Source organism: Vanessa tameamea, chromosome 17, assembly GCF_037043105.1.
Source record: "Vanessa tameamea isolate UH-Manoa-2023 chromosome 17, ilVanTame1 primary haplotype, whole genome shotgun sequence".
NCBI classification, from domain to species: domain Eukaryota; kingdom Metazoa; phylum Arthropoda; class Insecta; order Lepidoptera; family Nymphalidae; genus Vanessa; species Vanessa tameamea.
Genome location: NC_087325.1, coordinates 12128442 through 12192500, shown reverse-complemented (window position 1 = coordinate 12192500; position 64059 = coordinate 12128442). Strand labels below are relative to the sequence as shown.

General features: G+C 43.1%; 5 protein-coding genes across 8 annotated transcripts; 1 reads left to right on the top strand and 4 right to left on the bottom strand.

Moving 5' to 3' along the window:
• Nucleotides 1–4472: 4472 nt before the first annotated feature.
• Mtp (Microsomal triacylglycerol transfer protein) lies at nucleotides 4473–13335 on the bottom strand. The gene is made up of 11 exons (XM_064217494.1): nucleotides 12939–13335; nucleotides 12435–12632; nucleotides 12259–12357; nucleotides 11902–12189; nucleotides 6737–6918; nucleotides 6517–6664; nucleotides 6275–6439; nucleotides 5735–6164; nucleotides 5501–5655; nucleotides 5267–5422; nucleotides 4473–5195 (listed from the first exon to the last, which is right to left on the bottom strand). Exons 1-11 carry the CDS (start codon nucleotides 13185–13187, stop codon nucleotides 4650–4652), a joined length of 2616 nt encoding a protein of 871 aa, XP_064073564.1. The 5' UTR covers nucleotides 13188–13335; the 3' UTR covers nucleotides 4473–4649.
• A 2193-nt stretch (nucleotides 13336–15528) lies between these two features.
• LOC113404332 (calpain-A-like) lies at nucleotides 15529–33418 on the bottom strand. The gene is made up of 16 exons (XM_064217468.1): nucleotides 33187–33418; nucleotides 31777–31949; nucleotides 25736–25787; nucleotides 23999–24167; nucleotides 19396–19496; nucleotides 19145–19279; nucleotides 18825–18965; nucleotides 18502–18691; nucleotides 17931–18190; nucleotides 17472–17853; nucleotides 17244–17401; nucleotides 17093–17165; nucleotides 16955–17008; nucleotides 16518–16881; nucleotides 16380–16435; nucleotides 15529–15693 (listed from the first exon to the last, which is right to left on the bottom strand). The coding sequence occupies exons 2-16, from the start codon at nucleotides 31883–31885 to the stop codon at nucleotides 15667–15669; spliced, it is 2271 nt and encodes a 756-aa protein (XP_064073538.1). The 5' UTR covers nucleotides 31886–31949; nucleotides 33187–33418; the 3' UTR covers nucleotides 15529–15666.
• A 2066-nt stretch (nucleotides 33419–35484) lies between these two features.
• Nucleotides 35485–36888, bottom strand: LOC135193760 (uncharacterized). Its single transcript, XM_064217582.1, has 2 exons — nucleotides 36388–36888; nucleotides 35485–36313 (listed from the first exon to the last, which is right to left on the bottom strand). Exons 1-2 carry the CDS (start codon nucleotides 36886–36888, stop codon nucleotides 36179–36181), a joined length of 636 nt encoding a protein of 211 aa, XP_064073652.1. The 3' UTR covers nucleotides 35485–36178.
• LOC113404355 (kelch-like protein 3) lies at nucleotides 36808–41649 on the bottom strand. 3 transcript variants are annotated; one of them, XM_064217470.1, is made up of 12 exons: nucleotides 41359–41649; nucleotides 40804–40857; nucleotides 40227–40383; nucleotides 39892–40128; nucleotides 39178–39516; nucleotides 39033–39107; nucleotides 38899–38958; nucleotides 38706–38825; nucleotides 38228–38637; nucleotides 37549–38163; nucleotides 37408–37468; nucleotides 36808–36873 (listed from the first exon to the last, which is right to left on the bottom strand). In XM_064217470.1, the coding sequence occupies exons 1-10, from the start codon at nucleotides 41397–41399 to the stop codon at nucleotides 37605–37607; spliced, it is 2052 nt and encodes a 683-aa protein (XP_064073540.1). In that variant the 5' UTR covers nucleotides 41400–41649; the 3' UTR covers nucleotides 36808–36873; nucleotides 37408–37468; nucleotides 37549–37604. The 3 variants fall into 3 exon arrangements, with proteins under 3 accessions (XP_064073540.1, XP_064073541.1, XP_064073539.1); XM_064217471.1 differs by lacking the exon at nucleotides 36808–36873 and having other exon boundaries at nucleotides 36880–37468; nucleotides 39178–39357; nucleotides 39433–39516; XM_064217469.1 differs by lacking the exon at nucleotides 36808–36873 and having other exon boundaries at nucleotides 36880–37468.
• A 10130-nt stretch (nucleotides 41650–51779) lies between these two features.
• LOC113404363 (uncharacterized) lies at nucleotides 51780–55046 on the top strand. 2 transcript variants are annotated; one of them, XM_026645234.2, is made up of 2 exons: nucleotides 51780–52248; nucleotides 53565–55046. In XM_026645234.2, the coding sequence occupies exons 1-2, from the start codon at nucleotides 52113–52115 to the stop codon at nucleotides 54227–54229; spliced, it is 801 nt and encodes a 266-aa protein (XP_026501019.2). In that variant the 5' UTR covers nucleotides 51780–52112; the 3' UTR covers nucleotides 54230–55046. The 2 variants fall into 2 exon arrangements, with proteins under 2 accessions (XP_026501019.2, XP_026501020.2); XM_026645235.2 differs by lacking the exon at nucleotides 51780–52248 and adding an exon at nucleotides 52385–52496.
• Nucleotides 55047–64059: the final 9013 nt, after the last annotated feature.

The window sequence follows — 64059 nt, the reverse complement described above, 5'->3', positions numbered from 1 at the left end:
CTACCTACCTACCTACCTACCTACCTACCTACCTACCTACCTACCTACCTACCTACCTACCTACCAACCTACCTACCTACCTACCAACCTACCTACCTACCTACCTACAACCTACCTACCTACCTACCTACCTACCTACCTACCTACCTACCTACCTACCTACCTACCTACCTACCTACCTACCTACCTACCTACCAACCTACCTACCTACCTACCTACCTACCTACCTACCTACCTACCTACCTACCTACCTACCTACCTACCTACCTACCTACCTACCTACCTACCTACCTACCTACCTACCTACCTACCTACCTACCTACCTACCTACCTACCTACCTACCTACCTACCTACCTACCTACCTACCTACCTACCTACCTACCTACCTACCTACCTACCTACCTACCTACCTACCTACCTACCTACCTACCTACCTACCCTACCTACCTACCTACCTACCTACCTACCTACCTAACCTACCTACCTACCTACCTACCTACCTACCTACCTACCTACCTACCTACCTACCAACCTACCCTACCTACCTACCTACCTACCTACCTACCTACCTACCTACCTACCTACCTACCTACCTACCTACCTACCTACCTACCTACCACCTACCTACCTACCTACCTACCTACCTACCTACCTACCTACCTACCTACCTACCTACCTACCTACCTACCTACCTACCTACCTACCTACCTACCTACCTACCTACCTACTACCTACCTACCTACCTACCTACCTACCTACCTACCTACCTACCTACCTACCTACCTACCTACCTACCTACCTACCTACCTACCTACCTACCTACCTACCTACCTACCTACCTACCTACCTACCTACCTACCTACCTACCTACCTACCTACCTACCTACCTACCTACCTACCTACCTACCTACCTACCTACCTACCTACCTACCTACCTACCTACACTACCTACCTACCTACCTACCTACCTACCTACCTACCTACCTACCTACCTACCTACCTACCTACCTACCTACCTACCTACCTACCTACCTACCTACCTACCTACCTACCTACCTACCTACCTACCTACCTACCTACCTACCTACCTACCTACCTACCTACCTACCTACCTACCTACCTACCTACCTACCTACCTACCTACCTACCTACCTACCTACCTACCTACCTACCTACCTACCTACCTACCTACCTACCTACCTACCTACCTACCTACCTACCTACCTACCTACCTACCTACCTACCTACCTACCTACCTACCTACCTACCTACCTACCTACCTACCTACCTACCTACCTACCTACCTACCTACCTACCTACCTACCTACCTACCTACCTACCTACCTACCTACCTACCTACCTACCTACCTACCTACCTACCTACCTACCTACCTACCTACCTACCTACCTACCTACCTACCTACCTACCTACCTACCTACCTACCTACCTACCTACCTACCTACCTACCTACCTACCTACCTACCTACCTACCTACCTACCTACCTACCTACCTACCTACCTACCTACCTACCTACCTACCTACCTACCTACCTACCTACCTACCTACCTACCTACCTACCTACCTACCTACCTACCTACCTACCTACCTACCTACCTACCTACCTACCTACCTACCTACCTACCTACCTACCTACCTACCTACCTACCTACCTACCTACCTACCTACCTACCTACCTACCTACCTACCTACCTACCTACCTACCTACCTACCTACCTACCTACCTACCTACCTACCTACCTACCTACCTACCTACCTACCTACCTACCTACCTACCTACCTACCTACCTACCTACCTACCTACCTACCTACCTACCTACCTACCTACCTACCTACCTACCTACCTACCTACCTACCTACCTACCTACCTACCTACCTACCTACCTACCTACCTACCTACCTACCTACCTACCTACCTACCTACCTACCTACCTACCTACCTACCTACCTACCTACCTACCTACCTACCTACCTACCTACCTACCTACCTACTTTAGGGAACTGAATTGAGGATAAATACCTGCGAACACGGCATCTGGTTCAGGACATCACCCGCGTCCCTGACCCCGCCGTAAACATTCCGATAGGTTATTGTTTTGCTGCGACCCACGTACTTCATAGCAGCGGTTACATCCTGGCACACGTATCGGCTGCATTCGGAGTCCTAGTACTTGTTCCGTAGGGATAGATTCCGTAGTTTGATTCAACTCTAGGTCTCGCAGAGCCTGGAAGCTGTGATTCCATACCTGAGTTTCCTCGCACAGTTTCCATCACAGGAAAACACTCAATTTAGATAAACTTTATTTGTTATCTTAACGGTTTATTTTTACAAATTGCAAAATGTTAAAGCAACGTGGCGTCGTATTACCAACAACGACCTTCACGCGCGCCTTCGAAGAAATTAAAACGGAATTCGCTCCTACAACTTTTTATAATCAGCAACTGCAAAAACTGCAAATTAATTCTTGATGTTAAGTCTAGTAATAAAAATTAATACTTTTATAATTTGTATTAATATATATAACACCAAATAATTATTATCAAGTGAAAAAAAAAATTGTAATAGAAGTCATGATTTTTATTACATAGTCTGTTACGATACATTACAGGTGGCTGCACGGAGAATCCGAAGGAAATTAAGTTTTACTTATTGCATAATTAATTATATTTTGTTCAGAATAATTATATTAATTGTAAAAGATTTTATCTTGAACACTACACAACAAATTATAATTTTTTTTTTTTTTTAAACAATTAATGAAACATAATGTCTTCAAAAGATTAAAACAATCAAGCCAATGTCTAATAAATGCTTAAGCTTAATAAATAACAATCTATTTACAAATAACGATTTAAATATAAATCTTAAGTTTTTTAGACACTTCTATAATAAAATATAAGCATTAAAACGATGATTAACAATACATAAAGATCAATTTTTACAACCATTGCCGATAGATGGCGACATGCGCCTATATCATATTCCAAAGATTAATACAATCAAATGTCTATTAAATCTTTATAAATGTCTATAAATTATTTAAATGGTCGCATATTATGTTATTATTTAAATGTAGTATACATTAGTTGTAGATCACATGTAATTTAATTTTATTTAATATTAGTTTTATTAATTTCCTTGAGGATTTTAGGAATAAAATTTCCGTATGTGGGTTTTTTTTTTGTTTATAGAACTCTAACGCTCCTATAATTTTTATTATTTAATCTTGGTGTATTTAAAACTTTCCGGATTTATATTGTTTATGATATTGCTAGTTGATTCGGTCTACTTCTATTAACGGAGCTGAATGTATGGTGTGTGCATTTTAATCGCCTGAACTTTGATTCCTTTGATACCTATTGACCATTTTCATTTTCTGTTTGTAATTCTCTTTTTACTTCTTTTTCTTTAATAATTTTCAGACTTTTTATATTTAATATGGAAATACATTTGATAGAAAGCTAACGCGAAGCTGAATATTTTCGAAGATCTCGACTAATATCATAATTTATTTATAAATACCTTATCCCAGTAAGATACTTTCGGGATGCCGAAGATTCTTATGCAATGGACGTTAGAAAATGTAACGTGAGATATCGATATTATCAGAAAAAAAAAAATAAAAAAACAGACCTGAACTATAGTTAGCACCTGAGTTGCAAATCTTGGAATTTCTGGATGAAGAAATGAGATAGGCTAATTCAAATGAGTCGCTTAAATACAAAATATAGTGGACTCTCTAATGAACAGCTTTTTGGTGCATTCTAGGATCAGAAATATTGTGGAGAACATTTTGTGTAATAGAAACAAGGCCATTAAATAATTTTCAAAATAATATTGGAGTCGGCTCAGTAGATGGTCGTTTTGCAATTAGGGAATCCATAATTAATCAATAATATGTTTATTTCTAGTGCTAGTATACTTTTTGTCCTGTTTTTTTTCCATAATGATCTTTATGACTAGAAGGTAGGCAATAAAATAACTTTTAATATAAGAAATGATTTATTTTACATAACAATAATCGAATCAAGAATGAAGTAGCAATTAAATCAACCAAGAAAAAATAATTTGAGTGAGTTTTGATCTATTATATAGGGTCTGGCAATAAATCAGCCCAAGCTTTCTGTTTTCAAAAATTATGTCTAAATCAAAGAAGGAACGATTTACGGTAACAGTGGTTAGCCGGCGAATTTCAGACGAACGGTGTTCTGATTATGAATTTTTGATTTTATATATTTTGACGCCGAAATTTATATTCCGACATGTTTTCAAAATCATTTGGAATTACATATGGTGAAATTGTAAATGATTTTGAATAATAAATTGATTCCACTTTAGTTTCAAAAATGATGCGGTTCCTTCAACATATAGCGTGGGCGAAACGAGTCAAAGTTTAGATTGAAGGAATTTGGTTAACAAAATTTATAAAAGTTTTATAAAAAAAGAATAGTAAATAACAATATTTATTTAATTTGCCCTCTTACAACATAATCTTTTAAATTACTGCTAATTTTTACATAAATATTACAATTTTCTTTATTCGAGTACAACACTAATCGTAGACCACATCGACAACGCATCGAAAGTAACATCTCTCAACGTCCGTCGGCCGAGCGAGCGGCGCCGCCTACTCGGGCGCGGCGCCCAGCGCGCGGCAGCTGGCGTCGTTGGGCGCGCCCAGCGCCAGAGTGCGGCCCGACGCGAGCCAGCGCCGCCTTGCCGCGCGCCGCACGCCCCGCGCGCCCCCCGCACCCCGCGCGCCCATCGCCGAGCGCAGCGCCACCGCCGCGCTGCGGGCGTGCTCCGCCACGTCCACGCGCACGCACAGCTCGACGCCGTCGTAGAAGTCGAGATCGGCGGAGATGCTCAGCCTCGGCTCCGCTTCGTCCGTCGCCTCGGCCGTCAGCGAGCCCCAAGCCGTCTCCACGCGCGCCTCCCCCTCCGCCACCACCGCCCCGCGCAGCTCCAGCTGCGAACGCGCATTGCGCGACCACAGCGACACCTGCGCCTGCGCGTCCAGAGCCAGCGACACCAGCGCTTCGTGTCTGTACGTTAGCGGCGCCCCGCCGAGCAGCGGGAGCGCCACCTCCGCGCCGCCCACCGGCCGCAGGGCGCGCAGTACGGGCGTCGGTTCGCTGCCGGTGCCCGCCCACACGTGCCCCAGCAGCTCCGCCTGAAAGGAACTCTCCAGTGAGTGCGGTCCAGGCGGTGCGGAGAGGGTGCCGTGCGCGCGGTGAGACCGACCTGCCCGGAAAACAGTGTGAATGTATGCGCACGGAGGCCTCCGACGCCCAGAGCGAGACCGCCACTCGTCGCCTCCGACTCGCCGTCCTCCTCACTCGAAGGTTCCTTCGTCGAATCTCCGGCGAACGCTTCCAGTCCTCGGGTCCAGATCTCGACCTGGAGTATTCATCTCTCGTTCTATTTAGGTAATTCCAGGATCGAACGATATTCGTGCGACCGATGGGCGAAACTGACGCTCAGGGTATCGTCCGTGACGTTGGCGGGCGAGAGCGCCAGCAGGCGCACTCGACCGCGCCGCAGCAGCCCGCCGCGCGCCACCTGCACCGACTCCAGCAGCGCCCGCCACCCGCCGCCCGCGCCGGCCTCACGCACGAGCACCGACGACGTTCCTAAGCGGTAAAAAAATAATTATTAAATAACACAAAAGATGACTCGCTCGATTCAGTCGAAAATCGAAGCAAACCCGACCGGCTAGAGCTTGCGCGTCCCATCCTCGCAGCCGAAGCGGCAGCATACGGATCAACTTGCGAACGTGCTCGTGGTCGACGGCGAGAGCGCGCAGACGCTGCCAGGCGAGACGCAGCAGCTCGGGGGGGGCGCGCTCGTGCAGCGCCAGCAGCGTGCGCGGCAAGCTGAAGGGCGCGACGGCGCTGCAGCGCAGCAGCAGGTCGAGGGCCGCCGCGCGCACCTCCAGCGCGCGCCCGTCCAGCGCCAGGCGCTCCAGGCGCAGCACTCGCTCCGGCGTCGCCAGCGCCGCGGCCACGCCCTCCAGCGCGTCCAGCGCCGCGAGCGCCGCGGGCCCGGCGCCGCGCTCGGCGTGCTCCAGCAGGGACTCCACCGTGTCGTCGCGTCGCAGGTTGCCGAGCGCATGAATCCTCACCCGACGACACTCGTCGTCCTGGAAGCGAACGGAATCGTGAGCGGCCTGGAGGTCGGAGGCGGAGGTATCGATAGGTAGGTGGCGATATCGACGATGCGATCGAATCGACGCCCGACGAAATCGGTGACCTTGCACTTGGCGAGGCTCCTGGCGAGCGAGTCGCGCACGACGCTAGCGATGGGCTCGGACGGCAGGCGCGAGGCGGCGGCGGCGGCCGCCAGCAGCGCGCTCTCGACTATGCTCGCTTCGTTCACCTCCTCGGCCGCCCGGAGGACGTCCTCTATCACGGACTCCTGCGAGATTCGACCGGTCAATCGGAGGGAATGTCGTAAAATTTCAGCTGAGCGAAGTCACCGGAGGAGACGGGCACCTGCGGGTGAGGCGCGAGTGCGAGCGCGGCGAGGTAGCGGCGCGCGAGGTGGGGCGTCACGTCGGGCGAGCGCAGCCTCAGGAAGGGCGCGACGGCCGAGTGCGTGGCCGCCGAGCCCACGAGCCCGAGCGCCTCGCAGAGCGTCTCCCTGTAACGACACGGACGCTCTCTCAACCGAAAACACTCGGTCTACCCCGGCCCAGCCCCGGCGGATACGCACAGAAGGTCGGGCTCCGCGTGGTCGTGCAGCAGCGCCGCGAGGGGCGCGGGGGGCGCGCGGCGCAGCGCCCGCAGCAGCCGCAGCGCCGCCCGCGCGCCGCGCGCGTCCCCTCCCGCGCCCGCGCCCGCTCCCCGCGCCTCCCGCGCCGCCTGCAGCGCCTGCGCCACGTCGTCGTCCGCGCCCTGAACGGGAGCGAAATGTTTAGTCGAAATACTTTCATCAATGACGCATATTACCGAAAATAAAACAATAATACAAGTGATCATTTTGTTTTTTATAAGTACTGTAGTAATATTTAACCTCCTTGTTTTTATATCATTTTATAACTTATGTCATATGTCACTCTTAAGAACTATGTACTTTTATTATGTAGAATAAAACCGTCTATACGAGGTGTTATCTTATTACAATTTATTCTACATAATATTTTAATGTGTTTACAAGATGGATAAATACTTGAGACCTGATCGCTTAGATATTGATCCCTCCAATAGTTCTGCAGCGAAACATTGGGAACATTGGAAAAGGACATTCGAGAGTTTTCTATCGGCTTCTGATTTTTCTCACATGTCAGAAAAAGTACTGACTTCTTATAAAAACTTGATTTACTTATAAATCATGTATCTTCTAATATATATACATACATCAGTGAATGTTCCACGTATGAAACAGCAATAGCTATATTGGATAAAATATTTATAAAACCCAAAAATATAATTTTTGCAAGACATGCTCTAGCAACAAGAAAACAACAAATTGAAGAGTCGATAGACAATTATTTACAGGCATTAAAACAATTAGCAAAAGACTGTGATTTTAAAAATGTTGATGCAGAAACAAATAGAAACGATAACATACGCGATGCATTTATTTCTGGAATACAATCTAATAAAATAAGACAACGTCTCCTTGAAAATTTAGACTTATCACTCGATGACGCTTACAATCAAGCCTTGTCTCTAGAGGGAGCAGAAATTAGTTCTCAGCAGTATAATATCAGCGTTAATGCTATTGAAAATAATAAATCTAGAGATAATAGTATGTTTGTACGACCAGAATCATCTGAATATGATAGTAGAAAAAGTTCTTCAGAAGCAACTAATTATAAACGGAAATGCTTTTTTTGTGGTGACCGTATTCATATTCGCAAAAATTGCCCTGCACTAGATGTAACTTGCCAAATGTGTGGTAAGAAAGGCCACTTTGCTAACGTTTGTCGCAGTAAAATATGTAATAATGCGGCAACAATTAAACAATTCGAATCATCTGCATGCATAGTAGCTGCTTCTCCAAGCTCGTTAAAAAAAGCAACGTTGCCTGCCTACATAAAGGGAATTCGAGCACACGCGTTAATTGATACTGGAAGCTCAGTGAGCTTTATTAATGATAATTTTTTTAAGCTTTGCGGATTAAAGAAATTGCCTAGTAATCAAACTATTTCTATGGCATCGACTAATTTCACATCACTAGTTGATGGAAAAACTATTGTATCAGCAAAAATAGGAAATCACGATTACGATGACTTAAATTTATTGATTGTAAAAAACCTTTGTGCTGATTTAATTATAGGTCACGATATACTGGAAAAACATTCATTTTTAGAATTTTCTTTTGGAGGGCCTAAAGAGCCGATAATAGTTTGTAATGTAGCAGAAGCGTCAATTCCTGCCGTTCCTTTATTTGCAAATATATCTGCCGACTGTAAGCCGATAGCAATAAAGTCTCGCCGATTTAGTCAAGATGACAAACAATTTATTATTCAAGAAATTAGAAAGCTTTTAGCTGAGGGTATAATTGAAGAGAGTTCTTCGCCCTGGCGAGCTCAGGTCTTAATAACAAAAAATGAAAATCATAAAAAACGTCTTGTTATAGACTATTCACAAACAATAAATAAATATACGCAATTAGATGCATATCCGCTTCCTAATATAGAAGAAATGATTTCTCAAGTATCGAAATATTTTTTCTTTAGCACAATAGATTTACAGAATGCCTATCACCAAATACCGATACTTGCTAAAGAAAAACAATATACAGCTTTCGAAGCAGATGGAAATCTGTATCAATTTCGACGTATTCCCTTTGGAGTTACTAATGGCGTTTCCAGCTTTCAAAGAATCATTGACTGGGTGTTAAAAGAAGAAAAACTCAAAGATACATTTGCCTACTTAGATGACATTACTGTTTGTGGTAAGACATTAACCGAACATAATGAAAATTTAGAAAATTTTTTAGCTGCAGCTAGAAAGTATTGTCTCACTATTAACAAGGATAAAAGCAAATTCTCTCAAACAACGATAAATATTTTAGGATATAATATTAAAGATCAAGTTATAAGACCCGATGCTGATCGCCTTCGACCTCTAACGTCTTTACCACCACCAAACGATTTACCATCCCAACGTCGGATCGTTGGAATGTTTGCACATTACAGTCGATGGATACCTAATTTCTCTGAAAGAATTCATGCTATATCTCATAATAAAATATTTCCATTTTCTGAAGAATTAGTACAAAGATTTCAATCATTAAAATCAGACATAATTAAATCAGCTGTGTATGCAATTGATTATAGTCTTCCACTTACTGTCGAGACCGATGCCTCTGACCATTCTATTGCTGCTGTTTTATCTCAAGATGGTCGACCTGTCGCATTCTTTTCTAAAACATTAAATCTAACAGAACAAAATCATTCAGCCATTGAGAAAGAAGCTTATGCCATAGTAGAAGCTTTAAAAAAATGGAAACATTATCTTATTGGTAAACCTTTTCGACTAATAACCGATCAAAGATCCGTATCATTTATGTTTAATAACAAATTGACAAATAAAATTAAAAACGAAAAAATACAGAGATGGCGTTTAGAACTGGCACCATTTAAGTACGATATAATTTACAGGCCAGGTAAGCAAAATGACATTGCAGATGCATTATCACGTATTTGTTCCTCAGCTCAAGTACAACACACAAAATTGATTTCATTACATGAAGCTTTATGTCATCCTGGAGTTACAAGAATGGCTCATTGGATTAAAACAAAGAATCTACCATACACTATAGAAGAAATAAGAAACATGATAAAATCTTGTCGTGTTTGTTCAGAAATAAAGCCTAATTACGTACGGAATCCTATTCCTAGACTTAACTTAATTAAAGCAACAGCTCCATTTGAAAGATTAAGTCTAGACTTCAAAGGACCAATTCCAAGCAATACGAAGAACAAATATATACTAACAATAATTGACGAATTTTCGCGTTTCCCATTTGCATTTCCATGTGCCGATATCTCTTCAAAAACAGTTATTAAAAATCTAAACGAAATATTTCTTACATTCGGTATGCCATCTTTCATACATTCTGATCGTGGTACAGCATTCATGTCTTCTGATTTAAAAGAATTTCTTTATAATCGTGGCATTGCAACGAGTCGAACTACACCATACAACCCGCGAGGTAATGGTCAAGTAGAACGCCTTAATGCTACTTTATGGAAAGCTGTACAATTAGCATTACGTTCGAAAAACATGTCTATTGAGAATTGGGAACTCGCTCTGCCTCAAGCATTACATTCTATCCGCTCTCTTCTCTGTACTGCTACAAATTGCACGCCACACGAAAGAATGTTCACACACACAAGAAAATCAGCAAACGGTGTATCAGTACCTAGTTGGTTGATAAATTCGGAGCATGCACTTATGCGAAAATGCAATCGCACTAATAAATATCAACCACTAGTTGAAGAGGTGGAATTAATACACGTTAATCCAAATTATTCCCACATACGTTTATCGGATGGTAGAGAAACTACCGTTTCAAATCGTAATTTAGCACCTTTAGGCCAAAGTCAAAGAGAATTTGATGTTTTAAGTGAAAATGAGGTACCGATTGATGAAGAACAAAATTCACCAAGGGAAGATAATACATCAGATTCTAATTATGAATCCACCGAAGAGCTGCCACCTGAAGGAAATCGATCCAATTCTATGGAAGAGGAAGCAACTTTGCGTAGATCAAATAGAGAGCACAGACTTCCTACACGACTGCAAGACTATGTTTTAAATTAAAGTGTGGGTGAATGTAGTAATATTTAACCTCCTTGTTTTTATATCATTTTATAACTTATGTCATATGTCACTCTTAAGAACTATGTACTTTTATTATGTAGAATAAAACCGTCTATACGAGGTGTTATCTTATTACAAGTACACTTGCATTTATATTGGTTTTATTTACGGATATGATATCAAAGGAACTGAAATGTTAGAAATAAACATATTTCGTTTAAAAACAAACCATTTCTTTCCATGTTCGACTTATTCTGTTACCAAAACAAAATCATGATAATAATGACAATTTGTCATGCCGATGTCATACAGTTTTCTATTTATGACTTGATTACACGGTTGAAATGTAAATGGCTATCCAGTAGTGCTTGTAAAAACCTACTCGAATAGTTCAAAACAGTTTTTTATTTATTTTAATTATTCATCATCAAATGAAATTTACGAATAAAATTTCAGTCATACTAAAAACTCATATTTTCAAACACTAGGAATAGTATTTGTGTCGCTCAGTAAAACTCTCAAAGGTGAGATATAAAATAAAGAACATGCACCATAAGCGCGCGCCTTTATCACAGATATGTAACTATAAGAATAATAATAATTTATTATTATTATTTATTCTTGGCAATTTGTAGACTTACTGATATATATCACGTAATTTATTAAAACTAATTACTAATACTTTTTTATCGATATATTCTGTAATATTTAAATTAGGGATATGATATTTGTTCGATGTCAATTTATAACGAAGTTTAAACAATCACATGTAATGCGCGACGTCACGAGCATGCGTTATCAGTGACCTCGGGTCGCACCGAGTCACCGAGTCACCGACTCACCGACGACTACAATAAGCATATTATATTTGGAAGAGAACTCAGTAATCGGCATCGGCGATAAGTCGGCGTCCGCGTGGCGTCCGGAGCGAGTCGCGACTCGAGATAACGACACGGCGTAGGTATAAGTGACAACGTCCGAGCGGCTGCGACGCGGCCTCGCGTGTACTCGCGCGGCGGAGCGTGACGAGTCTCCGAGATTAGCTTTCTTCACTAACATGGAACTCAGTGGGACGTGTCGAACGAGTAAACGAGGACTCACCCCCGAGGCGGCGGGCGGCGGCGCGGCGAGCGCGGCGGGCGCCAGCGCGGCGGGCAGCGCGCCCAGCGCGGCGGCCAGCGAGGCGGCGCGCGCGGCGGCGGCGGGCGCGGGGAGCGCTCGGCGCGCGCGCAGCCACACGCGCGCCTTGAGCGCGCCCATCTCGTGCAGCTCCTCGGCGTGCAGCTCGTCCAGCGCATCCAGCTCGTCGCTCAGCGTGAAGCGCGTGAGGCGCCGCGACTGCAGCGCGTCGTGACCGTCGGGCGACCACTCGGGCGCGCTGCATCGCCGCTGTAGATTTGAAACCCCATTAGCGTACTCTAGACTCACGTATTGACATTTACGATGAATCCGTCGTACCTTAATCTTTCTGATGACTTTCATGGAAAGGGTCTCGTATAGCACGTCGCAAGTTCCTGATATATCCGTCTCCTGCCGCTCTCCATCGAAAGCTTGTATCTGAAAATTGTGAAGCAGTGCTCCTTATTCATTCTATTTTGGAATTATTATGGGTCTGAATTAAATCAGTTTTATACCTGGAATAAACTCAGTAGAGATCTTTTGAAATTCTGAATATCTATTAATTCTTTTGGATCCAAATAGGCGGTTTGGATGAGTCCGTCCTTCCAGTGAGCGTAAAAAGTGGAATAGGAGTATGTATCCCAGACTGAATTCATGGCCATGTACTCAGCGCTGATATGTTTACCTCTTGAAAGCAACTGAGGCGACACTAGCTGAAATAAATTACATTAATTTACAATTCCAAGCTGTGAAGTCCTATACAAAATTTAATAATATTTTGTAAGCACTCAGTTCCAGTTTAATATAAAATAGAATACTAGCATTTTCATAAAGTTAATTTGTAGGATTTTTAACAATACTTATTCCAATTTCACTAATTCATATTTGAATTTGAAAATATATCATTTTTAATAGAACTAAAAATATTATATACATTTAATTTGGAATATTTATACCAAAGTTGTCTAGAATATTTAATATGAATTAAAAGAAATCACATTTTATACTATGATACCGACCTCAAACTTTAATAAGGATTCGAATTCAGAATCGATCCACACAGGGTACACGTTAAGAGCGGTCTTCACTTTGTAGCTGATCTCTTTATCCCTTCGGGAAACATCGTTCAGGAGCACCGTCATATCGACGTTATAGGATACCGGCGTCTGGAACAACCTTATTTCGCCATAGTCCGCCCGGTTCACTGACGAAGAAACTCCAAAATTCACTAAATAGATACAAACTAAACGTATTATATGCCATTTCATTTTGGTGTATAAAACCTTCTAATTTTTTAAAATAAATACTGGCGCCATTAATTTTATAAAAGTTTAACAAAAGTTGATAAAGTTAATTTCTGTCAACTTCAACACCCACACACTCTCCCTATTTATGACATACTAAATATTTAAATAGAAGTTGTTGCTGTCATTCCCAATTCAGTGTTGCCATAGATTGTAAATATTATTTTATAGCTTTACGAAGTTTGGTTTTGTTTGGTTTTAATTTAAAGCGCTGCGCTGGTTATTTTATTCTCATGATCGAAAAAAGAATTTTTGATTATATGCTTGGCTTGATATTTCACTATAGAACAATACTTAGTTAAATGATTTATTTATACTAACAATAAGTACTCTTCTCGGTTTTGTACGCATTAAATTAATTATTTTCTCAAGAAATTCTTGCAAAAGGCTACTTTAAAAATCTCTAACTCTTATAAAAAAAAATTTGTAGAGATGTTATTACCCACTACTAGTTATTAAAGATCAGTTAGCGTTTGTTTTAAAAGCTACCAGATTTGTCTTACAGAATATATATATTTTTTATAATTAATCAATCATAATAAGAAACTTGCATTCACTTGGTGGTAGAGCAAACACGTCTGGATATGACGGTGCCAATGTGGTGGTGACCACTTACCATCCGTTTGCCTATTTGGCCGTCCATCTACTTATTTTCTTATTTCATAAAAAAAAATAAGTTAAATAATTAGTTTTCGTAAGCATTTAAAAAAAACTAAAAAATTCAATTTTCCATATTACAATAATTATTAAGAAGAACGATTAAAATGTACTGACTCTCGATTGTTTACATTCATACATATATTGCATTGTTGTGAATTCTTTTTAACCTTTACCCAGAGACGTTGAGATAAGGTACGCCGCCGGTTATAATGATACTAATGTAAGCTTGCATCAGTTGGTAAATTTAGTCATACAATAATTATATCTCGAAAATAACTTTAAGATGAATTTGTAGATAGCTCCTACAATAATACAAAAAAGTTAATCTTATTCAAAATTCATGTGAAATATTAATATAACATTACATTAACTTTTAAATTTTTCAAGTTAGGAATTAGTGGCTACTTTACAACGTTATAATTGAATGTAATGTAACCTATTTTCTATTACTTTACTTATCAAATTATATACATTAATTGCTCAATATAAATAATATGTAAATCATATAAAAAAAAAACTTGAATTTAATGTACCTACGTTATGGATAAAATGCATCGAAACAGTTTACATTGTAAAATACACGTAACATTAAATATTGATTTTAAGAGAAACGATAATAATTATCAATGTTTTGTGACTCACATTTGATAAACATCCATTTTGTGGCTAAACTCACTAAAATTATTACGATAATTAGGTAATAAGAATATAATTTTCGGAGATTTCCTTTAATTGTACAATTTGAAAAACATTCGGAAGGGTGCACTGTACCTACTTATAAAAAAAGCAAAAAGTATTCGAAAATGAAATAACGTTTAGTATTTTTAATAGCATTTATTAATACGTGTTCGCATTTGAAATATAGGTAGCTACATGTAATATTATCTATTTTAAACTGCATTAAATAATATTTGGTAAATAGGTTTGTTTTATCACATTTTATGGAACAATTAATACAGTCATACATTATTATAATCATATTTTCATTTATTGTTCTTTCGGTAGAGCATCCACTACCTTTAACCAACTCGAGAGCAAGGAAGGTTCTCTGTTGTTACATAGCTTTGTATGTGCGCGATATTAAAAAAAATATATTACAAGGATACTATATATGGACTCATGTTTTCTTTATTCATATAATACAAAGCAACAGTTTCATGATTGTCAAATTAAAAAAATTGAATACAATTTAAAAATCACATTAAGAATGTATTACACGAAGAGAACGATTGCACCGGAAGTTAATAAAACAAACATAATTAAACGTCGTAAGACATATTGCGCGGGAGACGACAACACGAGCAGAGGAAAGTTTTAGATTTATCGATTTTGTGAAACGAATAAATTCACTACTTCATTACAAGCTGATTTGTACTAGAAGCTCGTACCAGGGGGACGGCATTAAGAATCTTTGGTCGTTGCTCCAACTAACAAGTATAATAAATAATAAATATATTTATGTTTCTAATATAACAATAACATTCACGTAATAAATAAGTATTTCATCGGTTTAAACGCCATCGTATGTGACGAGAATGTGTAGCACTCCATGGTTATCGCATCTTTTTTAAAATTATTCACTTTATTTTACAAAAGGCCACTGACGATTTCACACGTAGTAATGTAGAATATTCGACAGAGGACTTTCAAACTTTAATAATGGCGATGATATCTCGACGTTCACCACATGTTTCATAATAATAATAATAATAATAATTCGCCACCGAGTACAAACATAACAAGTAATCAATGAAACAACAACAGGCCCGGCGACGCGCCGCGCTCACGAGTAGATCGTCATCAGGATCATCTGCAACAACGACAGCGGCGCTGAGCGGCTACGTGACACACACACACGCGCAGCGGCGGCCCCGCGGCCCCGCGGCCCCCACTCCTACTCCCACTCCTACTCCTCTACTCCTTTATTCGATATAGAAGCAATACACATACTTATGGATTGTCATATTAAGCACTACCACCGGCGAAATAAACTCAGCGAGTCTTTTTTTATATAAATGTATATTTTTATTATAAAAATTGTATTTTTTTTAAATTTCGATAAGATTTGAAAAGAAATAGCCAGGAGGCGATCCTTTTATTCTCAAGGTGGGCTATCAATCATGAACTCACTAATTGTATAATAACCTAGCATTCCTTAACATATTTTTTTTTAATTTGAAAACAGAGGCATTTTGACCGCTTTCTGAGAACCTATTGTAGAATCGTATACATTGCCCCACAAAAGAGTTACTGTTTTTATGCAGTCGAGTAACAGGAGTAACAAGTTTGTGTTTGTTCCTTGTACCAATGGTATGAGTATCACATTTTCTCATAAAATTACAGAATATATATTGAGAAGTAACAGCCAATATCTTGATTTCTGAATTCTTTTTCTCCTAGGTCATTATATATAAATAATAAACTAATTTTTTTGACCGCAAATTGCGACTCTGCATCAACGGGAAGGCCAAGAACCCGCCTCAGACGCACACTCACCTCCTCCAGCGACAGAGGATTGGACTTCAGCTTCGCGTCGAGGCTGCGGTATCGCTCTGCAAGGAAACGGACGTCGGGTATCACAACCGTGCACGGCATCTCGTCTCAACACAACGACACACGAGGAGCGGGGAGTACCGTGCGCGAGGTGCAGGCGGGCCAGCGCCGTGACGTAGGCGGCCGGCGACAGGTAGGCGCCGCGCGCGAAGCGCAGCACGAGGCACTCCAGCACCTTGTTGGACGCGCTCACGCCGCACGCCCACAGCAGCGCGCGCAGGCGGTACGCGCACACGCGCGCGCGCCCGCAGCGCGCCGGCGCCAGCGCCGCGCGCCACAGCGCCAGCCGCGCCAGCAGCGCCGGCAGCTCGCGCGCGCCCAGCCGCCCGCGCACGCCGGGGTCGCGCAGCGCCACCAGCGCGCGGCACAGCTCCAGCGACGGCCGCGCCGGCAGCACGCGCCGCCACACGCGCCGCAGCAGCCGCAGCAGCGCCGCCGCGTCCACCTGCGGGTACGGCGGACGGTGAGGACGGCGCGCCTGCGTGGCCGAATGGATCTGCGGATCGATATTTTCGTACCTCCTCGGTCTCCCGCTTCCCGAGCGTCTTCGCGATGGCGGCCTGCAACTCTGGCTGTCGAAATAAAAAACTCTCAGTTAGACGCGGCGTTCCGGGCGACCGCGACGACGGACGGTGCAGCGCGGGGTGTGTGCGTACCGGTATGGAGCGACCCTCGTCCATAAATTCTGCCGCGATGTCTCTGATGATCACGTTGTCGTCGTTCACCTCCCTGCGGACGAGGCGTTTCGTGAGAGCGGTCGGAGCGGTCTCGGGACCGATGCGTGCCGAATGCGGGGCGAGATCTCACCAGACGTCGGTGTGATCGTCCGTGAGTATGCGCAGCAGGAAGGCCGCCTCGACGTGCGGGCGGTGCGTGTGAGGTACCACTAGGTACTGACCGGGCGGCAGAGTGAAGAAGGTCACCACCTCACGCGCGCGGGACTCGTGCGTCACGTCGAGGGCGCGCTGGGGAAGAGGGGAGGATGTGAGACTGCGTCGTCGTCCCGCAGGAAGGACCAGAGGCGCGCGGCAGTACCAGGTCGGGCAGCGCGGCGGCGGCCAGGGCGGCGCGGCGGGGGGCGGCGCCGGCCGGCAGCTCGTACACGGCGAACCCGATGCCGTGCAGTCGCTCGCGGCGGCCCGCGCCTACCGCGTACTGCTGCGTGACCGACACCACCACGTGGCACTTGCCCGCCTCCGTGCGCGGCACCTGCACGTGGAACTGCGGGTTCGTGTGCGCGGTGGCGCGGCAGCGCGGCGGGCCACCCGCGTTGTACCCGCAGCGCCACCGCCGCCGCGCGAGCACCGCCCGCCACGGCCGCTTGCCGTGCAGTGCCGGCTCGCTCAGCCAGTCGTCCGGGCCGACGTGCACCAATTCTAGCCTTCCGAACGAGCGGGCGAAGTCCGAAAACGACATCCTGAAACGTACGGAGAGGTGATCGTCGGGATCGGTGACCGGATCCCGCGGGGCCGGGCCCTCGGTGCGCGCTCTCACCAGAAGTGTCCGGGCTGCGCGGCGCGGCGCGCGAGCAGGTCGCGGTCGGGCTCGGCCAGCGCGCGCCACTGCAGGCCGCCGCGCGCCCACGCGCCCGCCCACTCGCCGCGCCCGGCCGGCGCGCGCACGCGCACGAGCGCGCCGCTCGCGTCGCCGTCGCCGTCGCCCGCCGCCTCGCGCACGCGCGCTAGGCCGGTGACGCAGTAAGCTTGCCCCGGGATCAGCCCGTTCCGCAGCCTGCGGCCCGCTCCCTCCTTCTCCTGCCGACCGGTAGTTCCGCAGAGTTACGAGCGGTTCCTGAGACATTATTTCGTTTGCACTCTCTACGTTGAAGACAATTTCCTATTGAATTCTTGTGTCCATAACCGACCGATTGTCTCATTCGAAATCGAAATGTCGAAATCTGTTGTGTCTGTGGAAACTATGTCTCAAATTGAGACCGCTCAACTCAAGTCTCTCAACTGACTCGACTGCGATTCTAAACGAGATATCGATACCTATAATTGAACTGGGAACTTCAGAAACCGAGAATTAGTTAGTCAGTTCGCTCGGTGGAGCTCGGGCGGGGTACCGTCGGTCCGGAGGGCGGCGCCACGGTGGCGACGAGAAGCGTGGAGCGCGGCACGGCGGAGTTGAGCACCTGGAACAGCAGCGCGCGCGGCTGGCGCGGCGGCGCAAAGCTCTGCACCACGCCGCCCGACAGCTCCTGCAGCGCGCGCGCCACGCTGCCGCCGCGCAGCGCCGCGTACGAGCCGTGCAGCCTCCAGCCCACACACAATACAATTGTAACAGAGTTCAAACTTGATGCCGTCTGTAGGCGTAAGTATGACTTTAGTTTTAGACGATAGACGGCATCGAAGGACGACACGAGTCTGCTTTTAATATGCAGCTTACTTAGCGTAGGCCTTCTCCAGTAGCGGCAGCGTGAAGTCGTCCGGCAGAAGCGCGCGACTCGCCACCAGGCGGCCCCCGCGGACCGGCAGCCGGTCGTCGACTGTCACCTCGCGCCATACACCGAACACCCAGAATCTAAACCTATCCGTTTCAAATAATAGTATATAGCATATCAAATATTATCACTACAGATCCATCCATCCATCAATTTACACTTACATATTTCACTTGTAACGACAATAATAATAAAATTCACGTGATAAAAGGATGCAATGTACGGGGAAGGGGTACGATAATCGAGCGGTTCCGCTGCTCCACACCTGAAGAGGCCGGTGTAGCGAGTGCGGAAGCTCTGCGGAGGCGCCACGCGCGCGAGCAGGCGCGGCGTGAGCGCCAGCGCGGCGGCGGCGCAGCACACGTGCGCGTCGCCCGCCTCGCCCGCCTCCACGCTCCATCTGCACACGCGCATACATCAGTGCGGTTAACTATGAAGATGACACATTAATGATACCGATTTTCGCAAAAGGGTCGTCGCACTGACAGTTCGATCATTAGTGTATCGTTGGCTCACCTGGCGGCGAACTGCTCGTCGGACTCGGGTTCTAACTGCTCGGGGGACAGATCCGCATCTACTGCGGTGTCGCCAAGAAAACGAGGTCTCGAACAAATTTCCTGTAAATTTATCGTTGTTATGATTAGCATAAGACAACAAACGCAAAACGATTAGCAAACCACTGCTTCCGATCCGAGGATTTACTGAATTGTAATCGAATAGCTCAGTGTTGAATTGCGTTAAAATAATTGTTATTAATTAATTTATGGCGGTGGAAACATTATAGATTGTTGTCTAAATTCTATTTCTTTAAACGTCAATTAATACGATTGAAAAGGCTTTTGTAAAGGCCCATTTTGACAATATATCGTTGTATGTGAATCGACCAACAAACATTTTTTCTTAGGTTTCAACAGCGACACCGACGCCGTACACACGTACGTCCGCCGTGAGAGACTACTCTCCACAGTGACTCGTAGCCCAGTTCCCACGTCATTGATACAATATAAATCGCTAACAATAAACTTCGTGATAAAGCTGCTGCCATGGTGTACTTTAAATTATTATTAGCGATGACATCTGAGTTGTTTGTTAAATAATATTACAATGTTCAAGAAACTTTAAATGCTAAGTATGCTGCTTACCCGTGTAGTAATGGCTAGTTTCGTAAGACGTTCACGTTTAATATTTCAATACCTAGTTTTATATTCATATTTTCTGAATAATTCTACATATACAGAACAGCTTAGTTGGGGTCGTACAAAAAGAAGATCACTCGAGGTTGACATTATTTATTATATGCGTAAATAAAGATAGTGCCTAAAGGAAACTCGTAAGCATTGAGTGACGATACTAAACACGTGGAACGAGATTTGCTCTTCCCTTCTTTTAATATTTACGAAGAAAGTTCATGCATTGCGGACTGTTTGTAAACGATATGCGTTGAACGGCACGACTTTGGTAAGCGAGGCCGACACTGATTTAATATTTGAACTGCTGGAGTCATTTCTTGCGCAAGATACCCCAAAAGTGAGGTCGATTAACGAAATATCTAAAAATTTTTTTTTTTCATCAGACTATTTTACAAGTAAGTAAATCCAAGTGTCAGGGCTTAGCACACCGTTTTATTGGATATTCATCCAATAAAATGGTGCGTCGTCCGAAGAAAGGAACTCTTTATATTGTTTTTATCTCAAGAAATAGAAAAGACACGTCTTCTCGCACAAAATCTCGAAAAAAAACGATTATTTAATTACAATGTGTTTTTCTTTAAATCGAATAAAGTAAGGGCCATACATCATCACCTCCTATTTATTGGCTTCTATTGAATATGTATAATAATATTATAAATGCGACAGCAGCTCTCTGTCTGTCTGTCGCTCCTTCGCGGCCTCTGAACCGACTAAATTAAAATTTGGAATGAACAAGTTTGAACCCTAAGGATGGACATAGACTACTTTTTACCTATCGGACGACCAACCCTAAAACGGGAGCAAAGCCGCGGGTGACAACTAGTATGAAATAATTTCTAGTCGAGCATGAGTCTACCGCTCAATCAATGACGTAATAAGCCTTATTGAAAAAAAAATACGACACAATTTACATAGTAAACAGGCAACGTCCTTCCGATACTACAATATAATATAATGATGCGAAAGTTATTTTTGACTTGGATTAGAATATTTTTCCGTGTAAGTCTTACCTAATATATTCTAGCACCACAGTAATATAATTCGTTCACTATATATATTAAGTATATAAGAAATTATTTACAAAAGTAAATAAAATACGTTCTGAATTATTGCCGGATTTCTGAAGTGACTTCTGGAAGGAAGGTATTTTTTTATCTTTCTACTATTTTAAAAACACAAACGTGTTTGATAGAAAAAGGACAACTCATAATTCTGTATTTCACCAAATACTTACTTCGGACCGCAGGTCCTTCCCATTAAATTTTTAAAAAAGTCCTTCATCACACTTACTTACTTATGTACAATGACAGATCGATAGTTAGTATTCGGTAACGACAAATATACTCGTAGCATAAACAATGGCACAGGAGTCATCGGCCGGCACTACCGGATGTGCGGATATTGCTGGCGTCCAGGCGTCGCGGACACAATAAGAATCACACGTTAGCTTATCACATTGATTTAGATAACGTTCTAAATCCTCCGCATGGGCCGCCGGGCGAAGATGTCGCCGCTTTCCAAAACCGTGCTCATTACGATGGCGGTAACGGTGCCAAGTTTACAATGCGCATCGTTTCTCAGCGCAGCCGCTCCGGAGTCTATTCATACGGGCACTCACTTGTTTCATTACAATCATAACAAAGAACTTTATCATCGTATGCGTTCTGCTTGAGACACGCGGTCGGAGAAAGTTACTACGATGTAAATTTTTGTCGTTTCAAGCGATTTATTGCCTTTTGTCGGTTAATGACAATGTGTTTACATTTAGGCAGAATCGTTACTAGTAAATATTCACAGAGGACGGAGAGAGATTTTAGTGAAAGATATTTGTGTCTCTGTCTGTCACAACATCATCGCAAGTATAATGAGTCGTTTGCTTCCATTTGGATTTATGTATTAGCAAAAATATTCAGGTTCAATATATACAAACACTAGTCGAGATGTTCGTAGGCTTCTAGATCAATGTGCAACATAAGTGGAAGTGACCTTGAATGAAGCGATAACAGTGATGCAAGCGACGACGTGTCGGCATCACGGCGACTGGCGCAGCGCTGCCTCGTGTCGGGGACGCGAACGGAATGTAATATCGGAGCATCCGTAACTCCTGTTATACTGGCCGATTTCTTTCCTATGGCCCCATATGCAGAACTAAATTTGTAGCATGTTCATTGTGTAAACGAATAGTTTATGAATTTTGAATCATACTACCCAGTGTGCGAACTGACGTCGAGTGGGATTCTCTGCCTACATATAAAACACCTTCCGATCTTTATATTATCTTATTTTTCTTCATCAATACGATGCCAAAGTTTTAACTATTTCACCGAGTAAATTGTATGGCCCTAAAATTTTGACCACCTGTGGTAGGGCAGTTTGCAGGGTGGTTGTGGGTGGTTTGCTTAACAGTTACTCTACCGCCAATCAGATATATTTTGTATTACTGAACGTCTAGAAAGCAGGATACATATCAAATCCCTTTGGAAGCGTACTGACGATGTACGAATTGTGGTTTGTTTATTGTACAGTGTCATGCCTGAGGGTGAAGTATAGTCACTTACCATCGTATTTTTTTTCATTTATTTGTATAAAAAAACGGTACAATCAATTCTTAAAACTAAAACATAAATATTGCAAATGCATCGGTGAATACTAAGCGCGAGTTGGTAGTTAGAGCGAGTTCACGTCGCCAGCAGAGCGTCTTGAAATTGGGGCAGCAGATATAAAAATAATAATCGCAATCTTTCAGTTTGTGCGATTTGATCCAGTGATCAGCGATATGAAATACTGATGTAATAGTCAAGTGAGTGTAATGAGTGTGACGATGTTACACAATACATCGTCCACCTTGGAGTTTTTCTGGTCGTCGACGCGACCGCCGCTGTCGGTAAGGCACGTCCGTAGTCACAGAAGTAATTACTTATCGAACTATCGCGTTCAGTCATCGTAACGGTTCTCCGTTTTGCACAGACCGTACCGACTCATCATACTTATATACACGTTTTATTCATTTATAAATGATGAAATGAAAATATATGTACTTTTCACTCAACTGGTCAATTGTGTAAAAAAACATCCTCGCGAGACACGCGAGCCGTAGGCGTTGTGTCATTGAGCTGCGTTGCGTGCGATTCCCGCGTGTCGTATTGTTCAGAACACAATGTAGCCAGCGACGCGCGTGTTTGCACAGTTGTGCGCACGAAGGCAAAACCCATACGACGTTATTTTGTTATTGAAGAAAACTCGTTATATATCTGATCGCACTAGTTTGTACTTATAGCATGTAAAATTTGAAATGAAAATTGTATTTTAAAATCACTTTTGACCAGCCTCGGCTTTGGAACTTTATGCCCAATAACCGAGCTGGCGGTGGAGCTAGCTAGTGATAGGTCGATGCTCATGAAGAAGACCTTACGGGATTCTAAATCTTAATATATCTTGGAATTTTAAATTTTAAATTTTGAAAAGTCAGAAGTTTTTTCTGGAAATTAAGAAAATCGAGGAGACTGACATCCAACTCTAACTTTTGTAATAATTATTTTTTAAAGATGACCTTTACCATCAAAAGTATGTATGTATGTGCTTTTATTATTTTTTCATGGCACTTTCCCTTATGGTCACTTTGGTTTGTTAGCGTATGTTTACACCGCCATCCTTGGGAACGGACACCCGTCCATAACTTTCTTTTTCAGTTTCAAGAGTAGATTTAATTTCATTATTTATTTTAAGCTCCTCACTCACTCCATGTCAGTGCTACATTCATTCAACGATCAATTACGTCTTTGTTGGTGGAATTGCTAAATGAAATTTAATTCCCTATCAAATCACAGACAAATTATTTTCCTACTCAGGGAGTTATGTTGGACTATGAGCCAAGAAAACAAAAATTACTTATTATGATCATGTCAAGTATTGCAAATTGTAAGACGTACGTGTGGTCGCAGCCAGCGCGAGCGGTGAGCGAAGCGGCGATCCGCGAGGCTGCTGGCGGCGGCGGGGAACTCGGGGTCCTCCCACAGTGGCGCGCACACACCGGCCGACAGACCCAGACCTGACACGCATTTTCCTAAGTCCCCGCATTCGTCAGACTCGCTCCAGTATCTAGATTAATGTTCAAGTGATAAGTGATGCTTAGGCGCATCTTAGGCGCACTCGTTGTATTCGATAGACAATTCATGAAACAACAACTATATTATATCGTCATATTATGGCATATCAAGTAGCAACAATATCTAGTAAACAAGTAGAAAATGATTAAGTGTAACACGATATGTGAATAAAAATATTTCTGTTTAAGCTAAATTATAAACGCAAGGAAAGAATGATTCGCCGTGTTTATTTGTACACACGAACAAGCGAATAGCACGAAACGAAAAGGTCCAACCCGCCGGCGGGCGACCGGCAGCCGCCAGGCAGTCAGTTTTTCAATAGGTCCTCGGCGCTGCGCCTGCGCTGCTCGCGTGTCCGTTATCGATGCGAATCAATACCTCGTTTATAGTTTATTGACCATTATTTAAAATAGGAAATCGATTATTCGCTTTATAAGTATGGTTCTTCCTTAATTTTCTTTTCGTATGAATCGATGAAATATGAAAATATTATTGGCGACAACACAAAATTGAAAATTACTCCATTTATCGTTAAGCGCGACGTTCCTAGTAACAGATATGCTATCTAACTCCTATAAAAAAACTAATATTCGAAAGTCCTCGTAATGTCATCTAATGTCATCAAGATAACGAGGAAATTATGAAGTACGAAATTTCGATATTATAAGCTTCGCTGACTTCGGACTCTGTAAATGTGAAAAACAGCTCAGTGGCGCGCCTTGGGGGAGACCTATGTCCAGCAGTGGACTAATACAGGCTGATTATGATGATGATGATAAAAAAATAACTCTTTATTAGCAATGCCTTATCGGGCACAGTCCCCTTCACAAGGGTGCAACGGGGAGTATCGCTGTATGACGATTTATGATCAGCAGAGGTCACTACGCACTCACATACATCAGGAAGAATTTCAACATCAGACGCTTTATACTTACAAGCGCACTTATGTTTGAAGTATGAAATGGAGTCTTTTAAAACGTAGGGGTTAGTACTTCGTCACTAGTGATTTAAAAGATAAAGACACGCCGTCTTTTAAATCACAAATGAATAATTTTGTAGACATAGTTTATTCCGCCAGAGCTTGTCGCACTCTGTGGTCAGCGAGCAGGCGAGATTCTCTGATATCAGCGAGTCGCAAGTACAAGAACAATGCTCAATGTATCTCGAGCGAATTACTTTTGGTGACGTTGGAACAAAAGGTTCGTGTAAATTAAGATGATGTATTCTTAAACTTAGCTTAAATAATAAAACGATGACTCGACCCTCAGCATAACATATTCTATGTTCTTTCCATAAATACTGATTCAATTCCTACACTTTGTTCTCGTTCAATTCTGATTCAATTCCTAAACGTATGGCTAAAACAACAATTCAAATCTGGGCCCCACGTTACATCTGCTGAAATTGTGAAGATACCTGCAGTTGTCAGGTGTCACTCATTCTGTAACGAGTGTATCGTGCATTGACGCGTCGTGGTGAGATAAACTCCATAACGTCAGCCTCCGGTCCAGCAGAGGGACATTGGCAGGTTGTTATAGTTGTTACTGTGCAAGATGTTACCTGTTTAAAGTGGAGTGGTGATCGTCGCGTCTCGGGCCCGTTCCCACGCCGTCTGCAATTTGACAAAGCGTTAAAACTCATTCACCTCACATCTATACGTATTATTACAATTTGATTAGTTCTTCGTGGCCCGTCGTGAATCAATGAGTTAATGTACCTACATACATACATCGCATCGCATCTTTAAACAAGAAGGAAAATCCTTGGAAGTACTCGAAAAAAATCATCAGTTACCATACATGGCGCCATGATATCAATATCCTAGAGCACGAGAAACGTGACAGCACTGTGTCTGCATTACAATTGTTTTGTCAGCGAAGCGACCTTCGACTTCTGTGAAATTGAGACTGCGCTACGGAAATCTAGAGAGACTCTAGAGCATCTTGAGTGAGAAATACAAATATTTAAAAAAAGTAAAGAGAGTGTTTATCAGTGCGTATTATAAAATCAATCATAATATCTTGTTTGTCAATTCGAACGCGGTGAACTCAAAATCTACCGATCAGATTCTCATACGATTTTCGCCGATGGTCGAAGAGATTAATTACGGTTTGGGTACGTTCGTTAAAATACGACGAAGACTGTTGTAGATGTCGGAAAAATTCATACCGACTAGAGAGTTGTAATTAATCTCTGAATTACCTATAACTAACGTCCCGCCGGGATGGGCACCTAGCTAGTTAGTAATGAATAGAAATTGGAAGACCAGAATCGCGACTGTGCGATCCAGATATTTGTGTTTTAAAGAGTGTTTTAAATATAACTGCATTATTAGATATGCTAATTGTATCAAATATATAATATAGATATGCTAATTTATCAAATATTAGATATAAATACGAGTGATAATTAAAAGGGCAGCGAATTAGTAGTGTCAAGTCGATACCGTTACGAGACTGCGATGTAGCGTTATAATTTAGTTGACGGTAAATAAATGTAGAAATGTGAGCGGTGACCTGATGCAAATTCGTGACGGTGTGTTCGGCCGCGCCGGAGCGGCAGAGCACCGCCCGACCTCTAGCAGGTGCCGAAACATACACTACCGACATTCATAGACATCCACCCGCTAAATGCCGATTAACCTATTTGGTGTCAAAATTGAACAAATATACAATCATTCTTATTATTACGTATAAATAGAAGTTGAGAGCCGAGATATCCCAGTCGTTAGAACGGATTAATTTAAACTGCTGATAGCGGGTTCAAGCCCAGGGAAGCAACAAAGAATGTTCATGTGCTAAATCGTTCTTTAAAATTCACTCGTGTTCGCCAGCTAAGGAAAAGTTCGTAAGGAAACCTGCACGTGTAATCTGCTCAAAGATCCTTCGTCCTCAGACAAGCCGTGGGACATTCACTGGCTGCTTTTTATATAAATGTATCGAAACAGTGTCGATCTATGAAAACTATGTCTAAGTTGATGCATCCTTTCTTATATATATATATATTATATAGATGTTCATAATTTCTTCTTTTATAAACATTTATTTTTAAGTAGTTTTAAAATTAAGAAGCTACATTAGGTTGAGATGTTGATTTATTTTCTCTTTGTGCAAGCTGTGTTCTTCTTTAAGTAATTGTGACACTTAGTTTATTATTATTTAATCAGTGCACACCTCGTTAAAGAACCAAGTAAAATAAATAAATAAATAATACAAATAAATTTAAACTAAGTAAGAGTTTAGATACTATAATTTATAATATATAATTTATTTTTAACTTTATGAAAGACTTAGTGTTATGATACGACGGCACGAAATTTGAAAGCAAAATGCTGACATCGTTTGGCAAGATTAAGTCATAATGTAATAATCAACCTCGCCTTGAATATAGTTTTACTAATTTTTAGCATTGCATATAAACTATACACTTACAATAAAAAAACAGCTTCACCGCTTGACAACGAATACAAAATTGCATTATAATAAATGTTAACGTTTAGGGAACGTTAATAAAAATGGTATTAAATAATAGAGGAAAAAGCATGACTAAAAGGTAATCCTTATCCTAAGGAATCCTCGTATAGATTTCATCAAATTTCCTCGTATAGACATCATCTAATATATCAGCCCGCCACCTGAAGCGCTAGACCGAGATGTGTTTTGCCAAGGGCCGTTCAATCAATTCACAGTATTTTTGCTAATATTTAAATATAAGTAGATGTGACTGCAATTTTATAGCTATAAAAAGATTTATCGATAATAACCAGTCAAGCGTGCCTATAATTTAGCGCTTCGAGGAGTCGAAACAAAGATTTAACTACAAAAACCATACATTCGCTTCCATTACGACGACGTATCCACTCGATACTAATTAAAAAACTATCCCCCGAAGTGTTTTTGTTTCGTGTGTTTTCCTGCCCGGAGCCGTGTCTTTACTTTGATGTTATTTATTTCTTGTTAATTGAATCGACATACTGGCGGTACTATGTTTCAAAACAAAGGCAGCTGCGAGCTCTATACAATATTAAAAAAAAAAGCGATCACAGAACCCTCGTCTCCGAGACGAGTGATACAACATTATGTTGCTGCCACCGAGAGCGACAATCGTAACATTTCCGCGCGTCGCAGTAATCACTCCTCGATCGTTATCAAATTTACAACGACATAGGAAAGCACACGAGTGGTGAGTTCTCTTAATATAGAAAAATACATTAGCGAGTCCAGACATTAATTGATGATAGATGTCTAATTATATACATTATCACATGTATGATAAACATTCATAGGTGAATAAGTTACACTTTGTAAGTGAATAAAGTTTGTGTTCCGTTACGAACCGGTTTTCTAATATCGGCACGTCTAGCTCATATATTTATTTCTAGGTGTGTCATACGCCTATGACACAGGTGCAAGTACTAAACAAACTATTTCGGCACGTACACGATACAACGATCTCGATTAAGTTTTGTGATATAAAGCCTGGAATATGATAAACCCAAAAATACTAATTCAAATAACATATAATTAAAAGATAATGTATTTTAATAAGTTGATATAAATAATTAACATTACTGTTAATACTTGCAACACTGAGCCACTGAGCCACTGAGCCACATGCTACAATAACTCCATGCGAAACAATCGCGGTAGTGACATTACTGTGGAGTAAATATTTGGATTTTTTTCACAGTCATGATACGAATTTAAAAAGTCGCGAGATGATTGTTTACGTTGGAGTACAATGCACGATGCGTGTGCGCACTCTGCGATGAATTGCAGAGCAAGGTATCGGGGTCAACGGGGTCAACGAGGTCCGCGGCTACATGGTTGCGACTCATTCGTCGACTTAGTTGTGATAAAACACGAGGTTAAATAATTATAAGCAATATATTTTTGGATAGATTATACAAGTTCGTCGAGTTATGTTTACGGTGGCGGGGCGTGAACCCAGAGTACCAGATTTTCTTCTAATTTCGTTAGCAAAAAAATGTTAGTAGTCAATTTTACTTGAAAACAAACGAGTAGTTGATTGGACAGAGATGAAAGGTCGACTCAAAATTCAAAATAATTTACTCACTGCACAACGTAAAAACTAAAACCGTGTCTGACAACTAAATACCCTCACCTATGTAGAGCGAACGAAAGATACTCAGTAATATAGGGAACATACCTGCTCAATGAACTAAATCTTACTTAAAACAATTCACAGTCAACTCGTTGTCATCAATCACAGTGATTATGATTCCTCTTACTTTATAATGTCACAGGCTGAACAAATCATGAAATCCGAAGGTTTCATCTATAACGTGATAAGCTGTTTGGCGATGTGGCAACCCTAGAGTGTGAGCGTCAATGAGTTCAGCAATAGCAGTGGACAAAGTCGACTACTAGACTTATTAGTCGAAAGCCGACTTGCATCGTGTGCGGAACACAGTGCAGATTTCGGTCACTTTCTCCGGCGCCGCTGCTCTTCAAATACCTTGGCATTTGTATTGCGCACTTTGCATATTGGCCGAGAGACATTTAACTAGCTACGTTCGTTTTATTTCATTGAAGATTTTTGTCTTTAATTCTAGGCTATCATAACGACCATAAATAGCTCCGTTCCGTCGGTTACTCGCGTTTCAATGTTGTTATCAATAAGTAATAAGTTATTACTTATTTATAAAGTTATAAGTAAGCCTTTTATCGAGGAAGATTATTAGTTACTATTAATAACCTTCCTCAATAAAAATACTTCTTGATTGCTTGAAGTGCGTTTAATCATACAATTCCTTCTGATTTATTTGTCACTAGTAACAATAGTTCACGTTATAAGCTGATCCATGCGGATGCTGAGACACTATAAATAAAAATTGTTGCATTTCATTAAACGGCACACAGAACGCATGCGCATACGACATACGCCGAGGTCGCGCTGTTTACGTTTCTGGCGTCACATTAACCTACTGTCCGAACAAAAGCTACCGGTCTACTCGAATTACCACCAAGTCTACAATCCACTTACAACCGCTGCAAGCTTCATACGAGTTCATATTTTAAAAGGGATGCAACGCGTGGACTTATTTGCACTAAGCTAGTATAATTACAGGCCCAAGAAACATGTCATATTAGACGTTGAAGTCAGTGACGAACCGACGCGCGACGGTGAGAAAGCGCAAACTACTTCTTTAGCTGGCTTCTCACGGCTTGTGCGTGCACGGGCGTTTGCAGTTTGCGACTTTTGTTGGATCCGACAAACTGGCAGCCAAGACGGCCACGCCACGGGGAAGGTGGCCAACAAGCATCGTGAGACATTTCCTGGACTAACTTTCTTAAGCTTGCTGAGAGATGTTATAAATTGTTATAAACTGATAATCGCGATGCTTGTGAGGTCTTCGTGTGATCCACAGATCACACGAAGTTTTTAGCGACATCAATGGAAGTAGCGAATATTACTCTTATTAGCGGAAGTACTCATATGTTGTTATAGAAATTGGTAGCGACAGACCGTCGTGATGTTTCTGTAGAGGCGATATCAGACACGAGGAATGTTGACTCGGGTGAATATTTATTATGATACCGAATGCCAATACCCGAATGTTGTCCGAATTAATTTACTTGTACATACATTAACAGCCTGTAAATTTCCCACTGCTGGGCTAAGGCCTCCTCTCCCTTTGAGGAAAAGGTTTGGAGCATATTCCACCACGCTGCTCCAATGCGCTCTCCAAAAAGAGAAACAATATACATAATGTTGCCGCTATATTACAACTATAATGGATCGGTAGCGGTGAAGTTATGTATCTTTTATAACAACCTCAGTCCTCGAAGTATTCAGTTGTCAGTGATATACACGCGATGCCCGCATATACTGTGAGCGTATGCCCATTTGATAATTGCAAACTTTTACACGCATCGAGTGTCTATGTGTGTGTATTGACACTACTTCAGTTTAGAACTGATTGCGAGTGGGCTAAAATACTTCGAAAATTTTACGTAGGATAAAATACTATTACAGGGAATGCTAACCGAGGTGCAGAGGTGAATAAGGAAATCTTTCCATAGGAATGGACGACATTGCGAAGTATAAGCATATGACGTATTCACTCGAAACATGTCCCAAAAACAAGTCATCAACAACATGTGATGATCGAAATGACTACTTGCTTATAAAGTCAGTTGAACAATATTGTAAATGAAAATGAAAATGTCAAACAGTTGCCATGACGTCCGTACGTCGTATTAACAATAATATAAAGTATTAATACATCGCCTTAGAGGACAACGCAGCGAACACGATATTCATTTTTATGCTTCGTTATGTGTTAATTGAGATTCAAGGAATTCAAATAATAACATGTAAATTCAGATACCATTTAAATTGTTGCTGAATTTTATAAGTTCGCAATGGTGATCAGTAACTCTTTGACAAATTACATACCTACATGACAGATAAGCGTAAATTTTCGCTGCTGAAAGGTACTTCTACAAGTTCTACATCAGACACAACGTTAGCCCGTGTCGTTTAAGGTAAGGAATTGAATCGAACGATTATACAGCATGTAGGTGTGTAGCGAACCTTTAATTTAAAATTAGTTTGATGAGTGACCTAGAACTCACTCGTTATTCCATTGGTCTTGTGCAGCGCGGGGGGCGCGGGCGGCGCGGGCGGCGCGGCGCCGGGTGCAGGCTGCGACGGCGCCGCGCGCGGTCGCATAAACTTCTTCATGATGCGCGCGCGCGCCTTTTATTACTGAACATCCACATCACAGCTAAATTGCAATCAGCTTATCCTAGAAGTAATCAAATATAATTTGAGTGGAGTGTGGAATTGTTAATTGGATTGTATTATTGATTGAAACAAATCAAGTTTACAATAATTGACAGAATGTCTGAAAAGTATTGCGGGCCCGAGAGCTAAAATTTTTCGAGAAAGGTAACGCAGGTAATCTATATCAGATCCTACAAAGAAAATATTTGTAAGAAAACAAAAGCATTTTTTCGTAGGTACTCATGTAGGTATTTATGACGATGTGAATTACCTACGTATATGATATAAGTGTGATAATATACATATACTAATACCTGTTATAAATCAGAAAGTAACGCTGTCTGTCTGTTTCGCTTTCATGGCTACCAATAACTCTTTTGAAATTTGGTACGGAGTAAGTTTAGGCATGAATCAAGACAGGACAGGTTGTTTTAATTCACTCCTCGAGGGCAAAGTTGTTGATTGAAGGTTTGCGTGAAAGATTTTCAATTTGAAGTTGAAATTGAAAAAAGTAACAAAATAAGATAAGGAATTTTAAAATTCCTTTCATATTAGTGATAATGAATATTTAAGCTTTTCTAATAAAGAGTATTTAACAACTGACAACTGACGATACGAACATGGCAGTTACTAGCACTGCTATTGTTTAAATAAAAAAGGGAGATAACGAAAGAATTCATAACATTAGTAGCCTCAAAGCCTAGAATAGTAGTAGTCTCTTACCAATACCACAAAGCAAAATATATTATATATATTATATTTATATTATATATAAGTTATATATTATTTTATATAAATATAATATGTAGAACATGTCACAAGATGCAGCGTGTTATTATCTTTATGATATCATAAATAAAATGTAGACCGTTCGTGTTAGGAATAGAAGGATTTATGATACAATCATAAAGGCCAATAAAAGCACACGGTAAATAATCAATAAATATGTTAAGTTATTGACTATTTAAGTTCCTAACTAGAAAAATATTGGTATTTAGAAATGATTTAAGAACCCTCAATACCTGCCACTTAGTATCTGTGGCATTATTAGAATAAATCAGGAGATCTAAATAATGAAATAAAATCAAAGAAACTAACTGACGGTACAAAAATGTCTACGTTCTAGAATTTCATTGCAATGATATTACGTACTGTACTTCTAAGCGCTCATTAATAATAATATGATATAATACGTGAAGGCAGCGAAAACGGCGAGGCTCGTGCGCCGGCGCATCAATAATCTTTGATCCATATACTACTTACCGTTTGCCGGTGGTGAGGGCAACGGTAATCCGATCTGACACAATTATCTGACCGTCGCTAACACTGGTAAAGGAACGTCACTCGCGATCTTTCACGCCGCACGCATCGCAGAATAACGTATACAAAACATTCGTGCTACGCGCGCGCCGGCTCGGCGATGACTACCGAAGTACTGACTTGACGTTGACAGCGTATTCTATAGTACTATGATATGGTTTGGCCTCTATCGAAGGAAGCGTGAACTGTGTGAACGACTTGCAAGTGGCCGCAGACTTTCGGCGCCAATCACCACGGAGGTGAGCGCGGGATTCGCAATTCGCCGTTATTACTTGCGACCGCGGACAGTGTACCGAGTAATACTTATTATGATATTAACACCGAAAATGTTAAATATAAAGTAGGTTTCAAGTATGTGTTTTAAAATAACAGTTATTAATTAAAGCATTTTTATTTAGACCAAGATAAGTGGTCTCCTCAGCAATTTTAAGACTTAAATAATGATAAGATATTTCGTTACTTGTGATTGTTGTCTTTTTTGCGGTGTAGGTACACATAGTTGTCTCTATTGACACGCGTTTATTCACATCGCATATAACATAATAATAATACCTTTTTTATACCTAAACCATTTAAACCGAAACTAACGAGCCGAATCTGTCATCGTAAATTAATTATTTACAATTTAATTTATCCAGTGACGGGTCTATCAAAAAGGAAACCGCAGCGTTTAGCAGATTCCCATTAGCGAATATCTAGACAGCGCGATTCAGAAGTGTGACATATTGAATCAGCACCATACCAACACTCTAGGGAATTATTATACCTAACATAGGCAGCAAAAAGGAATGGAAATGAAAAGGATTCAATGTATTTTCGTAATGAAATCATGATATTTTTTAAAGGATACTATTAATATGAATAATTTAAATTAAAACATAGCTCGAGCTCAACGGGATTGAAAGAAGGAATTAAAACTATGAAATCGTATAACAAAGCTTAAATAGTAAAAAAAAAATTACTTCAGTTATTTTTATTGATTTGAAAAAGCTTTCACCGTTAGTCACACAAAAATATTACAAAAATTAAGCAACATTGGTATAATTCAGCATTCAGCATTTAATATTTTTTCATCATATCTGCAATAAATGTCAGGTACTTACTCGAATTAAAAAGGAAGCTACATTAGGATACTATATTAGGAGTTATAATTATCAGATAGTTCTCGTCTCTCGTCGTTCTCGTCGTTCAGTTTCCCAAAAATTTCCAATCTTTCTCATTCTTTTAATACTTTTCAGATCAATCGGATTTCTTCACTCTTTTTAAAGCTCGTGTTTTCAATGCGCTTATTCTTCCTCCTGATATAAATTCCAAATTCCATACTATCTGCCATCAAAATTGTTAACATCTTTTGATATTTCCGTAAATATCAAATGCTTTAAAAATCTCCCCCGATATATTGGATTTGTCTCTCCTGATAGATGGATTCTTAAATTTAAAATAATACTCCAATTTAAATGTCCGCCGCAACTTTTGTATTTCTGGTGAATCAATTGATTTACTGATTTTTTATAATATTGAAGATCAGGGACCTTCATCAACATCCTAAGGTAAATTTTATAATTCTCGAGGGCCTAATATGAGAAGACTCCCTTGGATTTCTTTTCAAACAAGTATAGTCGAGTCGTTGGGTCAAATTAATGTCGTTTACGTCTTGGACATGCAAGTAAACTTGTTTATTTATCTAAATAAAGGTTAAAAGATCCCTCTCTGTGTGAATGTGGTCTTGACGAAGATTCTGCATCCCATATTCTTTTCCACTTTCCTGAGCTCCTCTAATCTCCTTGTCCTTTAAATATTTGTTGATGTTCGTTGAGTTCATTTGTGTGTAAATTAAAAGGTACAAAATTACCCAAGCTGTAAATAGTTCATGTGATAATTTTTTATTTATAGCAGATATATATAGTTTAGCTTTGTCTGTGGTATTTTAGGCGATGGGCTATTATATTATCTGTTACTATATTAGCTGTTTTTCAAAATCTAAACGACGATGTCATCTCGACCGCATCGATCAATCTACGTGACACGACGAATTAATCCGCGCCCGGTTGGCATAACTAAAAGCCAATAAACTAAAATTTTAATTGAATTAAATTACGCTGACATGACAGCATTTGTCGAAATTTTGAACACTATGAAAAAATTCAATAATCAAATAATGGCATTTTGAATCTTTCCAAAGATATGCTAAAGTACTCCTTCGATTGGAATAGGAATGTTGGGAATAAAACGAATCGTTGGAAAGTCACATTTATTCATTTAACTACAATAAAGATATAATTTTAAGACAATCGTATTGAAGATTATAATATTATTGTTCTTTTGTTTACGTGCTACGAAACCAAAACGAGAATATATTAGACTCAGTCCCAATGCCGACACATTCACGTCGTCTAACGATCAAGAAGCATACAAGTGCGCCCTAAGCGTGTCGGCACCGGCGCGTCATCACAGAGTGCTCAGAGTTCCCTCGTCGGCGTCGGCGGCGCTACTACAATGGAATGTTTGCAATACTGAAACGTTTACTAAGAACTTCGCTCGATCAGCGATAGTCGGGAATGATATCACTCGCGACATGGAGGCGACGAGTTCAAATACTTCGTTGTAAAATTAGCCAAATCGCTATTACGATACATTTTGCTTAATCATAATCGGGAGCACATCTTTGTCGAATAATAGCGCTCGACAAACGCATCTTGATTGAGATTCATTTTTTCACAATTATACTAAACACAGAGAAGGAGCGAGAGACATCGACGTCACACTTCAGAAGTAAATGCATCCCTTTCCCGAGCCGCGAACCCGGCCCTCGGCCCTCGGCCCTCGGCCCCCCGCGGCCGTCGATGAAGGTACAATCGGTCTACGACTAAGTTATATTACTTTTATTTCAAATTAGATAAATCGTTCGTAACAGTCGGTCGTCCGCGTCGCTCAGTCCGGGCGCAGCGGCTCCTCGTCCGAGTCGGCGTCCGAGTTGGACGACGAGCGCGCGCCGGCCGCCTCCGCCTCGCCCTCGTCCGCCTCGTACGCCTCCTCGTCCGCCTCGCAGCACGGCCTCTCCGCGCCCTGCGGACACGGGCGGCGGTCAGCGGCCGTCGGCGGCGGGCGAGCGCGCCGGGGAGCGGTCGCGGGACACTCACGCGGAAGCGCGGGTGCGGCGGCGCGCGCTGGCTCTCGGGCAGCAGGTGGTAGGAGCGCGACGCGGGCGGCGGCGGCGCCGGCGCGCGCCAGCGCTGCATGAGCAGCAGGCGCGGCGGCGGCGCGTCGATGGTGCCGCACGAGGCCGACAGGCGCGCGCGCGCCGCCATCTGCAGGTGCACGGCGCCGCACAGCGCGCCGCGCACGAGGCGGCGCGCGCGCGGCACGGTGCCCTGCGCCTCGTCGCGCCGCGCCGGCGCCAGGCGCTCGTTGAATTCCAGCGTCTGCGAGGCGCGCCGGTGGCGACGGCAGGGCGGCGCCACGCGCCACCACCAGTAGGCCGCGCCGCCGCGCCCCACGCCGGCGAGGGCTCCCAGCCCGCCCACGGCGCCCACGGCCCCCATGGCGCCCATGGCCCCGACGGCGCCCACGGCCCCCACCGCGTTCACGCCGCCCACGTCGACGCGCTCGTACAGATTCTCCTCTATCTGAGGAATGCTCATATTTTATTTCTCACGTTTCGTGTGCATGACGACGCTGCGAGTGCTGCTACGCGTAACTCTGAGAATTCATCTGTTAATATATTTTGCGATACAGTGCTTTACAATTATAAAAAAAATATAAAAATAAATAAAATCGCTCCAACTCTCAGATTGCAGGGCAAAATCGTATTCAAACGAATGATATTCATTTTGCTATTAATCAAGACTATAACAGAAAGCGAAAGCGAATGTGTGTGTGTGTGTGTGTGTATGTTTAAAAATAAATTTGAACATCAGTCGGCGAGGCGTACGAGAGCTAACGAGGCGCTACCTTTTTGTATAATTTGGAAAAATGTTTTGTGAGGACAAAAATATTTATTTTTGAGTCACTAGTGTTTGGTGCGAGTGTCGGGCGATATATTTAATTGTAGTATAGCGTAAAATGGATACATAGATGACGGATGGTCGACGGTCGACGATGCCGAGGTCGGAGGTGGAGATTGGTAGTGGCGGTATGAGGCAGTGGACGGCGGACGGTACCTGGTGTCGTCGCCAGCGCGGCGCAGAGGACGCGCTGGCGTACACGCGCACGTTGACGTAGCTGCGGACAGGGCGGCGGGTTAGTCAGGTCGCGCTCGTACCGCGCGGCACACTGGGGAGGGGGTGGCCTGGCTCACCGACCTGTCCTCGTGCGGCGCGTCGTCCGGCGCGGCGGCGGCGCGCGGCTCGGGCGCTCGTCATGCGGCGCGCTCCACCACTGCCACGCCCGCGTATGAGCGCCCCACGGACATGGCGGCGCCCAGCACCGACCACTGCTCGGCCGCCGGGTCGAACACCTCCACTGTGGCCAAGTTCGCGGCACCGTCGTCGCCGCCCACCACGTACAGCTTGCCGTGGTGCGCCGCCACGCCCGCGTTGCGCCGCGCGTGCGCCATGGGCGCGGCCGGCGCCCAGCCCTCGCTCGGCCGGTAGCGCTCCACGGAGCGCCGCACGGCAGGCCCGTCGTGGCCGCCGACGGCGTACAGCGCGCCGCCCGCCACGCCCACGCCGGCGCCCGAGCGCCGCGCGCCCATCTCGGCCGCCGCCTCCCACGTGTCGGCCGCTGGGTCGTAGCGCTCCACCGTGTGCAGGCACTGCCGGGACGCGCCGTCGTAGCCGCCCACCGCGTACAGCTTGCCGTCCAGCACGGCCACGCCGACGGACGAGCGGCGCGTGCTCATACCGGCCACCGGGCGCCACACGCCCTCGCGCACGTCCATGGCCTCGGCGGAGCTGAGCCCCGTGGCGCCGTCGAACCTGCGGACACACGGGGCTCAGCGCACGGCCGGGACGCAAGCGGCGCACGCCCGCGCACACGTACCCGCCCACGGCGTAGATCACGTGCCCGATGACCGCCACGCCCAGCGTGGAGCGGCGCGCACACAACGGCGGCCCGGGCGCCCACGTGTCGGTGGCCACGTCGTACACGTCGACGCTGCGCACGCGCAGGGTGCCGTTGAAGCCGCCGACGGCGTACAGGCGCGAGCCCACGACGGCCAGGCCGGCGCGGCAGCGGCGCGTGGGCAGGTCGGCGGCGGGCCGCCAGCGCGCGCTCTCCATGTGGAACGCCTCCACGTCGCGGATGGCCTTGGGGGCCTGCCCGCCGACCACCAGCAGCACCTTGGGCGAGCGCGGCGGCTGGCGCGGGCGGGCGCGCGCGCACGTGGCGGCGGCGGCCGCGCGCCTGTCTGGCCGCAGCAGGTGGAACGAGAGCGCCTCGATGACTAGATCCTGCGGGGGAAGCGGAAGTGTCGAGTGACGGATTCGGTCAGTACTACGGGCCGGGTGTTCGGACGCACCTTTACGCGTAGTTCGGCGCTGGCGAGCGGCTCAGCGGCTGCGCGCGCCACCAGCGCGTCCTGCGGCAGCAACGGCAAGCGGACGTGTTCCAGCAGCGAGCCCAGGCGGGCGCGTCTCGTCTGATGAGGAGAAACTGCGTATTATGCGTCGAGGAGAGAGTCATCATCTACAGAAGGTTCGAGAGAAGGATACCTCCGGGTCATGCTGCATCCATCGAATGACAGCATCCAATATGACCTCCTCGTTTGGCACCTACAACGGAAAAGAAGACGGTGAGTCACGACAGACGCGGACACGTCGACGGCGACGACTATCGTCGTACGCACCGTGAGGCGATCGCTGTCCAGCAGGCTCGCCAGCGCGTCCGGCTCGAGCCCGAGGAACTCCTCCGTCTCCAGCACCTGCGACACTCGGACACGGTTAGGGAGGAGCGCGCACGGGGGGGTGGGGGCCGGGGGACAGTCGGCCCACCTCGACGAAGTGTCGCTCGACGAAGCGCGAGGCGCAGTCGGCGAGGTCTGCGCAGGCGTGCAGGTCTGCGAAGGCGCGGATGCCGAGCGCGTTGTCCGGCGACAGCGCGCCCGCCAGAAAGGCGCAGGCGCGCGCGCGCACGCCGCACACCTGCAGCAGCGACGCCGCCGACAGCACGCTCTGCGGACAGCGCGCTTTACTCGCGGTGCCTGGAGGGGGGGGGGGCGTTCCGGTGTAGGGGGGTGTGGCGCTCACCTGCACATTATCTTCGGTGATGACGAGTGAATCCGGGTTGTACACGTAGTCTATTATAGCTTCTAGCGCGTGCGGCTCGACGTCCTGCGACATGGACGCCACAGTATATAGCATTTGCAAACTGTTTTACCAATTTGATTAAAAGTAAACAAAAGAAGGTATTTAGAATCATTTCACTTATTGATATAATATAAACGGAAATAATACTCATCTGAGAAGAATCTGTGAGTGTTTCTTTTATATTTTTAATATTTCTGGCAAGGTGGATCATCTATAAATTCTTTAGTTTTTAAAGTCCAATCAATCAATCAATACGAGCAATTATTATATAAAGCAACAAGATAAATAAAAAGATAACCACTTGAATTGGACTAAACTTAGTCTTTTGGATCTGTGCTATAAATGGGTGCGCCTGTATTAACGCTAACCGATGACTCATATGAAATACCGTTGAGGTACCTGTATGGTGATGGTGGACTGCGTGCGCTCGTCGAATTGCGTGAACATCGCGCGGAAGTACGGCGAGCACGCGGCGAGCACGGCGCGGTGCGCGCACACGCCCTCCGACGCGCCCGACGCGCCCGACGCGCCCGTCGCGCCGGATGCGCTTGACGCACCCGGCGCTGCCGACCCGCCCGACGCAGCCGACGTGTCCGACGTACCCGACGCGCCAGACACGCCGCTCAGACACTGAGCCTGCGAAGGAATGTAGACTTAATCCTGCCATAAATCACAACCGAGAGGACACCCTTTTCGTAAAACCAGTTTGTATCTTCTTAATTCTTCAAGGGTACCTGCAGCCGCACGTCGCACAGCACGTCGTCGCGACGCAGGCGTGCCAGCGCGTCCAGCAACTGCGCCGCGTGCTGCGAGCCAGCGCCGTTCTCGCTGGACTCGCGCCGCTGCGACGATTCGTCCAGCGACGACTGTGACGCGCAGCGAACCATCATGCTGCAGAGAAGGCTTATATTATGAGCTGATCTATTAATATGTTTTCATAAGCCTTTCCCATTGAATTATATTAAACACATAATTTAATAAAATTAATGCTGATTTACAAGAAAATTCTAAACCACAGATAACAAGAGTTAACTGCCAGACAACCTTCTAAATTAATTATTTTTGTAGAAGTCACATTTCAAGGGTAAAAGACACTAATCACAGTTATAAACACATTCAAGGTAAATAGTAGACATATGGTAGGAGATTGTTATTTACTCGAGGGTCACTTATAATATTTAAGTACATCTATAGCTTTAAATATCTGCATTGAATGTGAAACTGTTCTGTTTCACAATTGGAAGTGTCTCTTCATATGTACGCCATAGCCTTAATTTAAAGAGTGGTTCTCTAGAATCATAGGACTCTTACCTGTACCTCGCTCTATCTCCATCCCCCTCAGCGGCACTGTGTTCTACACTCACTCTGAAATTGTTTACATAAATACTATTATGTTTATTTTCTTAAAGTTATGTTTCAATTGTTTATATCACTGGTGTTTATTTCACTTTGTGTAGTCACTAAAATAGTAACTAAATGATTAATATTTTTATTTATTAGAATGTTATTTTAATTATGGATGGTTTGAATTTTATATAATGAAGAGTTTGAGATTATTAATAATAAAAATCACAGTTAACTAATAATAAAATAAAATTGTTCAATTGAATTCAAAGAATAGTAAAAATATCATGATAAGAATAAATGTACATGTGAGATGTGTACTATTACCAGGTCAATTCGAATATTAAAGATAACAATATTTAAACTGCTCGATAAGTTAATTTTAAATAGTTTACTCACAAACAAATAAGTCACAAGCTAGAATCAATACCAACAGATTGTCTTACGACAATCTTTGTGTTCAAGTCTGTTCATTGTTTATGTTTTGAGTGGAAACTTTTTGGAAGTTACAAAATATCTTACAGGCCACGGTCTCGTTCCGCATCTCCATTATTTCCTTCCATCGCAGTTCTCGATTACAAAACCATTCAACGGTCAGTGCACTCAACAACAATCACAATATTGAGATCACTTCACTTAATATGGGTTTAATTTCATATCAAAACATTATCATTTATATACTATTACTTTAGTGTTCATTAAACAGCGTAAAATATAAGTCTTCATTTATAATAATGAATGTACATAAACTATTCCAATAAGTAAAAACAAATATAATCAGTTTGACGTCTCACATCTGACAATTGTGACAGTTAAATTAACTCTTGTTATGCAAAAAAGTTTTGTCCCATAAAGTCTGGATATACTCCTTATTTGTAAAAAAATATATATAGTTTGATCTTATTTTATTTAACTCTAAAGTACATCTACTTTATTCCTATGTGATGAGAAAAAGATAATAATATAACTAATCTTTACAACTATTAAATTGTAAACGATTGTAATGCCGTTCTTTTTTAACTAGTTACTTAGTTTTTATAAAAATATATTGAGGAAGTAAAAACAATACATTGAAATCTAACATGATTTTCGTATAAGTCTTAAGTAGTATTTATCAATCGGTAGGAGCGAATACACAAGAGAGTTCACTGTGAAGTTGATAGATGGCGCTGTAACAATTTAAACTATTTTGCTTCAAAAATAAAATAAAATATTGTAAATATATTTTTTTAAACAATATTTAATAAATTATTATGTTATATAATTAATACAAAATGTATTTAATTTGTTTACGACTATTAAATTGTAAACGATTGAAATGTTGTCATTTTTAACAGTGGTGGCGGGTGGCAGTGTTGTGAAAAAGATTGTATTATAGATTTAATTACAATTATTTGATAAGTATAAAGAGGAACTTGTAACTCTTAATATTTGTATCTTTTACATATTTAAAAAATATATGAAATGCATTTTAAGTCTACAAAATATTATTTGGTTAAATTTATCCAAAAAAGACAATAAAATTATCATAAAGCATATGAATATATTTACAAATTAACTTAAAATGTTACGATAATGTAATACCTCTTCGTATACCACATTGGTGTGTATTTCAGCCCTTAGGGTAGAATATCCAGAAACGCTTAAATGCGAATCAACTCATATTTAATCGGTAGCCCAAAAATAAAATTTCGACCTTCTAACTTCAAAATGACAGATTTCCAGACTAACCTGAATACGAAATGTTAACAACTATTTTGCCCTTTGGCGTAAAATATCCAGAAACGCTTAAATACGTATCAACTCATTTTTAATCAGTGGCACAAAAATAAAGTTTCATGCTTCTAACTTCAAAAATTACAGACTACCAGACTAACCTGTATACGGAATGTTAACCCTATTTCTCCCCTTAGGCGTAAAATATCCAGAAACGCTTAAATACGTATCTACTAATTTTTAATCAGTATCCCAAAAACAGATTTTTGTTTTTAATTTAAAAAATAACGGACTTCCATAAAAACTTTCATCCCTTATTTCACCCCCTCAGAGGTAGAATATCAAGAAACGCTTAAATACGTATCTACTCATTTTTAATCAGTAGCCCATAATTAAAGTTTCATGCTTCTAACTTAAAAAATGACGGATTTCCGGACTAACCTATATAAAAAATGTCCTACCCCTATTAAACCCCTTAGAGGTAGAATATCTAGAAACACTTAAATAAGTATCTACTCCTTTTTAATCAGTATCCCAAAAATAAAGTTTCATGTTTTTAACTTAAAAAATTCCATACGAACGTTCAACCCCTATTTCACCCATTTATGGGTAGAATATCCAAAATTCCTCCGGAGTGGGTGTCATGATATGTTATTTTATAAGTGTAAAGCCTAAAATATAAGTTTTATGCTTCTAATTCTAAAAATTCTAAACATGACAATACTTTCAACAACTTACAACCTTTCATCTCCCTTTTCAACCCTTTACAGCACTTTTTTCCAAATAAAAAGCCTATGTCCTTTCTCAGGCTCTAGGCTATTTGTGTACCAAATTTCATTTAAATCGGTCCAGTAGTTTTGGCGGGAAAGCGAGACAGACAGACAGACAGACAAAGTTACTTTCGCATTTATAATATTAATATATAGTATGGAAGTATGGATTGTTACTTCAATCGCTAGAGAGCTAATAACCGCGTCCGATCGCTGCTAAATTCCAAGTGCTACAGGGAGAACCGCGGCCTCCGACGCGCCTATAGCACGCTCCCGCCGCCCCGGCCGGCCGGTACCACTGCAAACGCTACGTTCCGCAATTTTTAAATCTGTTAAATTATGAGTGTTTATCTACTATATTGTCCACGTATTATACATACAAAATCATTCTCTTTAAATCAGTCTATCTATTAAAAAAAACCTCATCAAAATCCGTTGCATAGTTGTAAAGATTTAAGCATAGACAGGAAAAGACAGTCAGCGGGAAGCAATTTTGTTTTATACTATGTAGTGATAACAAATAGGTACAACGTACACAGTTTTCACTCATTAGGAAATACAAACCGCTATGTCCCTGCGTTTTAAAACTGTAATATCTTCGAAAATATTCATTTAAATTACATGCTGTAAAGGGCCATATTGATCTATATTGATTGCACAATTTATTTAATGTACCTAATTGGATAAGGATTAATGCTATATTGCTTAAAATCGCTTCGAAAATAAGCCATTATTTCTCGTAAAAAGTAAACGATAAAAAATGTTTATTGTGGGTTATCTTTAAGGGATAACAAAATAAAGATTAGGTAGGTACCGGCTGTTAGGTATTGCCTGTGCTAATTTGCCTGGGTTAAATGTGCGTTAAGGATAAAATCAATTAAATTCCCCAAAGTTAAAATAGCACACCATAAATCTCGTTAGTAAATCAACAAATGTACAATTGTGTGCATGATTATGTGTATAGGTACGTTTAATTAAGCAGGAATTTAAATAACGTTTACACTGGGGAAGAAAGTGGCAATGATGAGTCTTTGTTCGACGTTTAGTGAGTTATATTACCCGCTTTGTATCTTTCTTTCTTATATCAGAAAGATCGGAATTATAATATACGGATTATAATATAACAAGGGATGTCCCTGTACAAGCTGTCACTTTACTACTGAAATATTGTACTTAATTATAGCTCTATTACTTACACATAAAATATATGTTTATGTTGGAGGTCCCTATTTATTTTTTATATTTAATTTCGTTTCAGTCTTTACAGGTAGATTTTTTAAAAGTTATTGGGGTGAGCTGAACGGCTATATTGTCAATAATCCGATCTAAATTTTCGCATATGTTTAGGAAAGTGACGCCGGAAGCGCAGTTTTTGTATTTGTTGACAGTATATCATCGGTATGTATCGGTTCATCGTATATTGTGCAGTCTGTTTGTCGGAGCGAGTATCGTAAACTGTCATCGCTCCAGGAAGTAGTACGACATCGTGTTGAAAGTTAATTGACGAGAGGGTCGCATGCAAATTTGATGAGCCGGGGGCCGAGGGCCGTGATGGATTGCTTTTTGATGAGATTTGCGCCGCGCCGCCGCCGCGCGCCGTCGAGCGGCACCTATTGCTTGTCCACCCAGGTTCATTTCGATACACCATTTTTAAGTTACCTATATGAAATAAAAATATAAAGATAAAATAGACTATGAGTGACATTTGGAGTAATCTGATGCGATATCATTCATGTATTTTTTTTATCATAGAAAGTATAACTTAAAAATCATTTAAATGTGTAATTATGTACATTTAAGTTACAAGAAAGCAATGAGTACATAACAATATATTGGTATTTAAATTTGTACCCAGTTATAAAAGGGGATTGTCAATTCCGTATAATTAATTCATTTATTAAGACTGAACTATCATTCAATGTTTTTATTATTTCTATTATTGTATTTTAAATAAACATAACGATTTTCAGTTAATTAACGATTTATTTTCTAGTAACCAGAGTAAGTTATTCATTTTAATAAAGGTATTTTAACTTAAATATTGCTTACTAACTACCAGTAACAACATCGCGCTTGTAAAAAGTACGTCGACATGTTGTTTTTCTTATGTCTGTTTCTAACATCGTGTAACTGATGTAAGTTTTATGTACTCTGGTCCAAACATAACACTCTGCACTAAACATAACACTCCTAGCGGAGGGCCGCCAGTCGAGCGCTCGGACCGACAATTTTCACTCCGATTACGATGACATAATGAGCTATAACTATACTACAGCCACAGCTGTTTCAATCCGGACAAAACAAACAAATATAAAACGTCTCTTTATAATATTTGTATAAAATTATGGATTTTATTGCAGCGGAGTTTTATCAGAGCTAACGGAGCTCGTGTTGAGATGTAACACTGTAGGGAACGGTTATGTAACGAAGGTTATGTAGTTGCGCTTCCGCTCCAGTAGAAAAAAATTATGTTTGAAACAATTTGAGTCAAAATATAGTAGATTTAATTTATATTTTGAGTAATAAAAATCTTAAAGATAATTACGTAGATTATGCACCGAGAGTGTCGGATGAGTACACCGTCTGCGTGACGATCGATAAAGTAACAAATAAACTTTTATTGCCCGCCGACTCCTGTCCATATAAACCGATAAAGTAAACGTAATGACAGACGCAATGCAGAACGGCTCTGTACTTCAGGGACATTACTAACTAAGTGGCTCGTTTCGGCGTTGGCCATGTCGTCTTCTATCAGTGATAGAATAATGACGTTGATGTATGTGTAAGTTTTAACCCCAACGTCAGTCGACGGTGTCAAGGGCGAAAAGTGCACAGGGGGTGCGAACCGAGCGGAACTCGGCGCATAGCAACGGCGGAGCGGGGGACGAGATCCTAACAAAGGAACATAGTTGCTCCCGGTTAACGTTCAGTTTTAATAGCACCTAGTACACATCTGTCCGTGGCGGAGCAGCGCGGTGTGCGGCGGGGAGCAGCCGCCCCGCCGGCCCGCCCATCGATCAGAAACAGCTGAGCGGGCCGATCACCGAACCTCATCGACTAAACGGGAATTATTATGGAAGAGTACGCGCGCTCTGGCACCGAAACTAAAATCACGGATTGCTTTTCGAATGCTTTAAACAATTTTCAAGCTCGAATTGGGTTGTGGAATCAAGTTGAGCGCTTTCTCACCTAAGGGAAAGAGGAAGGTGTAACTCGGTGACACGTCAGAGCGAGACGGATGTCGGCGGTCAGTCGAGGGAGAAGGGGACGGAGTTACCGGCGACCGCAGGCGATGGTTGCGCACGGCTCAGCTGATTTTGACTGTTACCAGGCGGGCGGCGCGCGGGGGAGGGGCCGGGGTGGGGCACTCCATTATAAACTCGGGCGGCTGGAAGCTGCAAAGCTTATGAATATGTATGCGAAGTTATAATTTTTGACGCCGTTCTCGAGGCACGAGCGCTCTAAAAGACCGGCTTATACATGAAATGCATTAATACTTCTTTCAGGCGCCTATCAGCTGTTTGCGGCCGAGCTTCGTCTTTTAGAGGCGGCTTTGAAGACATTGCATCAGTAACATCACTCAAAGCCTTTGTTAAATCGAAGTGCCTCGTCTATATAGTTACTCTCTAAACCAACATTATAATTCAAATCAGGAAGCGTTAAATTTGTATTTGTTCACTTTCTAGCAGGATATTATTTTGCTTGTTTGCAATTTGTTTGTATATCCAATTAATGTACATACAACTAAATTCTATTTGTGTGGTGTCACTAAAGGACAGTGTCGAGTGAATATCTTGTCACTTCGTATTTAAAACCGACGGGGCTTACCGCTACAAATACTGACTATAAAGTACTTGCGAGTAAATTAAACCGGATGAAGGCATATCTACACTACGTATCAATTTGTCGATATCATTGTCGACTTTTACAACTAATTAATTCGAAACTAACGGATGTTTTGACAGAAACTAAAACACAAAAATACAATATTTAGTAGCCATTGAACGATTAAAGCATAAGTACAGTCAACCAATGACAAATTACAATAATTTGGTAATTAGTACTCCGCAAATCGTATTGTGTCATTTAAATGGCGCGCCCGCCTCGCTGCGCGGCCGGTCGCCGCTTCCAACGGACAAATGGCACGAGTAATAATATATTGGTCGTGTAATTAAATCGCGAGGTCCCGCAGTCGGACCCTCCGCTCAATTATTTGCATTCGAAGATAACTCTCCCGATCGCTCCGCAGCGGACGTCGTAATATTGTTATGTTATTTGATTGAATGAGATGAGTTAACAACTTCAGGGACGCCAGTACTTTATCATCGAACATGAAGGACTCAGTGATATGAGTTTGGAAGCTGTTCAGATTTATAACATACAAGTAGAGATGTAGTTACAAAAAGTTACGTATTTAGGGTTCACAATGAAATATTTTAAAATAAAAATTAAAAAAAAATATTTTTTCAAAATATAACGATTGATGAGATCTCGCTTCGTCGTCCGATGTTAAGTTATTGTATTGTCCTCCAAATGGAACTATATTTGCAAAGATTCATATTATACTCGTACTTCGTTTGAATAGTTGTAGGTTAAAGTTGATCGCTCACACAGGTGTCGAGTGTCTGCACAGAGACAGTCGCTACCCATAATCCAAACGCGTATGTTAAATAGTGGGTTCCATTACAAGCGATTACTATGTCGTATACAATTTATGTCATTCCAGTTATACATTGAAAGCCAATGGCATTTCAACTCGAAATGGGCGCGGGCTTCGAGGAGGGCGGCTCGATAGTTATGAGAAGTCGCTGTGTGGCGTGCTCCCACACACACACACACACGTCCAGCTACCATTTTTTGCGGAGCCGGAAGTGATTCCATTAAGTGTGAAAACTTCAACACCAAGTTATTAGCAAAAGTGCGAATGCTGTAACAATATGTAAAATATTCTTTTCTCAGCACACAAGCCCAATATTACAATTTCCTCTCGATGTAAAGGCCCCGTGCGAGCTCGGAGAGGTGGGTCCTACGGTTATGTATTGTGGTACATCTATGATTTTATTGACAAATAACAGTACGCTGTGTTCCGATTTGACGAGTGAGTGACCCGGCAACAGTGCACCTAGCACATAAGGAATAATATCGCAGTATGTCCATAAACGTGTTATCGAAGCAGTAGTCGACGTAGCGAAGTAGATCGGTAGCGGTGTCGTACACAGTGTGGCGGGAACACGGTGCATTTAGTGATTTGTTTGCTCGCTCGAGGGCCGACCGCCATTACGCCGCACATTTGCCCCAAAACAAATATCATATACGCTCATTACTAGGGAGAAGGTAGGGAGGGGGGAGCGATCAAACAAATTCGGTTCGCTTTTATTTGTCGATGTAATTTGTTATCTAGAGGAGTGTCGGCGCGTGCCGCAACACGGGCCTGCTGCGACCAGTATGAGAAGTGCTGAGTCCTCAGAGTTCAGAGTAGACCACAGCGTTAATTGATTAAGGCATCGATTCCTTATGACTTCTCTAAGTCGATGCATCCTTCATCGATTCTACATGGCAATTTGTTCGTAAGAATTTAGCATGTGTATATTGAGTTGTTTCCTTTCTTCATTGACTGTTGGTACTCCGGGTCCATGTTAAGTTAAATTTGAAAATAGTTTAAATAATTCCTTACAGATTATGGTATATCTACATCACAATATTAAAATCATAGCCGACAGATCTCGCCGACAGAGTCGGTCCGTTCTGTAACCGAATCCAATATAAAGTGATTAATTCGAGGTTTGTTTTGAAATATCATTATTCATCTTTTTGGCACCCATAGCTACTACAGTCTATAATACAAATAACGCTAAATTATAATATTTATTGAAAATATATAAAATATACGGGATTGCGGCGAAAGAACGGTAGCGTGGAGCTAACTTGTTGACACTACACTTCATTTAATCCGATATAGTGAAGATTCAACAAATTTTAGGCGAATTCAGATTCATACAAAATAATTCCAAAATACGACACGAAAGTGCTTTTCCAGCTCCGGGTGAGCGCTGTGTGTGTTCAGATCACACCGGCGCAGACGCAGCGCACGTACTCGTATCGTTAGCGGATGTTACAAGTACGATCATAATAGTATAGTCGCGAAAGTGATTATTTTCGTAATACCGGCGTCACACCGCCCGCGGTTTCTTAATATTTGGTCTTACGTTTATGTCATAGCGAGAATTGGAAGTTCCTACGTGTTCAGGCAGTTTCTCGAAGTAAATATAAAAGGAATAATAATGTGTAATAATGTTAAAATATAAAAGCAAACGAAGAAGCTCGCGAGCGTTTAAAAGCTAATAAAACGTTAATAGCATCGCTTTAATGAAAAAGGAAAACAAAATCTCAAAGTAGCGATAAAGTTTTATTTTAGAAGTTCCGACAAAGCAAGTGTCGCGAGAATGAAAAGCTATCGGTGTTTCGCGAGGCCAGGGCTGAGGGGCTGAGGGGCTGAGGGCTGAGGGCTTCTTGATTAAATGAGTACAAAGAGCATCAATAGGAATTTGAAACATTTCATTTTGATTAAAAAAAATTAGGAGTTAATATAAAACGAGAGGCTTAAAGTTAAATTACTTTTTACGCCTCTGTAATAGAAGTGTATTATAGTATTTTATTTTAGTAAAGTAGAATATATAGAATATTCAAATAGTTATATCAAATGAATTCCAAATATAATAATAGTTTGATATATTCTCCTGTACGTTACGAGGAGGCAGCCCTTCGCGAGAGGCGCAAAGATATATAAAACCGCGGTGCGCACTCGGAAATGAAACTTCCTCAGGAAGAGCTGCGAATCTCTTTTGACATTTTCCACGCGGCCGTTTGCCTCCGCACCTCTCCTTCGAGTCAAGCGCGTTCGGCATTATTAACCACAAATTTACAAGTCAGTGAATGCCTTTTTATCGCCACATCACACGACGACGAAATAGTTCGAGGTACTGTCATTATCATTATATAGGTACTTATATATAGCTTTTAATTAATTTCACTTTTTAGCATCGTCCCACGGCTGGGCCAAGGCCTGAAGGATGTATTGTGAGGTATACCATCACAGCAGTTCAATTCGGGTCGTTCTGTATTCATACACGTGGCAGATATTTCCGATGCGTATAGATTTCCTCTCGATGTTCTCCTTCACCGTCGAGCGCGAGATGAATTATAAACACAAATGTAGCCCGGGTTCGAAGCCACAATCTTCGGTTGAGATTAACGTGTCTAACTACTTGACCATCTCGGATGTGTTGTTAGTATGGGTCAAATCCTGTACCTAAATTTTCAACCAGTCACAACCGACCGCTTGAGCTAACATTTTGCAAAACCTGATTCCAACTCATCACATGCGGCGAACGAAACAGCGGCGCGCCATTTCGATGCTTTCGAGGCTTCCTACTTTACTATTTAGTGACGAAGGTGACCACTAATGAGTCAGTCAGTTGTTTTGAAAACGCGGTCCAAACGAGGGTTCAGCTTATGCTGCGAGTAAAGGTACGCTAATGGCACAAGCGTGGAGCTGAGCCGATTGCTGTCACATCGAGCTATTGCTATATTACAGTAACGAAATAACCGCTGAACAATATCGTGAAATGTCAGAAGTCGATACGCAACATTGATTATAATAAATATAAAATTTATAGGATACACGCGTCTAACGGCGTGTCACTGTAAGTCGGTTTTCAACATACGACGGCTGAGAGCGAAGTGGTTTCATTCTAGAATAGTGCGTGTTTACACTTTTATATTTTTAACTGACATTGTTATACACATTTGTTTTAAGCCTTTTTTCCCCAAATACAACGTTCTTATTCAATGACATCGTAAGTACCGATTTAACCGTATTAATTAATTTCAGTTCTTATTTTTACTGTTAAATGATAAATTAAATGGTGATTAATTATTTTATCAGACTGATAAACATGTTTAATGCACACCTAGTGAGATATCACACCACAATACATGCATATGTACCGGCCGGTGTAACGTGGTCGGAAATATGCGTTCTACTGATATGGAGTACTCGTAGGGTACTCATGTTATTTGCGCATGTAGGTACTGTGTAGTAAGTATACCCACTCGTATTTTATTATTATTTCGAGCGCATTGTGGTTTTATATTGCTATGTTGTTTTATTTAAATGTAGTATTAATTTATATAAATATATTATTAATAAAATAATTTAGGCCAGCAATAGATTAACATAATAAGACAAACAGGATAATAGGAAGCGTCGCTGCGTGACGCTTCTACCGTCGTGTCCACCGGGGGTTCGGCGTCTCCTGTCATTGTAAGCGGCTCGCATGTCGAGTTCGGTGTTTTCACTGAATGCGATCCAATCGACGTGATCGATGTAATGCAATGACAGTAACGAAGCCAGGAACGCGTGCGTCCGTCGCGTGAGTGCGAGTGCGAATTTGCGTTCCGCTGAGGTCTGTTACGTATGTACTTGTACATCGCATCTTTTATTCTCCTCTTTGATTCAAAATAAATTATTCGCGTCCGGTATCGCAAAATGAAATAAAGGACCGCGAAGAAGCGTCGTCTGCTGGTATGCGACTCGAGCGAACCGCGAACCGGCCGCCGGGCGCCGGGCGCCGGGCTGCGGGGTCGAGGCAGAGGCAGTGAGGCGGCGCGCGGCGCGGGTCGGCGGAGGGGCCGGCAGCGGCGGCCGCGCCCGCTCGGGCCCAGCGGCCCCGCTCAGTCCGCGCCCGGAGTCCGCCGCCGCCGCCTCGCCGCTTCGCCACGCGCCGCGCCATGGAGATGGAGCACTTCATAGAGACCGTGCGCAAGTACCCCTGCCTGTGGAACACGACCGCCATCGAGTATCGCGACCAAGAGCTGAAGGACGCTGCCTGGGCGGAGGTGATGAAGGAGACGGATCTGTCGTCAGGTGAGAGCGTCGTTCGGTGGCGTGCCTCGCGCAGTGCCGCGCCGACCGGCGTGCGGCGCCCCCCTGCCCGCCCCGCCGCGCCCCGCCGCGCCCCGCCGGCCCGGCCCCCGGCGGCGTCGGTGGCGGCGCGGTCGCGGTGCGACGCTGCCGGTTGCCGGCTGCCGGCTGCATTCATTGTAATCGCGTTGTATCAACTAATTAGATTTGTTGCTTTTTATAGCATAGCCGCTTTCTAAATAATATGCCGGGTAAATACTTACCTATAGTTTTCATTACGGTAAATAATACTTTTGAGAATACTCACAGAGAATATAAATTAATGTGATTTGTATAGGTAACGTTTACTCGCACGCGTGTGCTGTGCATATATAATTGCGTTAATTGATTACAACAGTATATTTAATTATGTTTACAATAATTTTCACATTTGCGATATTTATTTTAATTTTAGACTCCGAGCTGTAGTGAGTGTGGCGCCTCGACACTAATTAAATTATGTCAAAATAATGTGCGTACCTACTTACTTATTTTGAAATAAATAAAATACTAAATAAGTTTTACAAATATACATATGTATGTGTTTATGTCTTGAATTTGGAACTAATTCTCCTTTCGAACAACGTCTGTTTTGATATCATAGATGATATATAACATATCATTTAATATATTTTTCCTACACTCACGACAATTTGAAATTGTACACGACAATTTGAAATTGTACTTCTAACGAATAATCTTAATTATTGTCAAGTCCCAATCTTGCTTCGTACTTTGTATTAATAGTTTTATAACTAACGTATTTCTCATGTAATCCTTTACATAAGAAATTGTATCTTTTCAAAAAAAAGAATCCTATACCAATAACCATACATAAAACCGAAAACCGTGTCCAATTTGTAAAGTATCATTGTCATTTTTTACTTCTAATACCGACTCGGGTCTGACTTTAGCAATAAATATAACCCACAAAATATAACATTGTGCTCCGTGACCACACGCGTCGCGGCTGCTTCTCCCAGCGGCTGCCGGTGCAGTTCCGCGCGGGCCCTTCGTTAAGGACATCATTATCGTATATCAGTATTCTTCTTCCCGTCCGCCGTCTTAATATTTATTGCTGTTTAGTAACGAAAGTGAAATTATTGTTGGCTTATTATAATTATTTACATAGATATCGGTTTCAAATGTACAGCGAACACGCGGGCTTGACGGACAGAATGTTTGTCTTGTGTGTCTTCTAAACTACTCATTACAAATATATATATATATATATATATATATATATATAATCTATATTTGAATCCTTGTTTCTTTTATAGTGAAAGAAGTAAAACTGAAATGGAAGAAGCTCCGTGACAGCTATCGCGATGCGCTAAAGCGACAGAGTGAGATGTTGGCCAAGGACCCTGGCAACCCCGCTAAGAAAGTCTACCCCTGGAAGTACATGGGACTCATGCAGTTCCTGCAGCCGCACATGAGCGTGCGCAAGAAGCCAGCGGAGTCGCCGCAGTACGCGCCCCCGCCGGCGCAGGACTCGTCCGCGCATGCGCACAACGGTGACGCGCATTCGACTGACGACTCCGATTCGGAACCAGAGTCCTCGCCCAAGCGCAAAAGCGTCGAGCGTCTCACCGTCATCGACAGAAAGTTAGACTACCTCTGCAAGGCGCAGAGTAAACGGCAGTTTACCGACGCGCACTACCAGGAGCGGAAACGGGATCGCCTGCCGCCGACCGTGCCGGACCCACTCGACATCTTCTTCAACAGCATGTGCCAGTCGACGAAGCGCTTCCCCTACCCGGTACAGATCAAGATCAAGAAGACGCTCTTCGACGCGGTGATCGAGGCGGAGGAGGCGCTTATCGCAGAGCAACAGAGCTACGCCAGCCTGTGGGCGCGAGGCGCCGGAAGCTCGTCCAGCAGCGAGGCTGGCGAGGGCGGAGAGGCGGGCGAGGCGGACGACGAAGACCGGAAGCCCTCCTGAGCCGCCGCCCGCGCCGCGCTCTACCTCTACTACGCACACTACGCCAACTACGCACGCTACGCCTCCTCCGACGCCTATCCTTCGTAGATTCGCGACCGGGAGCCATTTCGCTTTCGTTTGGACATACTAGTGGGTGCGAGTATGGGGCGCGACGTCATCGGTGTTCCGTTTACCATTGAGCAGTATTGTTATTGTTAATTAAGGCCCGACTCAGTCGGCTGTATATACATATGTACGATAGAATTAGGGAAGCTACGTGACCAGATAGTATACGCTTACAATGAAAACGTCCAGTGTGGATAGGTCGTTGACGACTAGTGGTTTTGTGAGATTGTCTAATCACTTATTATAAGTACTCTTAAATAGTATGCGCCCCCAAATATTTGGCTGTTGAGGCTCCTTTACTTCCTAGTGTAAAATGTAGCCTTCCTGTTGACACAGGGTATAAGTTAGCACTGGCGTGGTTCACGCGTGAAGTTTACATAAATAGACAGAAATTCTGAGTTTCTGATACATGACAAAAATATACCGTACGCTTGATCTTCATTAAAATGTTTTGATGTTCTGATGTTCTGCTCGCGGCAGTGACACTGGTTGCAGCGCGTCCACCGGTAGCGCCGACCGCCGTTACACAAACAGAAATTCTATCACAGTATCTTCTAGAACATCGATCGACTGATTTACTTCCTTGCGAGTATAACGGTTAGGTTAAGTTTATATCATAGCTAAGGGAAAACTGGAATGTGTGTAATTTTTATTTTTATACAAACATGACATTGACTTCCAATAAAATATAATAAAAACTTCATATAAAATAGACCGTCGTCTTATTTTACAGAACCCGAAAACTTAAAATGATTGTTTTCTTATTATTGCAAAGTAATTATTTAAAAACCACGGCACGCACTGGTATCGAGCAATATACTCTGCGCTGCGTGTAGTGCCTTTAGGGCAAGTTTATTTTTATTAGCAGTGCGATCAATCACAATATGTGACCAGAAAATGTACAAAGTGACACCACCCTTGTAAAAGCTGTATTTATAAATGATTACTCATTATATTATATAAAACAGATAATCTCTGATTAAATAAGTTTGATGAGAGAGCGGGAAAGTGCAGTCAGTGAGAAAAAGTACTGCCGTAGTAACTCATTTTATTATCAATCGGTTCGTCTAAATATCTTAAATTAACATGTAGCCATAGTAAAGATTCTTTGGAGTGTTTGTTCCTTTTAAATAGTCAATAACACTCTAAAAGAAAATCCTTAGATTAAGTTTTTTAAGTTACCTTATTTGCTTAAAAGTCATTATTATCTCAAAGAAATACTTTATACATAGTATAGAAGTCTTGTTCGAAAATATAACCAAAGCAAAATAATATGAAAGATTTCTCAGTGGGGGAGTAAAACAGGCTAGGTATGCGCTCAATCATCAAACAGTCTCTGCACGTCTGTATTCTTGCCTAATCTTCTGTTACTTTAAATGCGGTAAGGTCGTCCGTCGGTTGGTGATACTCGAACAGAGACCGATTCACGAAGGTCATTGGGCAATGTAAATGTAATATCTTAATGGTTTCGAGATCGGATTTCGCTTGCTCTTTCGAACTGTGCTCTCATCGCTAATATTTACTTACAAAGAGAATATGAGTTACGAGCTGAAGGTAAAGTACGTTTCAATTGTTGTCATAACGAGGCCAGCTCCCGTATGTACAGACAAAGGGGAGGAATTGTTTTAGAATTTAGATGATGAACTTTTAATGACCAATTTATAAAACAAACGACTATTCCCTCACATTTACCAATAGAATAGTGAGCGCGGTATACGTGCTTATATTATTGTTATTATGTTGTTGAAATGAGAATTAACTTATTCCTTTGTGGTGTTTTACTTTAAAAACACACTTCGAAAAGGCTCGCACTTGTAACTGTTTGGTAACAAAGGAACTATTAAGGGATTTTTATGTATTGACAGGCAGTCTAATATTAGTCAGGTACGAAGCGGACGGATATATAATAATAGCGAACGTGGCAGGTAGCCATAATAATAAATAGGACTCCGTCCTGCGCCCGCGCCGACGACGCCGCCTTTGACTAGCCTGTATCCTGTTTACGTCACGCGCTCGTAAACTGCGCCTGCGTCACGCAACACGATCAGCTGATCGCAAGGGCTGTTTCTTCACGCTATTAACACCCTTATTACTCGGAACTATGTCAAAGATACAACCGTTGAGAGTTCCCTGTAGAGGCAACAGCTGTTTTCATTCAAAGGAAACATTTATGTTCGCTTCGGTGGTGTGCGTGGGTGCACAGGAATACCGGGCTTCGCAGAATCGGAACGACACACTTTTTAGTTTCCGGCCTTTCTTCGATAGAAAAAAATTGCAGACTGCATCAGTCGTGACGCGATAAAAACGTCGTCACCGTCATCGTCATCATACTTCATAAGTAATACTTAATACTTTTATAAAAATAATTAATGTCTATACATTCAGAGGCTTTATTAACCAAGTTCAGAAAATATAAAGGGAGCCGGAGACGGGAGACGTCGAAGGCGGTCACTTATATATTTAATTAAGTCCTGCTTTTGAATTACTTTGAATCGTTTAGCGCTAACGGATGCCTCGAACTGTAGAAGGAGACGCGGAGAGGCCGAGCGGGTCCGTTGTTTTATTTTTATGATGGTAAGTAATAATCAACGGGCGCTCGCAAACGGAAAGAGAAAAAATTGGTTGCGAGTTCCTTAATTGCTCCATAAATCAGGATAGAGTTGCACCCGGAGCGGCGCAGCCACTATTTTCGGAGGTGATCTTAAATGAGAAAATGGATTAAGGGTTTTGTATTAAAATAAGTCGGGAGATTTATTGGACTTCAAATAAAAGAGACTCTTGTGATTTACTTTTTACTTTTTATGTTCTTTATTACGAGACGGCATAACCGTATTGGTTGATTTAAGTTGCTAAGATGTGTTTGTTTGTTTCCAATATATGCATCGAAAGCGCTTTCAGGAAAGACATGTTTGTTGGAATGACATCGATATAAGTTTTTTATCCATTTTTTTAATTTGCCATATAACATGACAAATGATTTAATCTGCGTTCTTTGCTTATTGTGCCAGATATGCAGACATGGAGCCGAGATGGCCCAGTGGTTAGAACGCGTGCATCTTAACCAATGATTTCGGGTTTAAACCCAGGCAGGCACCACTGAATTTTCATGTGCTTAATTTGTATTTATAAATCTTCTCGTGCTCGGCGGTGAGGTGAAAACATCGTGAGGAAGCCTGTATGTATCTAATTTCAATGAAATTCTGCCACATATGTATTCCACCAACCCGCATCAGAGCAGCGTGGTGGTATATGCTCCAAACCTTCTTCTCAAAGGGAGAGGAGCCCTTAACCCAGCAGTGGGAAATTTACAGGTTGCTAATGTAATGTATAAAAATGCAGACATGTTTTTTTAACTAATTTGAGTTATTTATTAGTTTTATACTAACGTCCTGTAAAGTTAGTTGGGCGCGCGTCCACTTTTCGATAATTTTAGTTCAAATAATTGTATGCGCAGTTAAATATAAGTAGTACTTATATAGAATGAATAAAACCGTTTACTTTTTATTTCAACTACGTCGTTTTAAAAAAACGTTGAGGAAAAAAGACGAAGCGTCGTATCGCATAGCCTACATACTTGAATATACTTGAATATATTTTATATACATATATAATAATAAAAGACAACTATGGCCAGTTATAATTTATGAATTTGAAACTTATTAGTGTATATATTACATAGTATTAAATAAATACATCATAATATAATATCTTGGCTAATTAACCTTACAATAAAGTATATTATGCTTCGCCATCCTTGTAAAAGTTGCTAATGTAATTGGTTCTACACGTATCTATATCTGTACTAATATTATAAATGAGAAAGTAACTCTGTCTGTCTGTCTGTCTGTCTGTCTGTCTGTCTGTCTGTCTGTCTGTCTGTCTGTCTGTCTGTCTGTCTGTCTGTCTGTCTGTCTGTCTGTCTGTCTGTCTGTCTGTCTGTCTGTCTGTCTGTCTGTCTGTCTGTCTGTCTGTCTGTCTGTCTGTCTGTCTGTCTGTCTGTCTGTCTGTCTGTCTGTCTGTCTGTCTGTCTGTCTGTCTGTCTGTCTGTCTGTCTGTCTGTCTGTCTGTCTGTCTGTCTGTCTGTCTGTCTGTCTGTCTGTCTGTCTGTCTGTCTGTCTGTCTGTCTGTCTGTCTGTCTGTCTGTCTGTCTGTCTGTCTGTCTGTCTGTCTGTCTGTCTGTCTGTCTGTCTGTCTGTCTGTCTGTCTGTCTGTCTGTCTGTCTGTCTGTCTGTCTGTCTGTCTGTCTGTCTGTCTGTCTGTCTGTCTGTCTGTCTGTCTGTCTGTCTGTCTGTCTGTCTGTCTGTCTGTCTGTCTGTCTGTCTGTCTGTCTGTCTGTCTGTCTGTCTGTCTGTCTGTCTGTCTGTCTGTCTGTCTGTCTGTCTGTCTGTCTGTCTGTCTGTCTGTCTGTCTGTCTGTCTGTCTGTCTGTCTGTCTGTCTGTCTGTCTGTCTGTCTGTCTGTCTGTCTGTCTGTCTGTCTGTCTGTCTGTCTGTCTGTCTGTCTGTCTGTCTGTCTGTCTGTCTGTCTGTCTGTCTGTCTGTCTGTCTGTCTGTCTGTCTGTCTGTCTGTCTGTCTGTCTGTCTGTCTGTCTGTCTGTCTGTCTGTCTGTCTGTCTGTCTGTCTGTCTGTCTGTCTGTCTGTCTGTCTGTCTGTCTGTCTGTCTGTCTGTCTGTCTGTCTGCCTGCCTGCCTGCCTGCCTGCCTGCCTGCCTGCCTGCCTGCCTGCCTGCCTGCCTGCCTGCCTGCCTGCCTGCCTGCCTGCCTGCCTGCCTGCCTGCCTGCCTGCCTGCCTGCCTGCCTGCCTGCCTGCCTGCCTGCCTGCCTGCCTGCCTGCCTGCCTGCCTGCCTGCCTGCCTGCCTGCCTGCCTGCCTGCCTGCCTGCCTGCCTGCCTGCCTGCCTGCCTGCCTGCCTGCCTGCCTGCCTGCCTGCCTGCCTGCCTGCCTGCCTGCCTGCCTGCCTGCCTGCCTGCCTGCCTGCCTGCCTGCCTGCCTGCCTGCCTGCCTGCCTGCCTGCCTGCCTGCCTGCCTGCCTGCCTGCCTGCCTGCCTGCCTGCCTGCCTGCCTGCCTGCCTGCCTGCCTGCCTGCCTGCCTGCCTGCCTGCCTGCCTGCCTGCCTGCCTGCCTGCCTGCCTGCCTGCCTGCCTGCCTGCCTGCCTGCCTGCCTGCCTGCCTGCCTGCCTGCCTGCCTGCCTGCCTGCCTGCCTGCCTGCCTGCCTGCCTGCCTGCCTGCCTGCCTGCCTGCCTGCCTGCCTGCCTGCCTGCCTGCCTGCCTGCCTGCCTGCCTGCCTGCCTGCCTGCCTGCCTGCCTGCCTGCCTGCCTGCCTGCCTGCCTGCCTGCCTGCCTGCCTGCCTGCCTGCCTGCCTGCCTGCCTGCCTGCCTGCCTGCCTGCCTGCCTGCCTGCCTGCCTGCCTGCCTGCCTGCCTGCCTGCCTGCCTGCCTGCCTGCCTGCCTGCCTGCCTGCCTGCCTGCCTGCCTGCCTGCCTGCCTGCCTGCCTGCCTGCCTGCCTGCCTGCCTGCCTGCCTGCCTGCCTGCCTGCCTGCCTGCCTGCCTGCCTGCCTGCCTGCCTGCCTGCCTGCCTGCCTGCCTGCCTGCCTGCCTGCCTGCCTGCCTGCCTGCCTGCCTGCCTGCCTGCCTGCCTGCCTGCCTGCCTGCCTGCCTGCCTGCCTGCCTGCCTGCCTGCCTGCCTGCCTGCCTGCCTGCCTGCCTGCCTGCCTGCCTGCCTGCCTGCCTGCCTGCCTGCCTGCCTGCCTGCCTGCCTGCCTGCCTGCCTGCCTGCCTGCCTGCCTGCCTGCCTGCCTGCCTGCCTGCCTGCCTGCCTGCCTGCCTGCCTGCCTGCCTGCCTGCCTGCCTGCCTGCCTGCCTGCCTGCCTGCCTGCCTGCCTGCCTGCCTGCCTGCCTGCCTGCCTGCCTGCCTGCCTGCCTGCCTGCCTGCCTGCCTGCCTGCCTGCCTGCCTGCCTGCCTGCCTGCCTGCCTGCCTGCCTGCCTGCCTGCCTGCCTGCCTGCCTGCCTGCCTGCCTGCCTGCCTGCCTGCCTGCCTGCCTGCCTGCCTGCCTGCCTGCCTGCCTGCCTGCCTGCCTGCCTGCCTGCCTGCCTGCCTGCCTGCCTGCCTGCCTGCCTGCCTGCCTGCCTGCCTGCCTGTTTGCTTCCTACCGAATTTGATGAAATTTGGTAGGAAGCAAACTTGAACTCCAAGGAAGACATAGGCTACTTTTTTACCTAACACATGACAACCAACCCCTAAAACGTGAGCGAAGCCACGGGCGACAACTAGTATTAAATGAAATAGTTATTTTAGCATATTCTGTATGAGATAACATGACAGTTCGTTAAGGTGGTGGTTCTTATTATGGTTTTATTGGTATCATAATCCCATAAAAAAAATTGGTTGTAAGTGCGTCACGAGTTACAAATTTGCAAAATATTTGGTTTACACTAATTTTGTGTGTTCTATCTCACGGACAGGTTTGAAGCGTAGCCTACTGATAATAATATTAAATGTATAAAGATATTCATAACACAATATTAATAATCATTATTATAAATTTGCCACTGAATGTTAAGCCTACAATTAAGCTTAATGCAATTCAAATAATTAATACTTGTTTTCACAGCCCAAGAGGCAGTTTCTTGTGCTAGAAAGAGTTGTACCCTTTGTATATTGCCTAATCTTAAAATATAATAAAGTAATAAAGAAATGGAAATAATTCTTAAAATATCCTGACATAACGTATCAAGTCTCTAAACAAAATGTAACTCGCTCATGTTCTGCTGTTATAAGCCTTCCTCTGCCGTCTTGGTTCATTGTATAAATATTGTTTTATTAGCATTGGCAATTTTTTATAATGAAAGATTATGTATTATATCGTTGAAATTATGAATTACTGTATATTTCACACAAAAAACATCTATAAAACTATTACATGATTGCACTATGAGTAAAGACTTAATGTGTAATATAATATGGTCACCAAAAGAAAAACAGGTCAAGTACTGGCTATCCTAGCTAGGCTAAATTAAATAGCCTGTGTTAAGGATAATCAGTTCTCTCTCCAAAAGTTGAAATAATTAAAATACATTAGAGATCTATCGCCTGGGTATTACAAAACGTATCTTATGTAAAATGTTTATAGGTAAATTATTAATTAAATTAAAATAGGTAATAATTAAGAGGTATGATTTATGATGTAGTGTGTTACTGTATGTGCGTGTGCGTGCGTGTGCGTGCGTGTAAGTATGGGTCAGTTGAAATTAGGTTATAGAAGTAATATATTTTTCTGTTTCATCGTACGTCTTGTTAAGCAGGAACGCATATACCATTTTTTACACTGAGCTAGTGGCCATTTATATATAAACAAATTAGAGGAATTATATTATTTAACGATTGTATTTGTTATCGACGGATAAGTTTTTCGCTATCCTAATAATATGTTAATAAATACGAAATAATCATAACGGCACTTGTTGACGGAGACATACTCCTATCGTCTGATTTACAAAACGCAAAATCTAAGATGTCACATGGTATAATCGCGATGACATAGAACGGATGCGACGTGTGCAGAAGCGTAGATATTGAGACCATTTGTTAGAGGTGGCCTATCGCTGTGAGCCGTACACAGCTTCCATGAAAAATATTATCGACTTTTTCTCGTCTCCATCAGTGAATTACTCTAAGGGCTTCAAGCCAGGCGTGAGAACGCGCAGCAAGTCATCGCGAGATCATTACTCGCACGTAAAGTCGGCTGTCGAATGTCGACAGCGCCCTCGGAGTAATCACCGGCCGTATTAAGCACCACCAACCCCTTTTACCGTTCTCAAGTTAAAGACACTTTATCGGTAAACGATTACCGAGGTCATATAATGCTTCCTGACTTAACCACTTCCATGAATATTTTGTACTAGCTGAGCCCGTGGTTCACCCGCGTTCAAATTCAGCTATAGCCACCTGATTCATGGGACCGTAGCGTCAAGTTATGTAACATATAATCTAAAACCTCAAACCTCCTCTATTATTTATTGTCTATAATATGGATTACTTAATAAGATCTTATGTACCTATTCACTCTGGTTCTCTACTTTAACACGTTTTACAAACCGTCCGGTTTGATATTACCAATAAAAAATATGTGCATACAAGGTACGATTAGCGCCGCTAGTGACTGAACTAATATAATGTCTTATTCGCCAGAAACACGTTTATGTGGGCGACGCGTAGAAACATGTTCAGGAGAGCGAAAGTTTCCGTGAATGAGTTGACGGTATTCCGGGGCATATAATTCAGCATTCGCGGTGTCGTTTGTCATCCGCGTCGACTGTCGAGCCTTTTTGTTATGAATTTTCTCGCCTCCTCTCAGAGCCAGATGACGTCAGGGCCGGTGCGGAGTAGCAACAATTTTTCATTTCGTAATTATGTCGGCCGTATAAATACAATTAGTATTATTGGACAAATGCTGTCGGGTGGCAATTGTGAAATGATTTATCGATTATGCGTTTTGTATTGTTGCATTGTCGTTTTGGGTTCGGGTGAGAATTCGACCTAGCTACACGTTAGCCCCGGTGGGTACCCTTTACTTTGTCCGATGTGTTTAACGGCACCCGCTGTCACGGTGCCGGCGTGACATGTGCTCTCGGCACAATAGCGTCGACCGTCGACAGCTCGCGCAGGCTGGCGGCAAGGGTTCGTCTCTCGCGCTTGGCTCGGTGCTCACGCGAGCGGCTGAAGCGTGCAGATGTTATTTGTAATAGCACTTATTTGCCACCACCGCGCACCGTTTGAAACGATACTTATGACACTCAACGAAACTCCTACGCTCTCATTATTCTTATCCATTGTGACTCGTTTCTTTATGTTTTGAATTAAATACATTTCTTTTAGTAATAAACTCGAAATTAGGAATAATAAATGGCACTCTCATAATCCGAGAAGGGTAATCCTCTCGCCGGGAGAGCGAGTGTGTGACATATGCATAATGAGTACGCGGGCGAGCTCCCCGGTCTCACGTTCGAGGGGCAATTAAAACGAGCCATTTGTATGCCACCAGGGGACGTCCCGCGCTCTAAAATTATGCTCCAAATTCAAATTTGCCAATCCTGAGGATGAGCGCCGCGCTCGTAAAAATGATGCCAATTTACGATAAAAAGCTGATTCCTGCATTCCGGGCGGAAGTTCAGTTTTACTATGTCCCTCCCGGCCCTGCGCCCCTCTCACCCGCCACCCTCCGAGTTTACTCGGTGCCTTTTATGGAAGTGCGAATTTATCGCCTAAGTTTTGAGAATGTTGTAAAGTTAAGAGCTTTTTAAAAACTGCCGTAAAACGGCCATAACGCGCGACTTGGAGCGGATATTAATAAAATGATAACGGAGCTCGCGACAGGTATCTATTCAATTAATCTGCGAGGGTCCGCCGGATGACGAACGTGTAAAGCGTGGCGTTACGCGTTAAAATAATGAGTTAGCCATGTCCTTCACTTCCTCTGGCCAAACTTACCGTAGCATTGCCTGGAATGACCTCGAGACGCAGGGATGAGCTCGTTATGTAGACTTTCATATATCAAAAGAAACTTAGCACACGACTTTTTTTAACTTTCAAAGATGTCGGCGGATCGACTAAGTCGTTTGCATCGGTATCCGTTCAACGTATCGAGTTCGGGACTGAGGAATATATTTCAGATGCAACTGATATTTGTATAAAAATTACTTTATAAATGTTTACTTTGTAATACTA

Coding starts and splice junctions, on each gene's coding strand:
- Mtp (XM_064217494.1), bottom strand. CDS start 13,187: ATGAAATGGCATATAATACGTTTAGTTTGTATCTATTTAGTGAATTTT. Junction 6,919..11,901: donor CGCCGCCCGCCGCCTCGGGG/GTGAGTCCTCGT, acceptor GCTCCCGTTCAG/GGCGCGGACGACGACGTGGC. Junction 5,656..5,734: donor GGACGCGCAAGCTCTAGCCG/GTCGGGTTTGCT, acceptor TTTACCGCTTAG/GAACGTCGTCGGTGCTCGTG.
- LOC113404332 (XM_064217468.1), bottom strand. CDS start 31,885: ATGAAGAAGTTTATGCGACCGCGCGCGGCGCCGTCGCAGCCTGCACCC. Junction 18,966..19,144: donor CGCTACACCGGCCTCTTCAG/GTGTGGAGCAGC, acceptor TGAAACGGATAG/GTTTAGATTCTGGGTGTTCG. Junction 18,692..18,824: donor CTGGAGAAGGCCTACGCTAA/GTAAGCTGCATA, acceptor TGTGGGCTGGAG/GCTGCACGGCTCGTACGCGG.
- LOC135193760 (XM_064217582.1), bottom strand. CDS start 36,888: ATGAGCATTCCTCAGATAGAGGAGAATCTGTACGAGCGCGTCGACGTG. Junction 36,314..36,387: donor CGCCGCACCCGCGCTTCCGC/GTGAGTGTCCCG, acceptor CCGTGTCCGCAG/GGCGCGGAGAGGCCGTGCTG.
- LOC113404355 (XM_064217470.1), bottom strand. CDS start 41,399: ATGGAAGGAAATAATGGAGATGCGGAACGAGACCGTGGCCT. Junction 39,517..39,891: donor AGTCCACCATCACCATACAG/GTACCTCAACGG, acceptor TCCATGTCGCAG/GACGTCGAGCCGCACGCGCT. Junction 38,826..38,898: donor GGATGCAGCATGACCCGGAG/GTATCCTTCTCT, acceptor TCTCCTCATCAG/ACGAGACGCGCCCGCCTGGG.
- LOC113404363 (XM_026645234.2), top strand. CDS start 52,113: ATGGAGATGGAGCACTTCATAGAGACCGTGCGCAAGTACCCCTGCCTG. Junction 52,249..53,564: donor GGAGACGGATCTGTCGTCAG/GTGAGAGCGTCG, acceptor TTTCTTTTATAG/TGAAAGAAGTAAAACTGAAA.